The sequence below is a fragment of the Erpetoichthys calabaricus genome, chromosome 5, assembly GCF_900747795.2.
Source record: "Erpetoichthys calabaricus chromosome 5, fErpCal1.3, whole genome shotgun sequence".
Classification (NCBI taxonomy): Eukaryota; Metazoa; Chordata; class Cladistia; order Polypteriformes; family Polypteridae; genus Erpetoichthys; species Erpetoichthys calabaricus.
Window position 1 is genome coordinate 150,957,668 of NC_041398.2, and position 72,089 is coordinate 151,029,756.

Here is a 72,089-nt window from a genome sequence, read left to right on the forward strand (position 1 = left end):
GATGTATTTCCGCACTCTTCACATCTTGTTGATGGGTCTGATGTTGTTAAAGTGGTGGACTCCTTTGATGACAGTCAGTCTCTGAAGCATGTGACTCCCAGCAAGCGCCCCGAGCTGCTAATATGGAATGGAGCAGGACTTGAGAAAATGAGGAAACAAACAAGGCACTTGTTCCAGATGTGCTTCTGATTTGCCATAACACCAATGTTGCCATACATGTGGGTTCCAAACTAAGAAAATACACCACCACACAGTGGTAGTTCTCTCCTTCTGTTGCCCATCGCTGGACTTTGATACAAGAAGAAGGATAAGATGGATGGATGGAAGGAAGAGCCTCCGCAAAGGAGTTGTTGCTATTTTTGATGGCAGTGGTGGGCTGTCAGGGCCTGCAAGGCCTTCTCTGCTGGCCTAAAAAATATCTGAATCACAAACTGATGTTAATTATATTTTGTCCATGAATACTTATTAAATAATTCCAAATAGTCTGTCCGCTTCCTTTCGTAGCTTTTCCGATGGTTGTGCTGCTTCCAGACATGTATTTTCATATTAAAGCATTTAACCAATCACATTTCAGCCATCATTTGTTGCCAGGCAGGGTCAAAGTCAAAGAAGTCTGCCCGGAGGCCTTCACAATCCATTCTGCAGGCCCTCTAACACAAAATAAATGTCGATTAAACTGTTGCTTCAACCAATCAAATTTTGAGTTGGTGTTACTAGGGCCCTCTAGCAGGCGTACGGCAACGTCACCGTATTCAGACCCGTTGATTGGATAAGATGGTGTAAGTATGCCATGGATGATTTTGCAGGAAAATCTCCCACTGATCTCCTTGACTTCCTTCATCAGAAAAATCTGAATGAGAGCATGGGGCAGCAGTACACATTGGTATGTTTGGCGGTGACCATTCCCGCGTCCACTGCTTCTGTCGAGCGGACATTTTCAGCCCTAAAGCGAATTAAAACTTATGCCAGAAATATGACAGGGCAGGTTCGACTTTCAGCATTAGCTTTGATGGCGATAGAAAGGGACTTCGTGATGGAACTGAAGCGCACGGATAATCTGTATGACAGAGTAATTGAACTGTTTCTGAGGAAAGAGAGGAGGATGGATTTTGTTTACAAATAATCCGAATTTTTGGTGAGTAAAATGATGCAATTTTCCTAAATAATATTGCAAGTTTATGAGTTATTATTGATGTTTTTTATGTGTGTCGCGGCTGTAGCTGCAGTAGAAAGGAACTTGTTCACCCCTGGTTTGTCTATTCAATAAAGGCATTTATTGTGGCTACAGGAGTTATCTATCTGCGATGCAATGGCTCTTTATACTGTATTTCTGCATATTAAATGGTTTTTATAACCATAAGTTAGTTTTTGAGGGGCGGGTTGATTCAGAAGGAGCACTACTGAAGGCCTAGGTGTGAAATGCATGGTCTGCCACTGGTTGATGGTGAGAGTGTGCAATACTTAATTACACCACTTTGTTTATTGCAGGAATACATGTGTCAAGCTGTGTGCAGGATGATGAGGGATGGCAAGAAGTTGCATTACTTTGGATGGACCCTTGGTGAGACAGAGAGTGGGTGTTGTATGAGTCAGTCTTAGTCCGGACTTCACCTCTGACCTTCTACCATGGGTGGCTTTCTGCTCCTGTGCACACACTGATCCTGGACCAGACTCTGGTTCTCCTCCACCAAAAGTTCATTTAGTTGATTTTAGAAAGGTAATTTTACAGATAATCTATCCATCTTCCATCCAGCCAGCCATCTTCTGAACTCACTTATCCAAAGCAGGGTCACAGGGCAGTTGGATCCTATTCTAATAATCACAGGGTGCAAAGTTACAAGGCAAGAGCAAACCTGGAGAGGGTGCCAGTCCATTGCTGAGCGAACATACACATCTATACACATACATTCACTAGGCCAATTTATCGTCGCCAATTGAACTGCAGGAAGAAACTGGAGAACCTTGAGGAAACTATTTCATGGGAAATGCATATTTGTGAAACTGAATTATGTAGTTTCATATTTTAAATGTGGTTTAATAAAGGGTAATCGTCAGTACTCATTAGACTTTTCTCTTTTGGGGGATATAAAAGAATACATTACATTTTGTAAAGGGTTTTAGTAGGTTATGTTTATTAACGTACCAGAACAATACATTCTGAGAAGTTGCATACATAAGAAAGGCAATATCAAACTTTCAATGCTTAGGTGTTTACACTTTCTTTAACCACAACATATATTCTGTGTTGGCATGTTGGTGAATTACCCATTTATTAACACTGTGCCACATGTTCTTTCTTTCACAGAGTGATGAAAAAATGTATAGTTCTGGATGTTTTTGAGCTTGTGCTTGGAGGATTTAAGGATGGTGAATAAGTGAATGTCAATGTCAGAAATCCTTATGGTAGAGTCATTAATTGGTGATGGGGCATCCTAAAAGACTTTATAGCATTCACATACACATTCTTGTTGTGAATTAATTTATAAACTCCACTTACTGATTCAGATATGGTTATACTTTAATTTATTAAGACTTTAAAAGTGCTTTATGTGTAGCCATTACAAAACTGTGAAAAATACTAGTTCATAACTTAATTATATAGTAATAACTAGCAAAATACCAGCGCTTCGCAGCGGCGAAGTACTGCTTTAAACTTTTTATTAAGAAGAAAAGTAAACCTTTTTAAACAGAGGGAAAATATACCAATAATTATTTGTTAAGGATTTCTTTGTATACCACGTTGTCAGTTCGGCCTCCGGTTGTAATATGGCCAAGCTGTGCGCTGAGCTTACTCTTGAGCATGCAACGTATAGTTGACCATGTGAAAAGCAATCTTGCCTCAAATCAATGCCAACCTTTTGTAGGGTCTGTCCCTGAGACTTATTAATTGTCATTGCGAAGAAGAGCCTTACTGGAAATTGGAGGCGTTTGAATCGAAATGGGTTTCATCGATAACTTCGCATCCAGCTTTTGAGAGTTTAAACATTCATAAATATCAAAGTGTCCACTACTCAAATCGTCACCTGTGAATCTAAGATGTTTAAGAGGCATTGGCGGTTGTCCAAAGGTGTAAAATATTTGGCCATTTCGGTACACTTGAAAGCGACAACCGAACAATTCAGCAGCAGCCATCAACTCACATGCAGAACCATAGGTGAAGGGCTTAAGCATTTCACTCTTATAGTGCTCCTGTGTAGTATAATTATCTCCTGTACCGTCATCAGTCCACACCTTGAACCTGTCCCAGTCATTCAATACATAAGACACAATGTTCCTCCAGATATCAAGAGTGAGCCTGATATGGCCATGCAATATGTAACACAGAGAATGGAAAAGGCAGTCTCCGGGCATGGAAACCACTCGGTAAGAGACTATTCTTTGATCGATGGTGATCACCTCGATAGACATGTTAATGGGGGTACGGTTGGAACGATAAAGGAAATGGGTACCTGAACAATGTAAACTAAGTCTAAAATACCTACACAATAACTATAATCGTAATAAATGAACAATAAAACAGTGGAGAAGCCGTGGATTAAATAAAAAGGCTGCAGTTATCAGCAGGGAGACGTGAATACCGTGGCAAAGCAAGGAAAGGAATGAAGAGACCGGAGCGACGGACGGCCTTATATAGGCAGGCAGCCAACTACGTGGGAGGCGTGGGGATGGGGGACCCAACGCCACCTAACACGGCGACCAAGCTGCAGGCTATGGATGTATATATGTACGTAAGTAGGATTCAGTTAGCGTTGGGCACCCACGTACCAAATTTCTTGAAGATGGGCCCATAACTAACAAAGACCGTTGGAAAGTTCAATATGGCGGCCGACAGTGGCGTCATACCACCGAAATAAGTACGCACATCGGTTTTGGTTAGCACAGGGAAGCTGCCTACCAAATTTTGTGAAGATGGGGTCATAAATAAGAAAATTTAACACGGCGGACATTGTCGACCGTTATGACCTGCCAAATTTCAGCCTTCTACCTACATGGGAAGTTGGAGAATTAGTGATGAGTGAGTCAGTGAGGGCTTTGCCTTTTATTAGTATAGATTATTGCATTATCTCACTAACACATCACCTCTCTTTATCTATGTGCACTCTACATATTGTACTTTATAAAGAAGAAGAACAGTGATGACAAAACACACTGTATAACGGGGAATAGGGAGATTTAAGATTCAGTGTAGGTTGAGATGTTTATGCTAGAAAGTAAAACAGTGGAAAATGACACTCAGTCACATAGACTGTACACTGTCCAGGGGAATAAACCAAAGATTTGGAGGTGTCCATCCATTTTCTAGACTTTGTGTGGCTTGACCCTAACTCATATAATTATGAGGTGGCAGGCAAGAATGAGGAGCCCCAGTGGGTTACCTTAAAAAACATCCCCTAGAATGGAGAAATGCAATAGTAAGGATAGTAAACAGAATTTAAACACAAGTCCTCTTCAGTTGGAGGATGAGCCCCAACTTAGTGAGGACATGTGGCTTTGTTAGGAAACCTTTAGATGCCGTATTTTAGGAATGTGTTATAGACCACCCAATACAAACAATAATTTCACTGCACATCTTTTTAATATTATTAAAAAGACAAGTTTACAGGGGGATATTATAGTCATGGGGGGCTTTAAGTACCTGAATATTAACTGGGACAACCTTGCAAATAGCACAGCACAAGAGCAGAACTTTTTACAAGTAATCAGTGACTGTTTTTTAACACAGTATGTTAAAGCACTAATACAGGGGGTGAAGCCTGTCTAGATTTAGTGTTTTGTAACAATTAGGATAGAATTGAGGGCATAGAGCTAATTGAACCAATAGGGTCAATATATTACAATTCTCAGTGTTTTGGAAGAGTGGCAAGGATGCAATAACTAAAACGGTTAAGTTTGACTTTGGTAGGGCAAATTTTGAGCAAATGTGGCAAAGTCTAAGGAAGACAGACTAGGATAAGCTTTTAAGTGTGGAGACAGTCAACGAGCACTGGAACAAGAATGTAATGCAGGACAGGTACATACCAAAATTTGTAGGAAAATTTAAAAAAAACTGTGCAGTGGGCTAATAAAGAGTTAAAAAAGAAGCTGCAAAAGGGAAAAAAACAGCTGTATAAGACATATAAGACTAATAACTCCAATGTGAATCGTAGGGTATATTAGAACATGAGGGCAACCATTAAGAAGGATATTAGGGAGGCTAAAAGTCAGTTAGAGAAGAATAAAGCATATAAGGTGAAAGATGACCCAAAGAGATATAATACAGAGAGTGAAATAGCGGATGCTTTAAACCTACATTCTTCTGAGGTCTTCACAAGTAAAGAAGTAGATAACCTTCCATCGGTAAAAGGGACTACTAAGAAGGTACTGAGGAATTTTAAAAATGTAGAGGGAGAAGTACTGCTTACAATAAATAGGCTGAAATCAAACAACTCTCTAGGAACAAATAATATTTACCGTTGTGTTCTTAAGATGGTCAGCAAGTACACATATAAACACTTGACACATATTTTTAGGAAGTCACTATGCACTGGGGAATTTCTGAAGGACTAGAAAATGGCAAATATTATCCTGTTGTTTAAAAGGGTGACTAGCCAGATCCAAGCAACTATAGACCAGTAAGCTTAACGTGCATCACAGGAAAATTAATGGAAGGAATTTCTAAGGATAAGACTGAGCAGCACATGGCAAGTACAGGAGTTTTTCTGAACAGTCAGCATGGCTTCAGAAGAAGGAGGTCGTGTTTTACTAACATGCTGGAATTCTATGAGGAAATAACAAAGGGGTATGATAAAAGTGAAGCATATGTTAGTACTTATCTTGATTTTCAGAAAGCATTTGATAAGGTGCCACATGAGAGGTTGGGCATCAAACTGAAAGAAGTGGGAGTTCAGGGTGATGTTTGGAGTTGGGTGCAAAGTTGGCTCAGACACAGGATACAGAGGGCTACGGAATGAGGAATCTTATTAGAATTGGCTGATGTTAAGAGTGGTGTTCCACAGGGGTCAGTGCTAGGGCCACTGCTATTTTTAATATATATAAATGATTTAGACAGGAATATAAGTAACAACCTGGTTAAGTTTGCAGATATTACCAAGATACGTGGATTGGCATATAATCGGGAATATGTTGAATCATTACAGAGGGACTTGGAAATCTGTATTGTTGTCCGCATATTGATCTGCTCTTCCTGACGTTGGAGATCAAGAAGAGGAAAAGAGTAAGGGCAGAGCCAAGGATCAAATGGTGGAAGTTGAAAAAGGAAGACTGCAAGGTTGAGTTCAGGGAAGTAAGATAGGCACTGGGTGGCAGTGAAGAGTTACCAGACAGCTGGGCAAATAAAGCACAAGTAGTAAGGATGACAGCAAGAATAGTACTTGGCATGACATCTGGACAGGAAAAGAAACCCTGGTGGTGGAATGGAGAAGTACAGAGAATATACAGAGGAAGAGGTTGGCAAAGAAGAAGTGGGATAGTCAGAGAGATGCAGGAAGTAGACAAGAGTACAAGGAGATAAGGCGTAAGGTGACAAGAGAGGTGATGAAGGCTAAAGAAAAGGCGTATAAAGAGTTGTATGAGAGGTTGGACACAAAGGAGGGAGAAAAGGACCTGTACCGATTGGCTAGACAGAGAGGCATGGGAAAGATGAGCAGCTGATTAGGGTGATAAAGATGGAAATGTAATCACAAGCAAGGAGAGTGTGTTGAGCAGATTAAAAGAGTACTTTGAGAAACTGATGAATGAAGAGAATGAGAGAGAGAGAGAAGGCTGGATGATATGGAGATAGTGAATCAGAAAGTGCAACAGATTAGCAAGGAGGAAGTAAGTACAGCTATGAAGAGGATGAAGAATGGAAAGGCTGTTGGTCCAGATGACATACCTGTGGAAGCATGGAGGTGTTTAGGAGAGATGGCAGTGAGATTTTTAACAGGATTGTTTATTGCAATCTTGGAAAGTGAGAGGATGCCTAAGGAGTGGAGAAGGAGTGTACTGGTATTGATTTTTAATAATAAGGGGGATGTGCAGAGCTGTAGTAACTACAGAGGACTAAAATTGATGAGCCACAGCATAAACTTTATGTAATGGAGTAGTGGAAGCTGGCTTAAGAATGGAAGTGATGATTAGTGAGCAGCAGTATGGTTTCATGCCAGGAAGGAGCACCACAGTTGCAATGTTTGCTCTGAGGGTGTTGATGGAGAGGTATAGAGAAGGCCAGAAGCAGTTGCATTGCGTCGGAGAAAGCATATGATAGGGTACCTCAAGAGGAGTTGTGGTATTGTATGAGGATGTCAGGAGTGACAGAGAAGTATGTAAGAGATGTACAGGATATGTACAAAGGAAGGTGGATAAGTTTAAATATTTGGGATCAATGTACAGATTAATGGGGATTGTGGAAGAGAGGTGAAAAAGAGAGTGCAGGTAGGGTGGAATAGGAGGAGAAGAGTGTCAGGAGTAATTGTAACAGATGGGTATCATCAAGAGTGAAAGGAAAGATCTGCAGAGCAATAGTGAGACCAGCTATGTTATATGGGTTTGAGACGGTGGCACTGACCAAAAAACAGGACAGGGCTGGAGGTAGCAGAGTTAAAGATGTTAAGATTTGCACTGGGTGTGATGAGGATGGACAGGATTAGAAATGAGTACATTGGAGAGTCGGCTCAGGTTGGACAGAGACAATGTCAGAGAGGCGAGATTGCGTTGGTTTGAACATGTGCAGAGGAGAGATGCTGAGTATATTGGGAAAAGGATGCTAAGAAAAGAGATGCCAGGCAAGAGGAAAAGAGGAAGGCCTAAGAGAAGGTTTATGGATGTGGTGAGAGAGAACATGCTAGTGATGGGTGTAAGAGAGAAAGATGCAGAGGAAGAAGAAGATTACAGAGGGACTTGGACAGCATACAGGCTTGGGCAGATTTGTTGCAGATGAAATTAGTATTATATGTAAGGTTTGAATACACAATGAGAGGTTTGAAAATCGAAAGTACACCTCATAAGTAGGATTAAGAAGTCATAGTGGACTTTACACTATCAACTTCCAGACAGTGTGCAGAAGCCATTAAGAAGGCTAGCAGAATGTTAGGTTATATAGCACAATGCGTAGAGTACAAGTCCAAGGCGGTTATGTTCATCTGGAGTACTTTGTGCAGTTTTGGTCACCAAGCTACAAAAAGGACATTGCAGTGTTAGAAAAAGTCCAGAGAAGAGCGACTAGGCTGATTCCAGGGGATGAATTATAAACAAAGATTAGGAGAGTTGAGCCCTTTCAGTTTAAGCAAAAGTAGATTAAGTGGAGACATGATTGAAGTGTTTAAAAGTATGAAGGTAATTAGTGTAGTGGATCGAGACTGTTATTTTAAAATTAGTTCATCACAAACACAGGGACACAGTTGGAAACTTGTTAAGGATAAAATTTGCAAAGAAATTAGGAAGTTTTTTTTTACACAGAGAACATTATATATCTGGAATAAGTTACCAAGTAGTGTGGTAGACAGTAGAACTTTTGAGACTTTCAAAACTAAACTTTTTTTTAGAAGAATTATATGAATAGAACAGGAGAGCTTTGTTGGGCTGAATGACCTGTTCTCACCTAAATTGTTCAAATGTTCTGTTATTAGAAAGAATGACACAAAGCTTAACTTCTATGACAAGTCTAACTTATAAAAAGAAGGTGACTGAGAAGCAAATGAGTAGATATAAAACAACATTGTGCACATTGTAGGAAAAGTTCATATGTACATTTCTAAACAGTAGGAAATTCAATAGAAACCATACAGGATGAATAAGAAGCCCAGATAGAAGTTGCAAAAGAAAAAAACACCCCGTAACATGTACAAGACCATTAGCGTCCAGATTAATCATAAAGCTTCTGAGGACATGAGGACAACTATTAACAAGGAGAATAGAAATGCGAATAGGTACTTAGCACTAGAATTCCTGAAGTCAACGAAAAAAGTCGTAATCCCGGGCCACCTTAAATTCCTTCGCACATCTCCATTAGCATCTTTTGTTTTGCAAATGTGTCGATCAACACAAGCAGCAAGCAGCCTGCTATCCCATCCCCCCCACCACTGCATCTCAACTCAGACTAACAGTTCTTCCAGCTCAAGTCTATTTATCTCGGTGTAAGGTGCCTGGAGTTATATAGGGTAAATAATAAAATGTTATTTGTAACACATGCATTTAATGTGTGTTCCGTGTCTACAATAATCTGGGTAAATGTAGGATGACAGGAAAAGCGAGGCAAGAAGTTTTGAACACTCTAGTGTTACAGTTAAACTGCAAGATATTGAAATAATTGATCTAAAATATTTTTTGTATGAGGGACAGTAAAGGTTCAATTAAATAATTAAATAATAACTTAATGAGGCCACTTTCACTGTAAGTGAATATATGAAATTTTGTGTATCTATGATCATTAAGGAAAAAACTGTCAAGGTCTACTCCAACAGTAAACCATGGAGGTTAAAGCACTACTATTGGAAAATAACATGCTCATCAAGAAAAGAATATAGAAGAAAAACTAATTTTACAGCAAAGAATTAACAAGTTAGTCAAACAAAATAAAAAGATGTGCAGGGAAAAAATCAAGAGGTGGTTTAATGATAACAATCCAAAGCAGGTTTGGAAAGGCCAGGAGCTTTTAGAAGATGAACTTAATAACTTTTTAACAAGATTTGAAACAAGCGATTTCAGAACCCAAAATGCAGAAGTAAAAGAGATGCTTTATAAAAACACCAGGAATTCTGCTGTGATAGGGTTCAGTTTATCTGAAGTGGAGAAAGGCTTGCGGTGGGCTAAAACAAAGAGGGCAGTGGGGCTAGATGGCATATCAGGTCAGCTCTTAAAGTCCTGCTTTAAGCAGTGTGGCAGACGGCCGGGACACCCATTTGGCACTGAATCCGGGGGAACAGCCATGGGCTGCACACTACGTCCCCCGGAACGCTTGGTGGTAGCCCCCCTGGGTTGCATTGAGGCCACAATCGTGAAACACCGGAGCTCAGCTCTGTTGAATTTTAAAACTTCTAAAATAGTTGCTTTATCATATGCAAAGCTATAGCTACTATAATTGAACACCGTGGACATGTACGTTCACAGTAATTTCTTTTTAATGTCATTGCTTGGATTCCTTCACATGAATTCTTTGCATTCTAGAGCTATTCTTGTATTTACCTTCATCAAGCAATCATCTTTATCTGTAATCCAGTTTACCAGGTATTTATATTCCATCACCTGCTCTAACTGTTGAACTACCACTTGTATGCTTATCTGTGGGGTTCTCTTCTTGCAAATTACCATTAATTTAGTCCTCCTTGTGTTCATTTCCATTCTGTACTCCTTACATGGTTTGTATATTCCTTCTTCCATCTTCTGCAATCCTTCACTCCTGACATCAGTATTACAGTATCATCTAGGTATAGGAACTGTTAAAGAAGCATTAAAGATGTACTCAGTGATTTGGAGATAACCAGGAAAGGGATGTGCTACTAGTATTAAATAGGATTAAATCAAATAAAATCGATGGGACCAGATAACATTTATCCTAGAGTGCTTAGTCAGGGTCTTGATTACATATATAACATATACTCAGCGGCCACTTTATTAGGTACACCTTGCTAGTACAATAAGATGCTAGAAAAATTCCTCAGGGATTTTTGACCATATTGACATGATAGTATCATATAGTTGCTGCAGATTTGTCAGCTGCACATCCATGGTGTGGATTTCCCATTCCACCACATCCCAATAGTGCTCTATTCGATTGAGATCTGATGACTGCAGAGGCCATTTGAGAACTCATTGTCATGTTCAAGAAGCCAGTGTGAGATGATTTGAGCTTTGTGACATGGCGTGTTATCGTGCTGAAAGTAGCCATCTGAAGATGAGTACACTGCAGTCATAAAGGGATGGACATGGTTAGCAACAGTACTCAGCATTTAAGTGATGCTCATTTGGTACTATGGGGACCAAACTGTGCCAAAAAATATTCCTTACACCATTGCACCACAACCACCAGCGTGAACCATTGATATAAGTCAGGATGGGTCCATGCTCTCATGTTGTTGATACCAAATTCTGACCCTACCATCAGAATGTCACAGCAGAAACTGAGACTCATCAGACCAGGTAATGTTTTTCCAATCTTCTGTTTTCCAATTTTGGTGAGCCCATGAGAATTGTAGCCTCAGTTGCTTGTTTTTATGTTTCAGGAGTGGCACTGGTGTGGTCTCCTCCTGCTGCAGTCCATCTGCTTCAAGGTTCGATGGGTTGTGCATTCAGAGATGCTCTTGTGCATACCTTGGTTGTAACGAGTGGTTACTTGAGTTACTGTTGCCCTTCTAATACTAGGATCAGCCTGTCTGGCACTAACAACCATGCCATATTCAAAGTCACTTAACTCACCTTTCGTCCCCATTCAGATGCTCAGTTTGAACTTCAGCAGGTTGTCTTGATAATGTCCATATGTCTAAATGCTTTGAGTTGCTGCCATGTGATTGGCAGATTAGATATTTGCGTTAACAAGGAGTTTAATAGGTGTACCTAATAAAGTGGCTGGTGAACATATATTATAGCGTAATTTTTTAGAAGTCACTGCACAATGTGAAAATGTCTAAATACTGGAAGCTATCAAATGTTGTCCCGTTGAAAAGGTGATAAAGCAACTCCTAGTCTGAACATGTATCCGGAGAAAATGTATACAAGCAATTATTAAACAAAGACTGGTGACAGGTGTGCAAATAAACAATCATTGTCGGTTAAACTTGGAAATTTTATTGATTTTCAAAAAGCTTTTCACAAAGTACCATATGAGAAGCTAGCAACAGGCCTGAAAGAAGCTGGAGTTCAAAGTGCAATGTTTAGATGGGTACCAAAGTGCATCAAAAACAGAAAGCAAAGGGTTAAGGTGAGAAGAACTTTTTCCTTTTCTTGTAGATGATGTTAAATCTGGTGCTTCAGATGAATGAATACTGGGGACATGACTTTTTAATTTATATAAATGATCTTAATTGTAATATAAATAAGAAGGTACCTCAACTATAAGATAATAGCAAATAAGGTGGAATTCTGCAGATATTCAGCTAAATTACTATAGAAGAATTTGCAGTGAATACAGACTTATGGCTTATATGTGGCAATTAACTTCAATATAAGCAATACAGGAATACAAAATATTAAAATTAATGCATAAAAGGAGGTCTGAACCTTAGAAGTTCACCTTATGAGGACGAACTGGAAGTGTTGGTGGACTCTTCAATGTCCAGTGTGGTAAAAATAAGGCAGTAGACAAGAAAAAGGTTAGGGGATGGTCACTCCAAATACTGAAAAATAAGAAAAATAAAAGAAGCACGTCTTTACAGATTAGAGTTCACAACTGAACTGAACTAACAGGATGAGTCTGTTCTATAAATACGGTGGATAGGAGGAAGAGGTTAGGGTGGCTGGAACAGGAATTGACGTGGCAGAAAGATGAATTCTGGGTACCAGAAGTGATGTCATTGGGGTTGGCCAGAAATTTTGTTAGTGGGTGGTTCGGTAGTGATGTCACTGAGAGGTAGGGCCTTCAGTTGAACTGCAGGGAAACAAGAGGAGAGTGGATCAGTTGCAAACACCAACCCCCAGTCTGGCTGATAAATAACACTATTTGAGCCTTTAAACTGTCCCCCATGCATGCGTGTATGACACCAGATTTAGACAGTGAAGAAGGAAATAAAAAGGCTAAAAGGATATTGGGTTGCATAGCATGATGTGTTAAGTACAACTAAAAAGACATCATTCAAAAACTATATAAAGCACTAATTAAGTCTCTTCTGGAATACTGTGTTAAGTTGTGGTATCTGTATTATAAAAATACAATAATATAATCATACAAGTCATAATCTATTTTATCTATCATAATCTTAGAAAAAAAATCTCTTGATAAATGTGCTCAAAATAAGACACAAGTAGTTTAAAACTGCATGCTTAAATAGTATATACATGTACAGAATGAATGTCATGCTTAATGGTCCTTTTCAGGGAGTGAGGCTTGCTCAGAAGAACAGTGGGGGGGCTGCTTTCTGATGCTATATCCTTCCCCCATGCACACAATGGCAGCATCCTACTGTTGGATCTCCCATATGGATACCTACAAGGTAGTCTGGGAATTGCAGTACCATTGGACACCCCTGTCTGGGTTCTTGGGTGCCAAGAAGGGGAACATTATACCTTCTTTGAAAGGCTTCCAGTGGAGGTGGTTGAGACTATGTTAGAGATGTGGAAAAAGAAAGAAAGCTTTATTTTTGTATTGTACTGTATTGGAAAGGGGAATTGGAAGTTTGTTAAGGTATTGAGTAAATAAAACATCTTATATTTGCACCGAGGACTGTGCCGTCTAGTTGCATCTTGGGGTTTGGGGTGCTGCTATGCCCACTGATGGTCAAAGTATATATATATATATATATATATATATATATATATATATATATATATATGAGTGTTAGTATACTGTATATTCTGATATTTGAATTATTCCTTTATTCAACTCTATCTTCATTTCGAACCTTATCACAGTTAATGCAGAAGTCTCTGTACAGTCTGTAAACTGGAAGCAACAGGGTACTTCAAGTATTAATTTTAATATTCCACTCCTGCTTAATCCTCGCTGAAGCCTGTGGAATGGAGAAGAAGTACTTAGCCCCAGGAGTGTGGATTCACCTTGGAAAGTCATTGCCTAGAGCCTTTATTGATATTACTGAATGATGATACCCAGATGTGGATTGCTGTCTCAGTTCTGTAAACTACTAGTCAATAATAACTGAAAAAAATCAAACAATCACATGAATTCTTTCACTATATAGAAGTCATTTTCTATATTTTGTAAAGATCCCTCTTACTGCCGCTGGATTGATAATACATATGTGTGCTTCAGTGAGAGAGAGAATATTGAGCTTGCATGTACCATGTAATCAAATAACTATAACTCAACCAAATTTATAGGCATTCATCCACCCATCCATCTTCCTAACTTTTAATTGGATACTATCCAGGCAAGCACCAGAAACAAGGCAGAAAGAATCCCTGGGCATTTCACACACAAACACACTGACCACTTTAGCAATGTTGCTCCACCTAACCTACATGGGTTTGGACTGTGGGGGGAAACCTGGAGCAAGCAAACTCCAGTCATCTTCATTGAGAGACAGCAGTGCTACTATTGTGCTGCCCAATAATAATAATAATTATAATAATAATATTAATAATCCATCCAACATCCATCCATCTTCCTAACCCGCTTATACAGGGGTGGGTCACAGGACACATGGAGCCTATCCCAGCAGTCACAGGGTACATGGCAGGAACAACACCTGATAAACAATAATGTTCTAATGAATAATAACAATTGTTCTAATGTTGTAAATAATAACAATAAAAACATCATCACAATTGTTGTCCTCAATATTTTTCATCAATTAATATATTTGTATATTTGTTCCACTATAAATACAATAATAATAAGTAATAATATTAATAATAATAATAATAACCTATCACACTTCTTAACCCTTTTATCCAGGGAAGGGTCGTGGGGCAGCAGGAGCCTATCCCAGCATGCACTGGATGCAAGGCAGGAACAACACCAGAACAATGTACCAGTCAGTCTCAGAGCATACACACACACACACAAGCACACACACACGCACACCCACACACAAGGGCCAATTTAGCAGTGCAAATTCATTTAAGTTTAATCAGGTTGAAGTTTAGTAAGTTCAGTACAAATGTTTTAACATAAGCAGAAAAGTCAAAAGTCAAAGCGAACTTTATTGTCATCTCAACCATATACAAGTATACAGATAGACGAAATTGCAAAGCTCAGGGTCCACAGTATAACAACATGAAGTGCAAATAATAAATTAAAAATAGAATTAAAGTTAAAATTTTAAATTAAAACACAAACAAGACAAGACATTGTGCAAAGACAAGACAAAGAAGTAGCAGCAATATTGACGTGTAGTAAGCAATATGAACATTGATGCAATGTATGGTATTTGCAATCAAGATACATAAATATAGTCAATAGATAAGTAATATAACAAATAAATAAATAATAGATATAGATAATACAGAAATTATCAGTGTATGATAATAGTTGTTTAAGACATGGTAAACAATGACAGATCAGAATGTTTCACAGCAGAAGGATATCAAGAATGTCAAAATACTTAAAGGTCAGTATGAGATTTTCAGTTCTTTTTTACATGCACACTCGTCTTTGCAGGAAAGTTTCTTGCATGTATAAAAGTTTTGCTTTTAGAGGTGGTTGAGGCAGTGTGGAAGATCCCAGGGGGCAGCATAGTGTTAAGGAGTCTGACAGCCTGGGGGAAAAAACTACCATGCAGCGTGGCAGATCTGGCTCTGATGCTGCAGTATCTTCTCTTGGATGGCAAAAGTTTGAAAAGTCCATGTGAGGGGTGAAAGGGTCCTGCATAATGCTGTAGGCCTTGCAGACACTGTGTTTGTAAAATATGTCCTGTAGTGAAGGGAGAGGCACCCTAATAATGTTCTCTGCTGTCTCCACTATCCTTTGCAGGTACTTGCGGTCAGATATGTTGCAGTTGCCATACCAGAGAGTGATGCAGCTAGTCAGAACACTGTCAATGGTGCCTCTGTAGAACATGGTGAGGATGGAAGGGGGAAGACTTACTCGCTTCAGCCGCCTCAGGAAGTGTAGTCTCTGCTGGACTTTCTTGATTAGTTATGTGCACACCGAGGAACTTGGTACTCCTAACAGTCTCCACATCTAAACCATTGATGCTGAGTAGGATGTGGGCAGGATGTAATTTTCTGAAGTCCACGATTATCTCTTTTGTCTTGTCGACATTGAGAGATAGATTGTTTTCTTCACACCATGTAGACAGCCGTTCTACCTCATCTCTGTATACTATTTCATCATCCCTGCTTATCAGTCCCAGCACCTTCATATCATCCGCAAACTTGATGATGTGGTTGGTGTTGTGCGTGGCTGTGCAGTCGTGAGTCAGCAGGGTGAAGAGCAGTGGACTAAGCACGCAGCCCTGTGGCACTCCAGTGCTCAGTGTGGTGATGCTGGAAGTTTTGCAGCCCATCCGAACTGACTGGGGCCTCTCTGTCAAGAAGTCCAGGATCCAATTGCAGAGGGTGGTGTTCAGGCCCAACATGCTCAGGTTTACAACCAGCTTTTGAGGGATGATTGTTTTGAAGGCGGGCTGTCATTCCTGCTTTATAGTGACAGGTTCTACATAGTTTCTGCAAGTTCTCCTAGTGTATTTACAGATTGGCTGACATCAGTGTCAGTGAATTTACTCACTCAAAAATTGTCATCAGTTAATTTATTACCATATCCTCAGTAAGAACAATTCATCATTCATTAAAAAAAGAACAATAATTTGTTTGCAGCCCTTCAGTCTGCTCAGATGTGCACTCTGCTTTTTTTTTTATTTTATTTTTTTGGTTGTGTGTGCACAAGACATGTCACGCAAAATGTAATTTGGCTCTTTCAGAAATTTAAGGCTTTTATTCAAAACACAGTGCAGTGTAATCAGCTTGGTTAAGATTTATTGTTATGAATACAACATACAACAAAACTCTTATGTGCTGTTCTCACTACGCTGCCACACCCCATACATGTTTCTCAATGTAATAACAACATAGAATGTAAAAGGGCTGGGGGGTGTTCAGCATTGGGTTGTCACGGTCTAAAATCCGTACTAACCCTTACTCTCTCTTCTGTTTCTTTTTTCGTTTTTTTGTGGTGGCGACCTGCGCCACCACCACCTAATCAAAGCATCATGATGTTCCTACATTGATGGATTAAAAGCCAGAAGTCTGCATGACCATCATCATCAAGTCCTTCCATTAGAACCCTAAATACAAATAGGACTGTTTCATTTATATTAGGTAGAATGCCCAGAGGGGGCTGGGCAGTCTCTTGATCTGGAACCCCTGCAGATTTTTTTTTTCTCTCCAGCCGTCTGGAGTTTTTTTTTGTTTTTTCTGTCCCACCTGGCCATCAGACCTTACTCTTATTCTATATTAATTAATGTTGTTTTATTTTAATTCTTACTTTGTCTTTTATTTTTCTTTTCTTCATCATGTAAAACTCTTTGAGCTACATTATTGTATGAAAATGTGCTTTATAAATAAATGTTGTTGTTGTTGCTGTTGTCATAACTCCACTCATGATGGCCACTGTAAGCAGACAAATGAGCAAGAAATGTACCCTACCTTGAAAACATAATACCAAGAACCTTTGATAAAAGGCAGCACGGTGGCGCAGTGGTAGCGCTGCTGCCTCGCAGTAAAGAGACCTGAGTTCACTTCCTGGGTCCTCCCTGCGTGGAGTTTGCATGTTCTCTCCGTGTCTGCATCGGTTTCCTCCAGGTGCTCCGGTTTCCTCCAACAGTCCAAAGACATGCAGGTTAGGTGCATTGGCAATCCTAAATTGTCCCTAGTGTGTACTTGGTGTGTGTGTGTGTGTGTGTGTGCCCTGCAATGGGCAGGCGCCCTGCCCAGGATTTGTTCCTGCCTTGCGCCCTGTGTTGGCTGGGATTGGCTCCAGCAGACCCCCGTAACCCTGTGTTAGGATATAGGACGATGACTGACCATTGATAATATAATTATTTTTAATTTCATTTTGTTATCTCAAGGATGCCTCATAAGCATGGCATGCATGATTTCTCTAATTGAAACCTTTGCCATGAATTGTAAGGTTTTGCTTTATAATGAGACCCCAGTATCCATTAAAAACAAGAGAGCGGGCTAGTTATTTTTTTTAATTTATAAAATGTGCTTCACTTTTAAACACAGTGTCATGTGGCAAACTAAAATATATCACGATTGTGAAGAAATAACAGTGACTTAAAAAATACTGAATTGGTCCTTTAAAGTTTTTATTTTATTGTTTTGTTTAATTCACAGCTCAGGAGAGTTGATCTGAACATTTATTAAAACAATCTTCAGTATGGCTTGTTCCATCACCATACAGTTGCTAATAGTAATTTTAGTCAAGTTTATTTATTGACTTTATGCCATTTGAAAGTCTTTTTGAATTATTAAATGTAATATGCTACTTGATGTCTGTAAAGTGTTATTACTAATAGTCTGAAATGAATGGAAACTGCCTTGAACTCTCCTAACCCACCCCCACTCCATACAATCTGTTAGAGCACACATTCTGCCTCTCCTCATCTTGAGTATCTTAACACACAGATATTCACACATATTTAGAGCTGGACAATCTTGAAGCAATCAATCCAATCAAGAGTCAGAGAGGGACAAGGGACAAGCCTATCCCACCTTCAATGGCAGCAAAGCAAGAACTTAATCCAGATGGTGGGTGGTTCATTACAGACCCCATTCACACATACAGCAACACAGGGCAATTTGATTTTAAAACAGCAGTTCCCATAACTTTAGATGGATACAAAGAAGTCAGATATCTGACAGCCTTTAGAAACAGGGACATTGAAGCAGTAAGCAAAATTTACCGCTTGCTTCTCTTCTTACAAGACTAGAAAGGACCAGACAGCCTTGATGGTTCCACAGGAAAAATAGTCCTGCCTTGCTATCTTGGGAAAAACACTGTAAGCATGGTGAATTGGAGATTCTCAATACATATATTATATGACTGGAGTACTAGGGTGTTGTACCGTGTTAGCCATTATGAATGTAGAGAAAAGCCAACCAAAATGACACCTTTTATTGGCTAACTAAAAAAATTACAATATGTAAGCTTTCGAGGCAACTCAGGCCCCTTTACATCTTGCCTGAAGAAGGGGCCTGAGTTGCCTTGAAAGCTTGCATATTGTAATCTTTTTAGTTAGCCAATAAAAGGTGTCATCTTATATGACTGGAAGAGTATGTGATTGACTAAACCATCTATTCTTGTCATTTAACAATCTAATAAGCAGTAAATCAATCTGGTTAAAAAGAGTGTGATGTTATTTTTTATCAATGAAAGTGAAACAAAAAAGTTATTTTAGTTTTTGTGTCTTGTCTCAGTTGAATCTGCATGATTAGTGTGAACCAACTTGAGGTTATGGTCTGTTTTAATTTATCAGCTCATTCGCTTGTGTTTAGTTTTTAATTGTCTGGCCATGTTCATTATTTGTACGTTATGGAAGACAATAAAACATTCAGACTTTGTAATATATCCTGTTATGAGTTAGACTTTATGATACAATACAATATATTCACAATGAGAAAAGGAACAACTTTAGAAGTGTAAAAACAACTGATATACAGTAAAATGTGTCTCTTGAGTTTATACAAAAGAGTTTTCAAAGAAGAAAAAATAAAAATAATCTATAATGCTTCTGCAAACTCAAAAACCCAGTGATGGCTCAGTGATTGCCTTATGTTAAAAAGTGATACACATAACTGAAAAGGCATGTCAGCTACTGAAAATATAGTACCCCTATCTCCATGCAATAACAAACACAGCAGGGTTAAATAGCAAATTTCGGTGATAGTAGTTTAAAAGTCCCAGTCCCATGGAAATGACTTTCCTTTGGATACAAAAAAATGTAAGTGTTATAGAAGACTGCCTTTAAACTTTTAGATACATGTTGCTCAGTTTTAATTAACCAGTTTCAACTGTGTGCTAAAACATACTATTATTTATTTTTATTTCTGTGTTGATGAGATTTCATGAAATAATTTAGGTTGTAAGGTTAATGTTAATGGTTAATTCTCCTTAGCCTGCTTAGCTTGAAATTGATCATAATATACTGTAGCTTAGCATAGATAACAGAAGATTCAGTTTAACCCCCTATAAGTTATAGAAAGTGGAATGTTCATAATATTAACACTGTGTGACAGTAGAATAGTCGATAGATTGAAGTTAGACAGCTAGAAAGAAACATGAATGGTCAGACAGATAGACATTAAGGGCATATAGTTTTCCGACTGTTGCATAGAACATTACATAGAAACCTTAAGGAATGTAACCTAGATATTTAAGCAGAATTTCATAAGTTTCCCTTTTCACCTTTCTCTTTTTGCATGTATTATCAACTTTTTTCTCAATTTTTGTCTGAACCGTTTGCTTTGCATTTCACTAAAATCTTTAAAAACTAAGACACTTGGGGCCTCATGTATAATGCCATGCATAGAATAAACACTAAAAAAGTGGCATATGGGCAACACTGAAATGTGAGTGTATTATCGTAGTATTTTCCTTTACTTACCCTTTACCTGTTTTCCCCAGTGGCGGACCGTGCATTTCACACCTAGGCCTTCAGTAGTGCCCCATCTGAATCAACCTGCCCCTCAAAAACTAATTCATGGTTATAAAAACCATTTTAATATGCAGAAATACAGTATAAAGAGCCATTGCATCGCAGATAGATAACTCCTGTAGCCACAATAAATGCCTTTATTGAATAGTTAAACCAGGGGTGAACAAGTTCCTTTCTACTGCAGCTACAGCCGCGAGACACATAAACATCAATAATAACTCATAACCTTGCAATATTATTTAGGAAAATCACAACATTTTACTCACCAAAAATTCGGATTATTTGTAAATAAAATCCATCCTCCTCTCTTTCCTCAAAAACAGTTCAATTACTCTGTCGTACAGATTATCCATGCGCTTCAGTTCCATCACGAAGTCACTATCTATCGCCATTGAAGCTAATGCTGAAAGTCAAACCTGCCCTGTCATATTTCTGGCATAAGTTTTAATTCGCTTTAGGGCTGAAAATGTCCGCTAGACAGATGCAGTGGACATGGGAATGGTCACCGCCAAACATACCAATGTGTACAGCTGCCCCATGCTCTCATTCAGATTTTTCTGATGAAGGAAGTCAAGGAGATCAGTGGAAGATTTTCCTGCAAAATCATCCATGGCATACTTACACCATCCTATCCAATCAACGGGTCTGAATACGGTGACGTTGCCGTATGCCTGCTAGAGGGCCCTAGTAACACCAACTCAAAATCTGATTGGTTGAAGCAACAGTTTAATCGACATTTATTTTGTGTTAGAGGGCCTGCAGAATGGATTGTGAAGGCCTCCGGGCAGACTTCTTTGACTTTGACCCTGCCTGGCAACAAATGATGGCTGAAATGTGATTGGTTAAATGCTTTAATATGAAAATACTTGTCTGGAAGCAGCACAACCATCGGAAAAGCTATGAAAGGAAGCGGACAGACTATTTGGAATTATTTAATAAGTATTCATGGACAAAATATAATTAACATCAGTTTGTGATTCAGATATTTTTTTAGGCCAGCAGAGAAGGCCTTGCAGGCCCTGACGGCCCACTACTGGTTTTCCCTCAAGGGTAAGTGTACTCATCAATTTCGTTATCGGGTTGGTCTACTGTTGCACTTTAAGATGAACACACATACATAGCTATATGCATACACACAGACCTTAACCACAACAGTGCCCCATGAATGACAAACACACACACTGATTAACCTTTAGCACTTTAAACTACACAAGTGTTTTAGGAATAAAACAGCCTGTCACTCAGCACTTCAAGAGACTTACTTATTATCGCCATGAACAACATACGATGTTTTAATGATATCTCAGAACTAAATACTGTATTTACCCGTGTACCACGTGCACATTTTTTCCCAAAAATTAGCATTAGAAAATCAGGTGCGTGTCATACACAACAAAATTTTTTTCTGTAATGTTTACTTCTTCTGGTTGGGCTCGCTTGCGCCCACTCTTTCTCTCTCTCGCTCGTTCGCTCACGCTCTCTCCCTCTTGCTCATTCGCTCGCGCTCTCTCTCTCCCTCTTGCTTCTTCGCTCGCGCCTCTCTCTCTCTCTCTCGCTTGCTCGTGCTCTCTCTCTCTCTCGCTCGTGCTTTCTCTCTCTTGTGCTCGCTCGCGCTCTCTCTCTCTCGCTCGCTCTTTCATCATGCAACAAAAACAGAAGGGCATTTTGCGGAAAACGTGCCCTAAACTCTTCCTATACAATCACAACGCGGCAAATTTTTTTCATGATTTTCTTTGTAAAAATTAGGGTGCGTGTCTTACACGAGGGCGCGTGGTACACGAGTAAATACGGTATTACTCTTGGTCAACAAGAATACATTTAAACATACAAAGACTCAGCACTAGATAGATAGATAGATAGATAGATAGATAGATAGATAGATAGATAGATAGATAGATAGATAGATAGATAGATAGATAGATAGATAGATAGATAGATAGATACGTTATTAATCCCAAGGGGAAATTCACATACTCCAGCAGCAGCATACTGATAAAGACAATATTAAATTAAAGAGTGATAACAATGCAGGTATACAGACAGACAATATCTTTGTATAATGTTAACGGGGGAGGAACGATTTTCTCAGTCTGTCAGTGGAGCAGGACAGTGACAACAGTCTATCGCTGAAGCTGCTCCTCCGTCTGGAGATGATACTGTTTAATGGATGCAGTGGATTCTCCATGATTGACAGGAGCCTGATCAGTGCTCGTCGCTCTGCCACAGATGTCAAACTGTCCAGCTCCATGCCTACAATTGAGCCTGCCTTCCTCACCAGTTTGTCCAGGCGTGAGGCGTCTCTCTTCTTTATGCTGCCTCCCCAGCACACCACCGCGTAGAAGAGGGTGCTCGGCACAACCATCTGGTAGAGCATCTGCAGCATCTTATTGCAGATGTTAAAGAACGCCAGTCTTCTAAGGAAGTATGGTCGGCCCTGTCCTTTCTTACACAGAGCATCAGTATTGGCAGTCCAGTTCAATTTATCATCCAGCTGCACTCCCAGGTATTTATAGGTCTGCAACCTCTGCACACAGTCACCTCTGATGATCACGGGGTCCATGAGGGGCCTGGGCCTCCTAAAATCCACCACCAGCTCCTTGGTTTTGCTGGAGTTCAGTTGTAGGTGGTTTGAGTCGCACCATTTAACAAAGTCCTTGATTAGGTTCCTGTACTCCTCCTAGTGCCCACTCCTGATGCAGCCCACAATAGCAGTGTTGTCAGCGAACTTTTGCATGTGGCAGGACTCCGAGTTGTTTTGGCAGTCCAATGTATATAGGCTGAACAGGACCGGAGAAAGTACAGTCCCCTGCGGTTGTTCCTGTGTTGCTGACCACAATGTCAGACCTGCAGTTCCTGAGACACACATACTGTGAGGTCTGTCTTTAAGGTCGTCCACAATCCAAGCTACCTGGTATGAATCTACTCCCATCTCTGTCAGCTTGACCCTAAGGAGCAGAGGTTGGATGGTGTTGAAGGCGCTAGAGAAGTCCAGAGCGACAGGCCTGGACTGGGGTGATGCAAGATGTTTTCCAAAACATCGGGACTCCCCCTTTGTTCCAGGCTCAGGATGAAGACGTGCTGTAGAGGACTCCCCAGCTCCAACGCACAGGCTTTCAGCAGTCGTGGAGATAATCCATCTGGACTCGCTGCTTTGCTGGCACAAAGTCTCCTCAGCTCTCTGCTTACCTGGGCTGCTGTAATTGTGGGTTGGGGTAAACTCTCACCTATGCTGGTATCAGCAGAAGAATGGGTGGAGGGTGCAGTACTCCAAGGTGAGAGTGGGTTAGGGTGGTCAAACCTGTTAAAGAAGTTGTTCATCTGGTTTGCTCTCTCCACGTCTCTCTCGATGGTGGCACCCCGCTTCGAGATGCAGCCAGTGATAATCTTCATCCCATCCCACACTTCCTTCATGCTGTTATTCTTTAACTTCTGCTCCAGTTTTCTCCTGTACTGCTCCTTCGCTGCCCTGAGCTGGACTAGGAGTTCCTTCTGCACGCACTTGAGCTCATGCTGATCACCGCCTTTAAAAGCCCTTTTTTTCTGGTTCAAAAGGCCCTTGATGTCACTTGTAATCCATGGCTTGTTAGCATAGCAGCGTACTGTTCTTACTGGAACTACAATGTCCATACAGAAGTTGATACAGTCAGTAGTGCAGTCAACAGCCTCCTCAATGTTCTCACTATTTTATCCCTGCAGGATATCCCAGTCCATAGTTCCAAAGCAGTCTCTCAGAGCCTGCTCTGCCTCAGGGGACCACTTCCTGAATGAGTGTGTGGTTGTAGATAGCTCCCTCACTCTTGGTTTGTAGTGAGGCCGAAGCAGAACCAGGTTATGATCTGCTTTCCCAAGCGCAGGCAGCGGGGTGGAGCTGTATGCGTCTTTAACGTTTGCATACAGTAGGTCAATAGTCCTATTTCCCCGGGTGTTACAATCCACATACTGGGAGAAGGCAGGTAATGTTTTGTCCAGCGTTACATGGTTAAAGTCTCCAGCGATTAGCACAAGCGCCTCGGGGTGCTGTGTGTGTAATTTAGCAACTGCGGAGTGGATGACGTCACCCGCTATCTCCACATTCGTCCAAGGAGGTATGTAAACAATAGCAACAATGACGTGTCCACACTCTCTGGCCAAGTAAAAGAGACACAGACTTACAGCCAACATTTGATGTCCCTGCAGCTAGTGGAGATTTTAACATTAATGTTAACATGTCCAGAGTTGCACCATCTTATATTGACATAGAGTGCGAGTCCTCCTCCTCCTTTGTGCTTCCCGCACTATTGACTATAGGCCATTTATCAGCCAAGAATAAATTCTTTACGTACTGTTCCTACTGTTTAATGGAGCTCTCACACTCAGCAAAAATAAACCTCGCAGCACAGAGGTAATGGCAAATCTCTGGCTGCACTAGGTGCTCAAAGAAATCTACCTTATTACTTCAATCACTCAAGACATGAAGACAAAGCATAGAAAGTTAAAAGCAGCATGGTATTTATTAGAAGAATAATAAAAATACCAGTGGAACAAAGAATAATAGAAAATAAGTACTGATAGGAAAGTCTGGATATATATATATATAGTCTTTAGAAAAAGCTTACAAAAAAGTTACAGATGTCAAGGATGAATGTCCCAAGGCGACATTTGATTTAGCAATCGATGTTCAGGATACTTTTCTGATGACCAGTAACGTCTTTGTCCATCGTCGCTGTTTCTCTTCTTCTTCTTCTGACGTTGCTTTCAAAATGAGGCATATTTATTATAAAGTTTCATGCCGTGGTTTCACAACACATGATAGTTGCATGCACCTGATTGGCTGGCTGTCATTATGATAGATGAATTTTGCTCAAACTCTGTAATCTATCTTTTCCCAGATAATAAAGTTCTTTGATATTGCCTCATGTCCTCCTTTCCCAGGCTGTAAACCAAATTGTGGTCGCAGATGTCCATCCATAAAGTAATCAATAGCCTAAGGCATGGCTTAGTCTTCCTTTGCCAGGTTATAAAGTAATTGAGCCACCAGGATGTCTTCCTTTCTATGTTGGAATAGCTGTTTTAAAAGTGAGATGTAAGGGAAGAAAACCTGCTTTGATTTGTCCTAAATGTAGTTCATCTGTTGTTTTATCTTGAACAAAATATAATGGAAAATTAAACCAAAATGTACAGATTTTGTACCCCACAACAGTGTGTACGCAAAAAAATTGAGATGCACAAAACTGCATATGCAAGTTCCATGCACTTTATAAATCCCATTGAATGTGAAATTTAATGCACGTGCACACACCTTCAGCCCCACCTCGTCTCCTCCCAAAATTTTGCATATTTTACTATGCAAATCAATATAAATAGACCCTTCTGTTCAGTGTTTTGTTAACACTAGAATTACCAGAGCCTACGAAAAAACTCGTAGATCCGGCCCACCTTAAATCGCTTCTTAAATCCGTTCATACCTCTCTGCCAGCATCCTTTGTCCTCTAAATGTGCTGATAAAAGACAAGCTGCCAGCAGCCGGCTATTCCACCCCCCCACCGACTTAGAACGTGAGCGAACTTTTCCCAGCTCATGACTTGATTGATTATCTGGGAGTGAAGTGGAGTTTTACAGTGGAAATAATAGATCGTTATTTGGAACACACGCATTTCATGCGTGTTCCGTTTCTAAAGTAATCTGTGTAAACACATTGTTAAAACAGAAACTTTTTCATATTTTAGTAATAAATGTTACAAAATGTAGTAGGCATAAACTATAGAATGTGTAAAGCCCGAGTTCCAAAGATCAAATAAACACTTTCACAAAAGCTTCAAGAATGATACAACAGCTTCTGTGGTGTAGCGTGCTAAGATGTGCTTCTTAGAACACAGCAACTTTGCTGTGGATCAAAGACCTGAGTTCGATTCCCTGCTGGGGATGAAGTGTTGCTTTTTTTTTTTTTCTTTTTAACCTCAAACGGACATAAAATTTATAAATTGGTATGCACTGTCAGTTAATGAGATCATTATATTTTCATGTGGGATGCTTCTTTTAAAATATTTTTTTAACAATTGAGACTGCAATTAACAGGAACAACTGTCCTTATAACTGTTATTTTTAAGATCCATAACACACAGACAGACAGAGCACTGCATAATAGAGAGACAGACAGGCAGAGATATATAAATAAACGGGGAAGGCACATGTACTGAAAGAAAAAAGATCAACATGTGCCTTGTTCCTGCAGCACTAAGTAAGCTCACGTGCTCAAACATCACCCCTACCCCCCCATAAGTAACAGCACAAGTACAGACACAAACCAAGTGCATGTGTGTACTGTATAATATTAACAAAAAGAGCAGCTTACTACTGAAAACGGCAAATATAGGAGTGAGTGAGGATCGAACCGGGACTCTTGATTACACTTCGTTTGCGTCTGTACTTGTGCTGTTACTTAGAGAGTCAGATGGGGGGAGGGGTGATGTTAGAGCACGTGAGCTTATTCAGTGCTGCAGGAACAACGCACATGTTGATCTTTTTTTTTCTTTCAGTACATGTGCCTTCCCTGTTTATTTATATATCTCTGCCTGTCTGTCTCTCTATTACGCAGTGCTCTGTCTGTCTGTGTGTTATGGATCTTAAAAATAACAGTTATAAGGACAGTTGTTCCTGTTAATTGCAGTCTCAATTGTTAAAAAAATATTTTAAAAGGAGCATCCCACATGAAAATATAACGATCTCATTAACTGACAGTGCATACCATTTTATAAATTTTATGTCCGTTTGAGGTTAAAAAGAGAAAAAAAAAGTAACATTTCATCCCCAGCAGGGAATCGAACTCAGGTCTCTGAGGCAAGGCAAATCCGCTGTGCTCTAAGAAGCACATCTTAGTGCACGACGCCACAGAAGCTGTTGTATCATCCTTGATGCTTTTGTGAAAGTGTTTATTTGATGTTTGGAACTCGGGCTTTACACATTCTATAGTTTATGCCTACTACGTTTTGTAACATTTATTACTAAAATATGAAAAAGTTTCTGTTTTAACAAGGTGTTTACACAGATTACTTTAGAAACGGAACACGCATGAAATGCGTGTGTTCCAAATAACGATCTATTATTTCCACTCTAAAACTCCACTTCACTCCCAGATAATCAATCAAGGCATGAGCTGGGAAAAGTTTGCTCACGTTCTAAGTCGGTGGGGGGATGGAATAGCCGGCTGCTGGCAGCTTGTCTTTTATCAGCACATTTAGAGGACAAAGGATGCTGGCGGAGAGGTGTGAATGGATTTAAGAAGCGATTTAAGGTGGGCCGGATCTACGAGTTTTTTCGTAGGCTCTGGTAATTCTAGTGTTAAAAGACAATGGCAAAAGCACGTGGAAAAAGAATTTCAGCGAATGTGAAGTGGAGGCAAGGAAATACATTCTATTTGTTGGCTTAAGCAGGGGTATAAGCAATAAAATGAAATTAATTGAGTGATACAGTGTGGCAGAGACACTCAAAAGCTCAAGTTCAGAAAGTTGCACAGTGCCCGAAATATAATAGCAGTTGTCAGATATTGAAGTTGATGTGAAAAGGCGATGGTCCTATCTATTTATTCTGTATCAGACAATATCACAACAACAACAACAACAACATTTATTTATATAGCACATTTTTCATACAAAAAATGTAGCTCAAAGTGCTTTACATAATGGAGAAAAGAAAAATAAAAGACAAAGTAAGAATTAAAATAAGACAACATTAATTAACATAGAATAAGAGTAAGGTCCGATGGCCAGGGGGACAGAAAAAACAAAAAAAATCTCCAGACGGCTGGAGAAAAAAATAAAATCTGCAGGGGTTCCAGACCATGAGACCGCCCAGTCCCTCTGGGCATTCTACCTCACATAAATGAAACAGTCCTCTTTGTATTTAAGGTTCTCACGGAAGGACTTGATGATGATGGTCATGCAGACTTCTGGCTTTTAATCCATCAATGTTGGAACAACATGATGCTTTGAGTAGATGGTGGTGGCACAGGCCGCCACCACAAAGAAACCGGAAAAAGAAACAGAAGAGAGAGTAGGGGTTAATACGGATTTTAGAGCCACCATGAATAGTTATTATAATGAATTGAATATACAGAGTATTAGGATTAAATTAAAGTGAAGTTATGAGAAGGCCATGTTAAAATAATGTGTTTTCAGCAGTTTTTTAAAGTGCTCCACTGTATTAGCCTGGCAAATTCCTATTGGCAGGCTATTCCAGATTGTAGGTGCATAACAGCAGAAGGCCGCCTCACCACTTCTTTTAAGTTTTGCTCTTGGAATTCTAAGGAGACACTCATTTGAGGATCTAAGGTTACAATTTGGAATATAGGGTGTCAGACATTCCGATATATAAGATGGAGTGAGATTATTTAAGACTTTATTAACCATAAACAGTATTTTAAAGTCAATTCTGAATGACACAGGTAACCAGTGCAGTGACATCAAAACTGGAGAAATCTGCTCGGATTTTCTTTTCTTGGTTAGGATTCTAGCAGCTGCATTCTGCACTAGTTGCAAATGATTTATGTCTTTTTTGGGTAGTCCTGAGAGGAATGCGTTACAGTAATCTAGTCGACTGAAAACAGAAGCATGAACTAATTTCTCAGCATCTTTCAATGATATAAGAGGTCTAACTTTTGCTATGTTTCTTAAGTGAAAAAATGCTGTCCTAGTGGTCTGATGAATATGCGATTTAAATTTCAGGTTACAGTCAACAGTTACCCCTAAGTTTTTTACCTCCATATTGACTATTAATCCTAATGCATCGAGTTTATTTCTCATAACCTCATTGTATCCATTATTGCCAATCACTAAAATTTCAGTTTTCTCTTTATTCAGCTTGAAAGCTGGCCCCTGTGCCAAGGATGTGACTCCAGGCGGTGATGGTGCTGCTATGCCTAGTACATCTTTGGGCACTTTCTGCACACACACTTCTGCCTTGGAAACTGCCAGGCGACCATCAGGCAGTGTGCTGATGTACGTTGTTCTAGAGTCACAAAATGCAATAGTGGATGCTGTAAGACAGTGTTTCCCAACCTCGGTCCTTGGGGCATACTGTGACTGCAGATTTTTGTTCCAACCAGCTTCTGTTTTCAATTGGACTCCTGGGCTAATTAAGTGATGTGTTATTTCCCAAGTTCTGTGTTTTGGGAACAATATTGAAATTAAAAAACTAAGTTTGGTAAATATATATATATATATATATATACAGTATATATATATATATATATATATATATATATATATATATATATATATATATATATATACATATATATATATATATATGTGCCAAGCAGTTATATGGGAATAATGTATTTTTTTCTTTTTAACAATATTTTCATCATGTTCTAATTGTTTAATTAATCCATTATTAACTAATTAGTGGGTCTGATACTAAAGTAGTTGCAGCCTTTGATTATTCAGTGTTGTTTGCCAGCATGTCTACTCTGTTCATTTTTAATTGTCATTAATAAGATACAACGAAGGGGAAAAACTGCACAGAGAAAGGGCAAAATATAATGAAATCAACAAAAGAGAGTTAAGCATTTAAATCTATAGCAAAAGCAGAAATATTTCTAAATGTCTTATAAATGTAAAAATCATGCTGTTGTGCTTTTCTGAATGTAGAATAAAAGAAAAATTATACCAGCTAATTAAATGAGATCAGTGTTATCAGATGTTGTCACTGATTAGGAATCTGGTTGGAACAAAAACCTGCAGCCACAGTGTGCCCCCAGGTCTGAGGTTGGGAAACACTGCTGTAAGAGATGTGACCGGTCAACTAAGGAATATAAAGGCTGTGCTATATGATATTGACCATGAATTAACTGAATTGGTTAAAAAAAATAAATGTTGCATCTGATTACCTGTTTTACATTCTGCTAATTACATTCAAATGAAGTTGTAATGGTGTCCAATTTGGCTGATCATTTGGCGGGTCAGGGTCAGGTTCATCATACCGCATCTTCAGGTATGGTTGAGCCACGATTGTGTAACTACATGCATTACATGCTTGCACAATGCGACACACTTTCTGTGGACTATAGAGCAATACATTAATAGAGTGGAAATGCATTCTATTTACATAAGCAAATTCAATCTCTGAAGGTGCCTTTATAGTCCAGTATTGGCACTGAGTGCCACAACAAATAGATTCTTTGCTCTTTACATGGCTCTTTGAGGTGACTCACTATCCTTAAAATAACTGCTTGCCTTTTGCCATACTAGTTGGAAAAAGCATATGCACCTGTGCAGAGTTGCTATTATTATAGGTACTCCTGCTATAGATGATGTGTTGCCAGCTGATTCTTTTGGTGGTTCATCCCTGGCTGATGTAACTTGTTCAACTCTGTTGCAATAGCTAAATGCGTGCCGTTGACCACTCAGATTATATTTGGAGAACTGCTGCTGCAAATTGCACTTTAATGTTTCCCAGTTCGAAACACAGTGTAAGGAAATCTTATATATCTAGATGACAAGTGGACATTTGAAGGTGTGTTTAGAAATCTATATTTGTCCAACTTCCAGTAAGCTAACTACATTAGTTGTCACTACACTAAAGCTAACTGTTTCCTGGAATAAGAAAGGAGTAGCATTATGTGTGATAGTTTTGATACTCAATGTTTAACAGATATTATCTGATCTTACAGTACCTAGCTGATACATGATTGATGATTATTTATTATCACCATATACACCTCAGGACATACTGCACATATGTTGTTAAAACCGCTATTGCTAATCTATATATGAAGTGCACTGAGTGTTATTGCATTGAGGAAATGTCTGTAAATTTCACCAACACGCAGGCTCTCTTACTTACCAGTTAGTCATTGAAAAAATTGTGGAAAAGCACCACAACATTAATATAGAAAAAGAGCAATTAGCTCAGACTGACTTAAATTATTGGTTAATTTTACTGATAGCTAACATGACTGATTTATTGCTTATTGCTATCGGCTGTTATTAACCCAGCCACAGGGGATGCACAAACCAGTGTGTTTCTTCGTGCCAATCCAAGGCCAGATAAATGGGGAGAGTTACGTCAGGAAGGGCATCTGGTGTAAAATTTTGCCAAATCAATATGCGGACAACAATACAAATTTCCATACTGGATTGGTCGAGCCCCGGTTAACAACAACCGCCACCAGTACTGTTAGCCAACAGGGTGCTGGCGGAAATTGGGCTACCGTTGGCCAAAGAAGAAGATGGAGAAGAAGAGGGGGGAGACGTGTCCGGAGGCAGGAGGAGAGGAGGAAAGTAAAGAGAGTGGAACTGAGGGTAGGAACTTTGAATGCTGGCAGTATGACTGATAAGGGGAGAGAGTTAGCACATATGATGGAGAGAAGGAAGGTTGATATATTGTGCGTGAAAGAAACTAAAGGGAAGGGGAGTAAGGCTAAATGGATCGGAGTTGGATTCAAATTGTTCTATCATGGTGTGAATGGGAGGAGAAATGAGGTAGGGGTTATTCTGAAGGAACAGTATGTCAAGAGTGTTTTGGAGGCAAAAAAGTGTCAGAGAGAGTAATGATTATGAAGCTGGAAATTGGAAGTGTGATGATGAATGTTGTTAGTGCATATGCCCTGCAAGTTGGGTGTGCGATGGATGAGAAAGGAGATTTTTGGAGTGAGTTGGATGAAGTGATGAACAGTGTGCCCAACGGACAGAAAGTGGTGATTGGAGCTGATTTCAATGGACATGTTGGTGAAGGGAACAGAGGAGACGAGGAGGTGATGGGTAGGTATGGTGTCAAGGAAAGGAATGAAGAAGGTCAGATGATAGTGTATTTTGCCAAAAGGATGGACATGGCTGTGGTGAATATGTATTTTAAGAATAGGGAGGAACATAGGGTTACGTATAAGAGTAGAGGAAGATGCACACAGGTAGATTACATCCTATGCAAAAGAGTCAATCTAAAGGAGACTGAAGACTGCAAAGTGGTGGCAGGGCAAAGTGTAGTTAAGCAGCATAGGATGGTGGTCTGTAGGATGACGTTGGAGATCAAGAAGAGGAAGAGAGTGAGGGCAGAACCAAGGATCAAATGGTGGAAGTTGAAAAAGGAAGACTGCAAGGTTGAGCTTAGGGAGAAGGTGAGACAGGCACTGGGTGGTAGTGAAGAGTTACCAGACAGTTGGGAAACTACAGCAGAAGTAGTAAGGGTGTCAGCAAGAAGAGTGCTTGGCGTGACATCTGGACAGAGGAAAGAGGAAAAGGAAACTTGGTGGTGGAATGGGGAAGTACAGGGAGAGTATACAGAGGAAGAGGGATGGCAAAGAAGAAGTGTGATAGTCCGAGAGAGGCAGAAAGTAGACAAGAGTACAAGGAGATAAGGCGCAAGGTGAAGAGAGAGGTGGTGAAGGTTAAAGAAAAGGCGTATGATGAGTTGTATGAAAGGTTGGACACTAAGGAGGGAGAAAAGGACCTGTATCAATTGGCTAAACAGAGGGTCAGAGCTGGGAAAGATGTGCAGCAGGTTAGGGTGATTAAAGGTAAAGATGGAAACATACTCACAAGCGAGGAGAGTGTGTTGAGCAGATGGAAAGAGTACTTTGAGAGGCCGATGAATGAAGAGAACAAGAGAGAGAAGAGGTTGGATGATGTGGATATAGTGAATCAGGAAGTGGAATGGATTAGCAAGAAGGAAGTAAGGACAGCTATGAAAAGGATGAAAAATGGAAAGGCCGTTGGACCAGATGACATACCTGTGGAAGCATGGGAGTGTTTAGAATAGATGACAGTGGAGTTTTTAACCAGATTGTTTAATGGAATCTTGGAAAGTGAGAGGATGCCTGAGGAGTGGAGAAGAAGTGTACTGGTGCTGATATTTCAGAATAAAGGGGATGTGCAGGACTGTAATAACTACAGGGGGATAAAATTGTTGAGCCACGGCATGAGGTTATGGGAAAGAGTAGTGGAAGCTACGTTAAGAAGTGAGGTGATGATTAGTGAGCAGCAGTATGGTTTCATGCCAAGAAAAAGCACCACAAATACAATGTTTTCTCTGAGGATGTTGATGGAGAAGTATAGAGAAGGCTAAAAGGAGCTGCATTACATCTTTGTGGACCTAGAGAAAGCATATGACAGGGTGCCTCGAGAGGAGTTGTGGTATTGTATGAAGAAGTTGGAAGTGGCAGAGAAATACGTAAGAGTTGTACAGGATATGTATGAGGGAAGTGTGACAGTGGTAAGATCTGCGGTAGGAGTGACGGATGCATTCAAGGTAGAGGAGGGATTACATTTTGAGATTGGCTCTGAGCCCTTTCTTATTTGCAATTGCGATGGACAGGTTGACAAACGAGATTAGACAGGAGTCACCGTGGACTATGATGTTTGCTGATGACATTGTGATCTGTAGCGATAGTAGGGAGCAGGTTGAGAAAACCTTGGAGAGGTGGAGCTATGCTCTAGAGAGGAGAGGAATCAAGGTCAGTAGGAACAAGACAGAATACATGTGTGTAAATGAGAGGGAGGTCAATGGAGTGGTGAGGATGCAAGGTGTAGAGTTGGCAAAGGTGGATGAGTTTGAATACTTGGGATCTACAGTACAGAGTAATGGGGATTGTAGAAGAGAGGTGAAAAAGAGTCCAAGCAGGGTGGATTGGTGGAGAAGAGTGTCAGGAGTAATTTGTGACAGATGGGTATCAGCAAAAGTGAAAGGGAAGGTCTACAGGACGGTTGTGAGACCAGCTATGTTATATGGGTAGGAGATGGTGGCACTGACCAGAAAGCAGGAGACAGAGCTGGAGATAGCAATTTTAAAGATGCTAAGATTTGCACTGGGTGTGATGAGGGTGGATAGGATTAGAAATAAGTATATTGGGGGGGGGGGGGGGGGGGCACGGTTGCGCATTGGTAGCGCTGCTGCCTCGCAGTTAGGAAACCCGGTTCGCTTCCCGGGTCCTCCCTGCGTGGAGTTTGCATATTCTCCCCATGTCTGCGTGGGATTCCTCCGGGTGCTCCGGTTTCCTCCCACAGTCCAAAGACATGCAGGTTAGGGTGGATTGGCGATTCTAAATTGGCCCTAGTGTGTGCTTGATGTGTGGGTGTGTTTGTGTGTGTCCTGCGGTGGGTTGGCACCCTGCCCGGGATTGGTTCCTGCCTTGTGCCCTGTGTTGGCTGGGATTGGCTCCAGCAGACCCCCGTGACCCTGTGTTCGGATTCATGGAAAATGGATGGATGGATAGATATATTAGAGGGTCAGTTCAAGTTGGACATTTGGGAGACAAAGTCAGAGAGGCGAGATTGCGTTGGTTTGGACATGTGCAGAGGAGAGAAGCTGAGTATATTGGGAGAAGGATGCTAAGGATAGAGTTGCCAGGCAAGAGGGAAAGAGGAAGGCCTCAGAGAAGGTTTATGGATGTGGTGAGAGAGAACATGCAGGTGATGGGTGTACCAGAACAAGATGCAGAGGACAGAAAGATATGGAAGAAGATGATCTGCTGTGGCAACCCCTAACAGGAGCAGCTGAAAGAAGAAGAAGCTATTGGCTGTTATTAGAAGGACAAAATGAAGTTTAGATACGTTTTTATCTATAGGTGATATATTCACATGTTCACAGATCCATCAGTTCATCAAGACATACTTGAATCATTCATGACCCAAGAACGTATATGTTGCTTGGCTATTATCAGCATCAACTTGGCCTTTGCACAGGAGCAACAAGCAGATTGAGGAAAACTCTTAACATTCACTTTCACATTTTGATTATTTTAAAAAATATTTGTATTTGACGTTAAAAATTATGGTTAAATTTATGATGTGTAGTTCTTTGTTTATTATTTATTTATGTATATATATATTTATTGTTCAAATTGAAACTTTTATAAGAAACATTAATGTAGTGGATTCAGAGAGGGCTGTGTTGGGAGGGCCTCAAAAAGATTCTGCTCAGGGCCCAAGATTGGCCAGGGTCAGCACTGGGTGGTATGCACTCATTGTCTTTGCCATATGGTCATTTATTGATGTCTGTGTTGTGGATTGTCTTACACACTTCACTTTTCAACACTTTGCCATATCATCTGAAACTTCATCAGGATAAGTGTACCAGCACTACGATGAATGAAGGAACTACAACTTCCAGCAGTCCTTGCTGTGGCCCTGATTGGACAGCTGCAGAGAGTGGGGGGGGGCTGCTGGGGAAAAGATTGTTTGGCGGGTCCTTTTAATAAAGTATCTATCTATCTATCTATCTATCTATCTATCTATCTATCTATCTATCTATCTATCTATCTATCTATCTATCTATCTATCTATCTATCTATCTATCTATCTATCTAAAGGGGATCAGCTAGCCGGAAAGGACGTCTGTTGTCTGTGTCTGGGTTCACTCATTTGTCTTGTCAGCAAGAACCTGTGCATTATCATTTATCCTGGATAATCGAACCTTTATGTATGTATGGACTGTCTTGTGCCTGCCTGTCATGTTAATAGTGAGATGGAATGATCATCGTGCTTTGTCGGAGGGAGCATTCCCAAATTTCACCACCACTCGCTGCATTACTTACAGCAAGTTGTTCCCTGTGTCGTTATTTTTCTCTGCTGCCACTGCATTTGGACTGTGTCATGGACTTTGTCGTTAGTGTTTATCTTGCTTGTTGTTGTTGCCGTATTGAGTTTTTCATAGATTGCCGATCAGGGGGGTATTTTCCGTACATCGTTTAAATCATCCGAGATCAGATGCCTCATCTTGGATGAGTTAATGCCAGTAAAACTCATCTGGGATAAGTCGGTTTTTCAAACGCAGCCGTGTAGTAGATTAGTCTAGCTGGATCTAATCATCCGAGATGAATGTGCGCACCCGCGCTGACTGAAAAGCCCATATATATTGAGTCTAGAAAACATGATCAGCAAGTCTTTGATAGGCTGTAACAAAATGACGAAAGAACGGGTGCATTTTTTTTTCACACAAGCAGAGCAAGACCTTTTATTCGAAGGACATGAAGAATTTCAAGATTTAATATGCACAAGGGGTAACACTGCAAAAGCAGCCCAAACCAGAAAAGACGGCTGGCAAAAAGTGTCCGACAAATTAAACGCGTGTGCATTGTACTTACTGAAAGCAGCATTTCCTATATGTCAGATTAATTATTATTTAATATGTCATATTAATTCCAGATCAAAGATGACCACAAGGAGAACACGGGAATAGGTTAAAGTGAAGTACAAGAATATACTTCAAACTGATAAATTTTGGTATATAACTATTTAAAGAATTGTTGACATAAAGAATCATATATAATGTAAAGAAACATTAATTTTAAAGCTAATAAGAAGGCAGACAAGCAAAAAACAGGTGGAGGTCCACGCGGTCCAGACATAACCCCTTCAGAAGAGTTGGCTCTCCAGCAAATTGCCCATCGCCCTGTTTCTGAGGGCATTCCAGGGGGAAGCTCCTCCTCAGAACCAGTGGCAGGATGCAGCGGTCACTTCATTTCAGGTAAAGGATGGTCATTGCATATATTTGTCCTCAATGTGTGCCATAGGTAGGTTCCATATAGCCCTCTTTTTTTGTTGGGTCAGTTGCAGGGAATGTCATATCCCTTGAACCTGTGTCTGACCAACGATATATTGACAAAGGTCAAATATTTGATGAAGACATTGTGTCTGATTATTCATCGGGAGGAGAGGTACATTTTCCAAATAATGTTTGATCAAACTCCACTCTGATCAGTCCCATGTGCCCCTATCACATTTGGAAACCCTGGGTAATGAGAATGATCGGCTGATTTTGAAATTCTTTATGGAACTGTGGGTGTTTTTGCCTGTGTATTACCTACCTGCAATGACATGAAATACCTCTTTTATTGTCTGCACACGCAGGTGTCCAGGAAACACTATGGAAACCCGAAGGAAATATTTCAGAGCCAAACAGACTTTACGAATTGCCTGGCAACTGCACTTTTAGATAGATTTTCTGCATTGCCTATAGTATACAAAAGTGCCGTTTGAAAAAAACTCAAAGCAATGCCTACTGTCTGTGTGGTTGTGAGAGCCCGACTTCGCCAAGTTTGACTTCGAATATAAGGTCCTAATACATTTTTGAGGTACAATATTCCCCCTCGGCTAAAGCGGTATCTTTCAAAAAGAATTTCCTCCGGGAGCAATAAAGGATCTTGCAGATCGTGCAAACCCCTCTCTATATGAAATTCTCTTCTTATAATTTGCATACCGATATCAATTGGTCGCTCATTCATGAACGGCAAAGTCATGACTAAATGAATTCCATGCACTGACACTAATTACGTGTGTGAACTAATTCTTGTTTACGTAGAACAAACCTGCTCCGAGCAGGTTTGAGGATTATGATGTGTTGCTATGACAACACATCCAGCAAGAGTTGCGAAAAACAGACAGATCCAGGATCACGCCAAATCATCAACAATTACATCCGGCTAAACGAGTAATCCACGTACGAAAAATACCCCCCAGGTGCTGGAGAGGAATTTTGTTTTTGTTTCTTGTTTAATGATATTTCATTTTCTATTTTTAGTTTAATATATTTAATTTGATTATTGATTAAGCCCTTTTTGTTTCTGTGTCTCTGTGTGTGAGTTGGGCCAAGGCTATATGCATTCCTGGGGTCCCCACCAAAAAAATAAAGAAATCATAGTTTCTCCAACAGTGTGAATCTTAGCGGCACCACGCCTGTTACAAAAGTATGACCGTTAATGGCACAAGCAGTGAGTTTATCTTCTTGAAGCAAGGCTTCTTCTCCCAGATTGGACTCAGCTTGGAGGAGTCAATCCCAGAACTAGTTTAGGTCATCTATTTGAGATTAGCTGCTATGCCTAAAGAAAATATTGTCTGCCACCCAAGAGATTGTGTTGGCTTCTTGCTCCACAGAAAGTGAAAAGATGCATGTACCTAATTTTAACGGAAAGGGTAGCTTCTGCATGATTTTTTTTACTTGTTTGCTTAATTGAAGATATGAACTTTCTTTTTGGTACATCTTTAGTCTTTAAAAGTGCTCAGGTACTCAAAGGAGTATCATAGTAGAAAATGGGTGTAGACAGGGTATTTTTTATTTTACAGAGAAGGTATTGTGTGGCACTGAAAGCTTAATAAAACTGCATTTCCTCAATTCGATCTACATAGGATTGGAATTACCTATTTCCTACAACTTTCAGCATCAGTGCATAAAACTTGTGAAATATTCAGAAATGTTTTAAATGATATCATGGCAAAAATGAACCAACTATTTTTTCTGAGATTAATATTTTTATGGCTAATTTCTAATTGCTATTCTTGGGGGGAAAATATGTGAAAATCAGTTTTTTTTCTGACCCTCTGAATAAATCTACAAGAAAAACAGACAAATATTATTAGACCTAAGGTCTTCAGAAATGTGCACAAATATTTACAGTAAATTGAGTTCAATGAAAAATAAATTGGGAGAAGAGGTATGTCACTATACGTCAAAAGTTTTTCATTGTCAAACAACTTGGTGACTAAGGCCCTGATAACACTGAATTAATACAGCCCAAAAAATCATTTAGTAACTCACTTTGGATTATTAGCTCAAAAATCACACCTTACATTTTTGGAATGTTTATCATTTAAAACAGATTTACAAGTCATTTATTAAATCAGACCTTTGTGAAATATATTAGTTAAAGAAAAATATTGGGCAAGGAAACCAACTGTTTTATATTTCATACAAAAATATCCTTGGGTTGATTTCTGCCTTCCATTCAGTGCTTCCCATGACCCTGAATAAGATAAATAGCTCATAATATGGACACATGGCTGGATGGAAGTGATAATGATATCTGGCATTCATGTTCCTAAGTGAGAAACATATTTGTCAATGATTTGCTTTTATGGCACATTTTCCTAATACATTAATGGAAAATATATAAATAAATAAACACTTACATTTATATACTTTTATGATTCAAGTGCTGCAAAGCAAATCAGATTTAATGAACAGTTAATATTTTAATAGGTTCATACTGTTTCTTCCATGGGTTGCTCCTGTCTGGGGTTTTAAACTAGAAAGACGGTTTCACTTGTTGATCTAAGTCTATTTGTGAAAACTGCTAACCATTTTTTTTCCTGTCAGTGTAGCTGTGTTTGACCCAAATCACCAAAGTTCTGTAGCTTTTAGCTTCATAGGACAGTTCTGGCAATAGGGTGATGCATTTTCTAGTAACCACAGACTAAATGATTTAGTGTTTAAATATTTTAGTAAAATTTAAAGCAAAACAGTTCAGACACAAAAAAAGAAATTGATAGAAAAGAAAGTTCTTGCCTAAAGAAAGTTCTGTTTAAGGCTTACTTATCTTGTTTCATATTTCTCTAAGTCTGGTCATATAGTCCTAATATATGGTAAGCATGTGAAGGATGGTCAGAAAACTGTATGCTAATCTCCTATTTAAAGATAAATCAAGCAAATGACAATAAAAGGTGTAATTTTTCTTGACTTCTCATTACATACATAATGGCTAACATGATACAACAAGTACTCCAATCTCCTATTTGCAACTGCAAACTTATCTAACAGTCCAGCCATGAGACTATTTCCTAAGTGGCTTAATGAGCACTAATTTTTTCAGATATAGCAAAGAAAGTTCAATGTCATGTTAACTTACAGGGGTTAAAAAAACAATGTTCTAAGTAACTATGAGAAACTGTTATTCTATTGAAATTAAATTGTGAAAAATGTGAATTGAACATTAACATTAAGATTGGCTCTTACACCCTGATTTGTTTATGCAGGAATAGAGACAATTACTATATTTCATTTCAAAAAGATCTACCACCTATTCTTATTTTTTATCTCTAATTTTTTTCCAAGTAATTAGCAATATAATTGCAAACAAAGAAATACTTAAGATTTTCTTATTTTAAGTGTAAGCTGTTTCTTGAAGGAGGAACACTTTGTTCACTGTCTATCTAGTGTGCTGTTTTTTTTTCTGACAGTAGAGTTAGCTTGAGGTATCCAATATTTCTGGTGCAACTGTGTAAACATATAATTATGCCCACAATGTCAGATTTCTTTGTTAATGTGCTGTAATATAAGAGAAGCAATATGTGAACGTTTGTAGAGAATTGCAGGATGTTTAGCTTCTTCTTGTACTGCAGTTTTGCTGAGTCTCTGACTTTCAGTATTTCATCTTAAGACTGGGTCCAGTTTAAAGATCTGACTGTTCTTTTTCACTTGGGCATTTTTCTTTAAAGCCATTATTTCTTCTAGATATTCCTGTAGTTGCGTAAGACAGTTCTGTTTCAGGTTTAGGCAAGTCTTCTAAAGAAAACGGGTCTGGATTCAATTTTAGCGTGTACCTTTTAATATGCTCAGTGATGAGCGTTTTTTGTTTCCTGGGTTGCTTTCAGATTGACTGACTTCAAGTTGAAATGTCTTTTTCATTTAAGTACGGCAGTATTTCTCCATCCACATCTTTGTTTAAGTGTAGCCATTCTGAGAAGTAGGTGATAGGAATGGGTATTGAAAACTGTTATTAAATTGGTACTGGTTCAAAATATCAATTAGCTCCTGGAAAAATGGTGCCGCTGACGGTATTTTTTTAATGTTAATTCATTCTAACATTAGTATTGTTTTTAAATTCCTAACCATCCCCTTATAATGACTACACTGCAGGCATCAGGCACTCACATTTTAGTCGCATAGCTGCATGTGTAGCAAAGTGTAATCTGTCTTTTGTAGTTATTTTTTTAGTTATGAACTTCCCCAAAATAAATTGTTCTTCTATATAGTTGGTAGCATACCGACTGTATTGTAATAATTTGGCTGGAGATTCAGAGGGCCATGTGGCTGGACAGCTACTGAGCACTATGCTTTCAGAAGGTGCAGTGTGATATGCAAATGAAACACCCCAGCAGTAGGAAGGAGGTCCTTGGAAAGAGGTGGAAGCACGAGAGACTGGATGGAGGGTTGAAGGTGTTGGAACGGATATGCTCTGGCTCAGCATGTGTGCGGACAAGAAGGAACGGCACAGAGCGAATGAGCAAGTAGAGGGGAACAAGTTCGAAAAAGCAGCATGCTTCGGGCCGTAACACTGAAGCAGAAGACGAGCAGTATAAAGGAGTTAAACATGTCCGATTGTGATTAGAAAGTTGAGATGTCTCCCAAGGCTAGAACAGTGGGAATTCAATTGGAAGGCAATTAATAAAGGCTCATCAGTTTCAAAATAGAGGTCTGCATAGCACTGATTGTTTTAAACCCGCACCTGCTCGCTTCTGCGGTAGTAGTGTCTGCCTACATCCACATACACTTGACATCATTTGTACCAGTCTTGAACTCAGAATCACATTGCTTCACGTTAAGGAAAAAAAAATATGCATGATTGATAAGATTGTTTAACATGATCGTATACAAGGAGTGGACTGAAGCTTTCCCCTCTTTGGCCCAGTTGTCCTTTTCATGTTTTGTAATGCTTCATCAGTATTTAATATGGATATCCCATTGTACTTAAATTATTTTTTTCACAAAAAGAAACAGAAAAGTTCAGTGGCTGAGAAGGACAAAATAAATTTACATTTCACAAAACAAATCTACAACAGTTGAGACAAATTTACAAAGGAAATTCAAATTAACATTTCAGAAAACAAATTTACAATAGTGAGAACAATTTACAACTCCAGAAACAAATTTACAAGTGGCAAATCAAATTAACAGTTCAGAAAACAATTTTAAAAGTGGCCCAAAATAAATTTACAAGCGGCAAATCAAACCGAAAGGGTAAGTACAATACACAGGAAGTGCTTGTTGCTGACGTTTTTTGGCAATCAAATTGTTTCGCGGGGGAACATTGAACAGAGTTTGTGATGGTAAATGAAGCGACAATGTTTTGTCCATTTTGTGGAAACCATTTTAGCCAGTTAACCCACTTTTGTTATTCTTGTGGGAAATGTTTAGACTTTCTAAAAGAGGCTCCCCACACAGAAGAACCAGATGCACAGCCGATGTCTAAACCACGTGGAAATGTTAATCAAAGTAAGTGGACTCAACGCTATCTACAGCCAGATATCCTAGGCTTTTATTATTATTATTATTATTATTACTATTATTATTATTATTATTATTATTATTGCTCAGTTTATGTAGTACAAGTCATTCGGAACTCCATTCAAATAAACAACTTCTGTGCATCAAGTTAGGATATACAGTATATATGTGTGTCATACTTAATGCTCTAATTTTTTAAGTACTACCCCAACATACACTGGGACTGTTAAATTTCATAACAGTTGTCTTGTATTATTTTCAATCAGCACATTTCAAATTACAGATGTAGCTGTGTCTTTTAGGTCCCTAAGGTTGAGCAGCAGTTGGCAAGGTAGGATACAGCATGCATCAAACACGTACCAAAAGAAATTTCTCAGTCCAATAAACTTAATTTCAAAAAAGTTTAGTGAAAATTTGAAAATGAAAAAATTACAAAATTTTAGAAAAATTTTATTACACATGCAGAATAAAAGGCAAAAAGGGAAAAAAATGTTTCCTCTCGGTCTAATTACAGTCTTAGCTTTCTCTTGTTAAACTTCAGTTACTTTCTATATTTAAAGGTTGTTAATTTTCCGTAGCAAACTTACATAGGCTTACATAGGCTTCACTTTAGCATTTCAGTATGGTTTGAAGCTGTTTGCCCTCCAAGCCTTACCAACTGCAAGACAGATCATAAACTGAACTAGTCTGTAGTCAGAGTGACAAGAAATATTTAGAATATCCCACTTACAATTTAGCTTGTAGGGGTTATGATAGAACCTCCCATTGACTGTGCACTAATATATACACAAACATTTTAACATAACTAAGAAAATACTAATATCAACTTAATATAACCTAAATAACTAACAAATGGCTCTTACAACAGATAATAGAATTGATTTTCCTAGTGTATATTTATGCAGTTTAGGAGTATTGTGAAAAAAATGAAAAGAGATTCATGATGTATTTTTTTGTTAAAAAACTTATAGAAGCACATACTTGTATCTCATCTTTTAACAAGCAGTGTTAACTGTAGTGGTCATAGACTAAAGTTCACATATTACAAGTAATCATCCATCCATCCATCCATCCATCCATTATCCAACCCGCTGAATCCTAACACAGGATAACAGGGGTCTGCTGGAGCCAATCCCAGCCAACACAGGATGCAAGGCAGGAACAAAACCCCGGGCAGGGTGCCAGCCCACCACAGGGCACACACACCCACACACTAGGGACAATTTAGGATCGCCAATGCACCTAATCATACTAAACAATATTGTGGAAGTAGTTGATCTAAAATATACATCAATGCACTTTATGGTTCATAAATTATTAAAATCACTCTGTCCATAATGTGTTGATATTCAATTCTGTTCATTCCAGCAGAACAACCGTGCCCATCATATAAACAGTTCATGGACTACAGAAACTTCAAATTGAAAGAAAGACAGTCCTTTAGCTGTGGGTCAAAGAGACGACTAAAACAAGAACAGAGACAAGTTCAGGTTAGGTGGCTTAACTGTTTGTGTCATGTATACAAGACAATGGTTGCAGAGACAGTTGCTGTTTAATTGGTAGACCCATTTAGTGTTTAACTTCTTGTGCAACAAACTTATCTATATATATAATTCACTAAGCCGGAAGACAAGTAGCCACCCATGGAAAGCACGCCGGAAGGGGCATGGTTTCACTAAACCGCCGACAAGTAAGACACCAATGGCGCACGCAGGAAGGAGCCACGCCCACCAACTCAGACCATTGGATACGACAAAAACTCGCAGAGCCACACCCACCAACTAGGACGCGACGCCTCGGAAAACATGCCGTCATTTCTGTTTGTCTGTGCCACAGTCCACTTGCTGCTCTGAGCCACGTTGACTTTTCATTAGTCAACCTCAGTGGAACCTTGGTTCACACAGAGGCAGCACCAGAGAGAGACAGAGGAACACACACAGGCAGCGCGAGAGAGAGAGCCGCGCACACACACAGGCAGCGCCAGAGAGAGACAAAGGCACACACACAGGCAGTGTGAGAGAGAGAGCCGCGCAATCCTTTAAAACTGAGGTTAAAACACAATGAAGGAAGCAGTCTTTAAAAACCAATAAGCCCTGTGCCTCTTTTTCATTAGCGTCTCACCTGCTTCACCGATGCCGGCCCTGCAACAGCCGAGACGCTCTCTCACCAGCTGACCTTCTCTGTGCCTGACTCCACTACTGTCAGTCGCCTGATTAAAAATGGCCTTTTGAAGGAGAGCTATGGACCCGCTATACCACAGGAACACATTGCCTTCGAGCCTGCTCTCGCTCACTCTAACGTACCGGCTTTCTCTCTCTCTCCTCACTCGCTCGCACACTGCACAGGGGAGAAATGCCCGCAGCACGACTCCACCCGGAAACTGTTTCAGCCACACTTCCACGCCCCTCGATACGCTGTGAGTGCGATGATTATTTATTTAAAAATGGCCTTTTGAAGGGGAGCTGTGGACCCGCTATACCACAGGATCACCTGTGACATTGCCTTCACATTGTTTTCCTTTTATTTATGATCCCGTCGAGCAGATCAGACACCCAGGCAAACAACACTGAATAATCAATAGCTGCAACCACTTTGCCCGCCCCAACTCCTCACCTGAGTCGGTTTCGTCTGTGTTCAGCAGTGTTTCCCAAACTCGGTCCTGGTGAACCCCTGTGGATGCAGGGTTTTGTTCCAACCAGATTCCTAATCATTAATGCTGGTGAAACTCATCCGGGATAAGTCGTTTTTTCAAACGCAGCCATGTAGCAGATTAGTTTAGCAGACTAGCTGGATGTAATAATCTGAAATGAATGCGCGCCCTTGCGCTGAGTTAAAAGCCAATGTATATTGAGTCTAAAAAACATGATCAGCAAGTCTTTGATAGGCTGCAACAAAATGATGAAAGAACGGGCGCATTTTTTTCACACAAGCTGGGTGGGTGGGTGTTAGTTAGTTAATTAGTTACTCAAAGGATTTCAAGATTTAATATGCACAAGTGGTAACACTGTAAAAGCAGCCCAAATCAGAAAAGACGGCTGGCAAAAAATGGCCGACAAATTAAACGCGTGTGCATTGTACTTACTGAAAGCAGCGTTACGGATTTTGCAAATGTTCAATTTCTTCCTCTGCTTAAAAACATTAAAAAACCGGCGTGATTATACTGCGTATACTACGCCGCGGATTGGTATGCAGCGTGTAAAACAGTTTGCTTGTCGCGGATAATTTGCATTTTACTTTAACACGAAGACAATTTCCTGTTAGATTTGCCTTTGCAATGACAATTAATAAGGCACAGGGCCAAACTTTCAAAAAGATATGCATGTATCTGCCAAAACCACTGTTCAGTCACAGACAGTTGTATGTTGCTATCTCCAGAGTTCTATCGTCTCATTCACTTACTGGTATGCCTGCAGGAACACGTGCAGCGAGCGAGCGACACACACACACATACAGGCGCGTGCGCGTAACAGAGAGAGCGCTGGACACATAAGATTAATAATACTTCATTACATTGATATACCGGTGTTTTCAGTATTCAAAGTGCTATCCACACAGGGAGGAACTGGGAAGCGAACCCAAAATCTTGCACAGTCTCCTTACTGCAAAGCAGCAACACTACCACTGCACTACAAGGCAGTTAAAGAATGCACTGGGCTCGATTTTGTTTTCACTTCTATTTGGACAACTGTGTCGTTCAGGAAGTGTTCACCCATCAATACATAATTGCGCGGCGTATGCTACACCGCGGGTTGGCTAGCGGGTCATATGCTCACACTGATTATGTCCCTGCCGTATGTACACACCCCCTCCCCCCCCCCCCTTGCTACTACTGTTGTCGAGTGACTTGGTGGATTATATATAGAAAACCAGCCAAAACCGCAAAGAACAATAAAAAGTCTACGTGACTCACAGGTGCATGTGGACTGTGCAAACAGGAAAACGACTCAGGTGACGAGTTGGGGGTGGGCACATGAGCAGGCAGTGCATACTAAACGAGAAATCAGCAGACTAGCATGACGGAGGGGGTGGAATGGGCATCCTTCCCCTCTCCTCCCATTCTGCCCTCCACGCCCGAGCACATACCGATTTTTCAAATGTTAATTTTCTCCCTGTGCTTAAAAATCATTAAAAAAGCGGCCTAATTATGCGGCGTATGGTACACCGCGGGTTCGCTAGTAAATATATAATTTACAATAAACTCACTCTTTGTCTTTTATTTATCTAGATAAACATAGGATTGATGGTGCCAAAATGGAGGTGATTTAGGGTTGGTCTCATCCACTACGGGACATGGACGTCTGAGGCGGAACTCCGTTAGCAGCAATGTTATTTTTTTTTTTTTATAATTCTGAGGTATCCTGTACTTACTCAATTACAGTATATACAAGTATATATAAGCATCAGTGGCAGAAAACAGACTCCGAATGAAATGGAGCTAAAGCTAAAGCTTCATCCAAATATAAACAGATATCAAGCTCAAGCTTGAGGTATGGCCTGCCAAAGACTGACCTCGAACATATAGGCAAAAGCACAGATTTCCTGGGACTTGTTGATGCTGCTGCATCCCCAGCTGAGAGCAAAAATGGGAGCAAATATGCAAGTGATTCGGGCTGGGATAATTCGCTGATTCCAGAAGGCTCAGTGAAACTGAAAATGCCCTTACCTTCTGTGTTGTCATCTACCCCTCACAAGCCAATAATATTGGCTGTAACTGGGCATGCTACTTCACCTGCGGAGTTCAGGGAAGACTCAAACGATCTGTCCAAGTTGAAGGCAATGATCGCCACAATAGCCACTGGGGTGGCCGCAACAGCCACCGCTCAAGACATAAAGGAGATCAAGGATAATATAAAGAAGGATTTAAATGATATAAGGAAAGAAATAAAGGGCATATACAAGACAAACTAGAAGCTGTTTCGGGATATTAAATCCAGGAAACCTGTTTAAGTAATCACTTTCAGGCAGCCTTTAAAGGTATGCTAGAAAAGATTGAGGAAAAAATACAGGAAAATGCGTCAAAATTTGAGAATAAGCTTAGAGCACTTGGTGCTCAGTTTGAAGACGTTAAGCAAACATTCACGACTCGTATTGAAATAGCGGAACAACTGGCATCTACTGCTGACGAAAAAGCCATGGCTACAAATTCTGAATGCAAAGTGCTTGGAGACAGACTAACTGCACTGGAAGATGGATGCAAAAGGAATATCAGAATCGAAGGTCTCCCTGAAAATCATGTAAGTCCAAACCCAGTGAAATTTGTAGCTGAACTATTCTGGAGAGGAATTCAAATCAGACACCGAGATAGCAGCAGCTTACCGCATATGTGGATCAAATACCTCAAAGCCTAGGACTTTCATTGTGCACTTTGAAAAACTAGTTTAAACATACATTGTCACTTCTCAGACAGAAACAAGAGATTATATTTGAAAATAAACCACATTCGTATCTTTCCAGATTTCTCACCATCAATAGCTGCTAAACGTGCCGCATTTTACAGCATTAAACAGCGCTTACGGAAAGCCAAGATCAAAAACAGCCTCTTCTATCCTGCCAAATTGAAAGTAGACATTCAAGGCAAGTTCTATATTTTTACCTCAATGGAGGAAGCAAAAAAGAGCTAAGAAAACTGATCCTGACACTTTTCGAAAGATGATCTTGAGTTACATGGTGTCCCAGCATGGCAAAGAATATCTTACCTGCTGCAGGATCCATTCGCAATGAAACTCATTCCATAATTATAGAATACATTCTATTTCCTTATCTGCTGTCTTTTATGTTTTAATTACAGTTTTATGAGTGTATGTATGTATGTGGATTTTTTTTTTTTTCTTCATAGTGGACTGTTTAACATCACACCCTTGGTTCATTGTATTAGGGCTTACTATCAAACATTATGTGCTTATCCAGGTCTACTGTTTAACATCATTCGCTGGGTTTACTTTCTCAAACTGTTTAAGATTATATTTTATGTTTATAGTATTTGAACTGTATGGTCAATAGATATCATCATATATATTTTAATCCTCATGCACCACTGCTTGTTTTGTTTTGGATGTGCTCTGTCTCTAGGTATGTCAGAGGACTGGGAGGTTTAGCCTCACTTGGGGAGGCAAATGGTGGGGGGGGGGGGGGGGGGGGGGGGGCAGGGGGATGGGGGTTGGAAGCAAGCTATTTCTTATTTATCCTATTAATTCTTATAATTGTAAGAGCCAACGTAACACAGTAGACCCCTGCGAAGTCGCGGTTCAGAGTTCGCAGCCTCAGTCATTTGCGGACTTTTCCTTAGAACCTATCTAATAATTGTTAGCGGAAACTGCAAATATCAGCCACAATTTTTATGCCTTTTTTCGCGACAATACTGCACTGTAGAGAGAACAGGAAGCAACTGTAGAGGAAAACGTAGCTTGGGATGGTGAAAGTAGCCAATGGAATTTGAAACTGCAACTCCCAGCAGTCCCTGCAGTGGCTCCGATTGGTCTTCTGCTGAGGGTGCTGGGGCTGTTGGGGTCAAAGGATGTCAGCCTGGCTTTTAAAAAGGGGGCCGGTGACCAAAAGCAAAAAAAAAAAGCTTTTGTAATTTGTGTTTCAAGTTCCTGTCTGTCTGCCTTATGTTGGGTTACCTGTACTTATTCGTTTTGTCCTGGATCGTATCGTGATTGGTGTCTGAATTGTCTGCCGTCTGCCTGTGTACATGAGGACTGTAAGTGGATTCATGGCCATCCTGCAAAGAAAGGAGCGCTCCGTCTTCACCATTTCAGGAACTAGCGGTAGGACTATCTTTACATTCCCATTCAACGTGCGGATCTCTGGACTATCTATTTTCATCATTACATTTCATCCGTTGGTGTTTTTCATGAACGTTTTTCATGATTTACTGTGTGTGTTTTCTTTGTTCTTTGTTGTATTTAATGTGTAATCACCGTAAGGGGGAACAGGGGTGGTATCGTTGTTTTCATTACATTCTTTATTTGCTGTTTGATTATTGGTTTGCTTTGTTTTTGTGTCTGTTTGTGAGTGGATGCGGGTGGGGCCAAGGCTGGGTGCATCCCTGGAATTTCCACCATAAAAATAAATAAATCACAGTCTTCTCGACGGTGTGAATCTTAGCGGCACCAGACTGCTACAGCGTTACTCATTTCTTCTTGCTGCTGATTGACTGTGATGCATCTCCAGCTGAGTGTTCTTGTGTTTTCTGTTTTGTTCCTCTGAACCCTTAAACCACCACAACCGGCTATACAGTAGTCATTTCCCAGTGCCATTTGTGAGCATGCAGGAGCTGATCAGTCAGTGCCGTACATTTGTTGAGCAGCCAGCTCATGACCACTGCCAGCGCCTTGTGAGCAGGGGGGCTGAACACACCCCTAGAAGACATGTACTCTCCTCAAAAAAAACCCTCTTAAAAAACACTGATCGACTACCTTCACATTGCTCCCTTACTTGCTGGGCTTACTTGTGGTTGCTCTGTCGCGTGACATGCTTCTCACGCGATGCTACGCTTACTTAAAAGCCTGAACAGCACCTGTCCTTTTTGGCTGATTGCTTTGTTTCTCTCTTCTCCCCCAGACATCCTCTGCTCCTGTTGGGGGTCCTGCTCCCATTGTGCTCCCCTATGATGTCTGCCTATTCTTTTAAATGAGAACTAACTGCATACTGAGCTCATTTTACTTCTGAAAGAAACTTGTTTGTTTGAAGTGCTTGAATAAAGTTCCTGTCTCTACAATCTCCTGTGTTTCTGTGCAATTCTGTGACCCAAGCATGACATCCTGCAGCACTACAGCCTCACTGTCCCTGGGATTGAGCCTGCCAGCATCAGTGCTTACCTCTGTGTGCTTGCGTGCAGACAGTTCAAGCGCAGTTGGCTCTGTGATTTCATCCATGGCATCAGTTACACTTTGTACATATTGTTCCAGTAGTTTTTTTTAAATAGTGTTTACAGTTCATTAGCAGTGTGTAAAATTATCAGTGTTGCAGTAATTGTGATGCTCTTTGCATGAAAAAAAAATGTTTTCCATTCAAATTTCACTTTTTCTTTGTGAATTGTGACGCTTACTTAAAGTGCAGCAAAAAAGTATTTAGCGTCCAGGGATGTGCTAACCCCCAAGTATGTGGCAGTTTAAGGATTAAAGCCCCAAGATGCCGCCGAAACACCCTGCACCTTCTAAGGCTTCTGGCAATGAAAATGCGCTTGAATGAATTACAGTACATATAGCGGTAACATCAGTATTTTAAATTCTAGCACTGCGGGAGACATAGCAGTACAGTACTGTGCAGTATACAAGTTTACCTTTACATTCTTTTTTTTAGGTAATGTATTAAGCTGAGTTTGATATTAAATTAAAGTGTTTTGGGGGCATATTTAGGGTTTAAACTATAAAAATAGGCATTTTTGAACCACATCCAAAATTTGCGGTTTTTCACAATTCATGGGTGCTCTAGGAACGTAACCCCCGTGAAATTTGGGCGTGTGCTGTAATAGGATTCATGGCAATAACACCTGGAAAAATTGGAAATTAAGGTTAAAGCTGTCTTATGTAATACTGTACTACTATCTTAAATTAAGACTACAGAATGCCAACAAAAGATCATCAAACAGTTAACTTTGTGAGCTGGAATGTTAAAGGTCTCAATCATGAATTAAAGAGAAAGTATTCTATCACCTAACAGGTCTAAACTCTAAAGTAGTAATTTTACAGGAGACCCACTTAGTAAGCAAGGATCAGGTCCGGCTGCAAAGAGACTGGACTGGCCAAATATTCCATTCCAGCTTTACAAAGAAAACTAGAGGTGTGGGAATTCTTATACATAGAAAAATTTCATTTGTAGTAACAGATGTATTATCTGATCCTGAAGGGCGGTATGTGATCGTCATGGGTAATTTATTTAACTGTAAAGTAATTTTGGTAAATATCTATGCACCCAATGTGGATGATAGGGACTTCATCCAAAACTTATTTGCATCCATTCCCAATTTGAACACTCATAAAATTATAATGGCTGATGACTTTAATTGTGTTTTAAATCCAGACTTCGATAGGTCTCCTGCCACAGGGGTGATGACATCTAACACTGCAAAAACAATCACACAGTTTGTAACTAATCATAACTTATCAGACCCTTGGAGATTCCTAAACTCAAATTCAAGAGTGTATTCCTTCTACTCACTTGTGCATCACTGTTACTCAAGAATTGATTATTTCTTCATAAATAATAATTTCTTGCCCATGATTAAATCTTGTTAGTATGCCCCTTTGATCATGGATCTTAAATCACTTTGCCCGTATATTCATCTCAAAGATGGTGCCTTAACCCACTGTTATTAGCAGATGAGAACTGTACAGAGTTTATATCCAAGCAAATTTTTTTTCAGAGACAAATACATCCTCAGAGATCTGTGCAGGAATCTGTTGGGAAACTCTGAAGGCTTTCTTAAGAGGACAGATTATTTTTTATCTGTCCCACAAACATAAATCAGAAACCAGGAAGGTATCAGAGCTAATCAGTGAAATTACCAGAAAGAACATGCCAGTTGTCCAAATGAGGCACTTCATAGGAAAAGACAGGTTTTGCACTCAGAACTCAACCTCTTGACAACAAAAGAAACAGAACAACTCATTTTTAAATCACAACATCATTACTATGAACACGGATAGAAAGCTAACAAGATTTTAGCTGAAGAAATCCACAAGCAGTAAGTTCGAAATGCAATCCCAGCAATTACCAACACAGATAAAATCATTGACCATAAAAATATAATGCACACATTTAAAGACTACTATAAGGGCTTATATTCTACTTAGACTGAAAAAGACACAACCTAACACATTTTTGGATGCATTACACATACCACAACTAGATACTCTCAGTGCAGAAGAATTGGACAAACCTCTGGCACTATCAGAATTACTAGATGCTATGAACTCACTTCAGAGCAGGAAAACAGCAGGCCCTTATGGTTACCCTGCCGAAGTTTATACAAAAATCTCAATTAAATTGGCTCCCCTTTTATTAGCAACATTTACAGAAGCTAGAGGCAATAAAATTCTACCTCAAACTTTTCGCCAAGCATTAATTACTGTGTTTCCTAAGCAAAATAAGGACTTATTAAAATGTGCATCATACAGACCAATTTCACTTCTGTATAACGATGTTAAAATATTCTCCAAAGTCTTTGCCAGTAGGATCGAGAAAGTTCTTCCTTCGATAATATCACAAGACCAAACTGGATTTATTAAGTAGCTTCCAATCTTCGTCGCCTATTTAATGTAATATATTCACCCACAAAGTCTAACACCCTGGAGATATTAGTATCATTGGATGCAGAAAAAGCATTTGATATAATTGAATGGAGCAAATTTTTCACCACATTTGAAAAATTTGGGTTTGGCCCAAACATATGTGCATGAATTAAACTGCTGTATACCAGTCCGGAAGCTTCAGTTTGTATTAACAATATTATTTCAGACTACTTCATACTAGAACGTGGTACTAGACAAGGATGCCCCTTGTCACCACTGCTTTTTCCAAACGCTATAGAGCCACTGGCAGTTCACTGTCGAAATGCTTATGAGATAAAGGGGATTATCAAAGAAGTACTTGAACAGAAAATTTCACTATATGCAAATGTATATGGTAAGATATATATCAGATCCACAAAATAATGTGCTTGCAGTCTTGGCAGTACTAACAGAATTGCAAAAGATTTCTGGTCTCAGAATTAATTTGAATAAAAGTGTGCTCTTTCCAGTGAGCTCTCCAGCACACAATATTAGATTGGACACCTTCCCTTTTATCATCACAGATCAGTTTAAATACCTAAGGGTAAACATCACAAGTAAACATAAAACTCTTTATCAACAAAATTTTGCTGTCTGCTTGGAAAAACTTAGAACTTGCATAGACGGTCCACCATTCATCTCACTTTAGCTGGAAGAATTAACATTGTCAAGATGAATATCTTTCTTAAGCTTCTTTTTTCTGTTTCAAAGCATTCCAATATACATCAACAAATCTTTTTTTAAGAAGTTAGATTGAATCATAAACTCATTTATTTGGAATTCAAAATGGATGAACATACATAGGCCTGGTCCGCAACAGAAATAAAATCCTGCAGCACTTCTTTATATTTCTTGCTTTGTACTCCAGTAAATACAAGTTATCACCAATATACTAATAACCCAATTGTGCTTCATTCACTCAGAATATGGAACCAATGCAGAAAGTACTTTAAGATACAGAAGCTTTTATCTACTGTATGTCACCTTTGCATGATAACCACCTTTTTTCTCCCTCTCAAACATACACAGGTTTTAATGTTTGGAAAACATTTGGGATTAAATCATGTAGAGATCTGTACATAGACAACATCTTCGTATCCTATGAACAATTACACTCCAAATGTAACCTTCCAGCAACACATTTCTTTCACTACCTCCATATTAGAAACTTTATTAAACAAAACCAGCCTCACTTTCCTCACCTACCACCTACTTCTACTTCGGAAAAAATACTGTTTTTAAGGACTCAGAGAGCATTTCTAAAACATATAAAAACATTTTAAAGTCCTTCCCTTTCAAAGATTCCAGAGTACATTGGGAAAAGGATCACTCACTCTACATTTCGAAAAAGGAATGGAAGGCAGCAATGCACAGAATTCACTCTAGCTCCATATGTGCAAAGTATACAATTATTTAACTTAAAATCATCTATTGAGCACATCTGTTTCATTTAAAATTGTCCAAAATGTTTCCAGGGCACGATCCAACCTGCGAACGTTTAAATCAAGTTCCAGCCTCATTGGGTCATATGTTTTGGGCGTGCACAAAATTAACATCATTTTGGACCAAAATCTTTAAATGCCTTTCAGATAGCCTGAGTATCACACTCTCTCCTAATTCACTAACAGCTGTGTTTGGTGTACCTCCAGATGGGCTTAAAGGGTAGAAGGACAAACAAACTGTAATTGCCTTTACTTCACTATTGGCATGTAAACTTATCTTGCTCAACTGGAAGTATCCTAACTCACCTCTTTTCAGTCACTAAGTAACCAATGTTGTATGCTACTTGAAATTGGAAAAAATTAAATACTCACTTAGAGGATCTGTGCAAAACTTCTTTATAACCTGGCAGGATCTACAGTAACTAATAATATTTTAAAATAAGCATTTAATTTGAGGAAGTTGATTCTCTTCCCCTTTTTATTCTATTTATTTACTTACTTATCTTTTCTACTTTTAAAGTTTCACTATGTTGGCCTAGCTCTCTTTCTCATGGGTGGGGGTTTTGTAAAATTTGACTTGCTTGTGTGGAATGTTGTTTGATTTTAATAAATTCAATAAAATGTTTAAAAAAAACAAATGGAGGTGATTTAAAAACTGTAAAACCCTCTGGTGGCAGCACATAATCTGCTGAAACTAGCTGTCCAGAAAATGAGAACATTTAACAAGGATTGCTCAGTGGTGGTCAATGTGCCTAGGACAGAAAGGCCATTCATATTGGCTGAATATAAAAAGGAAACAGGAAAAGCACATTGCAGGATCTTTTTTCTTATATGCCTAGTGAAAAGTCAAGCAAAATGACACCCTTTATTGGCTAACTAAAAAGATTACAATATGCAAGCTTTCAAGGCAACTCAGGCCCCTTCTTCAGGCAAGATGTAAACTAGAAAAAGACTTTAGAAGAGATTAGTGGATCTGATGATTTAGCACTTTTACATATTTCACAGTGCTGTGACATACTGTACACAATAATACATAATAATATGTTGATTTTGTTTCCTTTAACTGCAGTGGATGTTACCTCAGAATCAGACTCTGATTCTGAAATTGTTGTTACAAGTTGGAGGATAACTGAATTCAATCAGGTTGACACTGTCGTGAGTTAACATGGAATTAATAATTTAGGAAAGCAATTTACTGAATGGCAGTGTTAATTATCTTAACCAGGGCTGTTCTGTACATAATGCTTGCCAATATATTGGTTCAACAGAGGCTAGCTACTTAGTAAGGTCTGTAGTTGGGTTTGAAAATATGTTCCTGCATTGTACTTGGACAAACAGTAAGATTTACATTTTAAATGGCATTTGGTGTAAAATGTGAATCATTTTGATTACTGTTCAGTTGGTTTATCTGTCAGAAACACTAACAACTTGCCACCTTTCACCAGGCAACATTTCATTGATAAGTATTTATGTAGTATGAGGAACAATATAGGCTGTATAAAACTGTTCAGAATTTTATGCTTTTTCTCTCAGGTTTTTGAAGCCCATAACCAAAGTACATCCATCCATCCATCCATTTTCCAACCCGCTGAATCCGAACACAGGGTCACGGGGGTCTGCTGGAGCCAATCCTAGCCAACACAGGGCACAAGGCAGGAAACAATCCTGGGCAGGGTGCCAACCCACTGCAGGACACACACAAACACACCCACACACCAAGCACACCAAGCACACACTAGGGCCAATTTAGAATCACCAATCCACCTAACCTGCATGTCTTTGGAATGTGGGAGGAAACCGGAGCGCCCGGAGGAAACCCACGCAGACATGGGGAGAACATGCAAACTCCACGCAGGGAGGACCCGGGAATCGAACCCAGGTCCCCAGATCTCCCAACTGCGAGGCAGCAGCGCTACCCACTGCGCCACCATGCCGCCCCACCAAAGTACATCCTAACACAAACTAGAAGATATAGTGTAAGTACTAATTTGCAAATGTAAGCTGGTAATGTGATCAAATCACATGTTTGGGACAGACCTTTGAGTTTATGTTGAAACCAGACTTTTTGTTCTAAATATATGAAATTGGAAATGCTGTAAGAATATTGTGAAATACAGCAACATTATCTAGATTATTATAATTTACCATAATTTTAAATTTCCTTTTTAACTTCATAACACTTCGTTGCACTAAAGTAGTAATTTTAACATGATTCATAGATGCATCTGGACATTCACCAACAATTCAAGCTGGATAGATATTGAAGCAAACGTTACCTTTCTTTCAGTTTTTTTTTGTATTGTGTAGGGCATTTAAGTTCCCCATGTCACTATATTTTTCAGATAGTAATATCTGATACTGAGGATACTCTGGATCTACCTAAATACAATGTGACTAAGTCCACCTACTTACAGGTAAGCAAAAAAACTGACAAAATGTGACAACTCCCTTCGTAGACGTTTTTAGATTAGATTAAAAAGAAACTGGCAAGTTGTTTCTAAAATATCTGTAGAATGGTTAACTTACAAAAAATACTTCAGGGATTTACTTAGGTTGTAAATTACTCAAGAAGAATGTTTTAGTGTAAAATTGGTGGAGTTGCCTTTTAACATAGGAATGATCATTTCTCTACAGTAAATATACAATCCTTCATGCACCATGTGTTGATGAAGAGGATGAAGAGTCAGTTCCTATAAATTTGGGGAATTTATCAGACACATCCATGTAAGCTGGCAGTTATTGACAGTGGCAATAAATTTTTTCTGTAAATTTAATGGTAAAAGATTGAATTACTGTGATAATGTGTGAAGCAGCCCTTTACTGCACATTAGTGTTGTGCAAAAAATAGAAAACTGTGTACCGTCTATCATTTCACAAATGTAATTCAGTCTTGTGTAATTCTAGAGAGGAGGTAAACATTGCACTACCTGATATCATTGCAAACCTCTCACATCATATTGCTCATGGAAGAGTTAGCCAGTTCAACATTGCAAGGTCAAATGTTTGGGATGGAGCAGTCCGAGGTTTCAAGCATGCAACGTATTCAGATACCTGTGATATGTTGGTCAGATTTACTGATGATGTTTGTTGAGGATGGAATTGATACAGGTGGTCCAAGACAAGAGTTTCTAACTCTACTAATGAACCATCTTACAGAACAACCAATTTTTGATGGACCAACAGGACAAAGTTACATAGTCTACAATGCAAATGGTATGTATACATGGTGTTAAGATGTGTGACTTGTAGTTATATATCACATCACTGATACGCTTTGTTACTTGAACTGTTCCAGAGATACTTAGCAAAAACATGTTTAGGTTTGTCTTGATTTTAATGCATCATGGAACATATTTGAATGTTTCCAAAAGTAGTTGCTAAATATGTGTAGAACAGTAGCAATAACATTAAAAAGAAATTTGAAATTGTGGTTCGAATTGTAAATCACCCAAAATTCTAAAATATGAATGAATTTCATTCACAGCTGTCAGGGAGGATGAGTACTTCTTGGCAGGAAAGATGATTGCAGTATAAGTTGTGCATGGAGACCCAGGTCCACATTTCCTCTATGAAGATCTTATACGGTATCTTGCAGGCCAGCCTTCATTCAAAGCAACAGTGAATGACATAACTGAAGAACAAATAAAGAAAGCTTTGCGAGAGGTAGGAAAAGCATAATACTATAGTAGGGCAGGGTTTATTTATTAGTTTCTGCAATGCTTTAAGAAAATCATTACTTCCTTGATAACATACAGGATATAGGGTTAAACTAGATAAGTAATGGAACAGAAATTTATGAGATAACAGTGTATACTGTATATGCCCCTTTTCTTTTTTAGTGTTTTAGATTGACAGCGCTGCTTCTGTTGAAACTCTGCAAGAATGTACTTTAAGGCATAGCACAATGTTACAGACAGCTAGTTGTCTGAGATATGTGGCTACTCTTGAAGAAAAGAGAACAATTGTGTCAGACTACCTCCAATGGTATATTATCGACCGTAACTCATGTGTAATTGACAGGTACCATCATATCCTAGACTTACAATTTTTTGTAAGTTACATTGCCATGTTCAAGGCAAACATAATGCCATGTCTGCAATTCAGTTATTAACAAGCAACTTATAAGTACTGCATTATTAGTGAAGGACACTTCCAATAATTTTCAACATACATTATTTCAAAAAGGGTTTCTGGTGATGACTCAGGGTCAAAAATAATAGTCATTTTAAAGAAACGTCCTGGTCATTTTGCAGTTTCCCGTCTCATTTCAACAGTACTACATGGGGGCATACTCTTCAAGCCTGCAAACCATCTAAAATAAGTGATCTAAAACCAGAAACTCAGAAAGGCTTTAAGAGCATACCCCATTGACTCATGTTTAAAGGACACAGGAAAATGAAAAAACAACACTAAGTTTCTCTAATATGACTCAATACACTAAAACACATTTTTGACTCTTGTCAGCAGCAGAAAAATCTTTAAAAACCATAAATGCTGAAAATTACAGGAACTGTCCTTCAAGTATCATGTTTGTAATATACTGTCCATACACATACACTATGTGATTAGCACTATATAGCACTGTAACAATGCATTTTCTACTCTTTAGATTTAAAGATGGTCTTTCAGCCTTTCAGTTTTTGACTGCACTGCAGCAGCATTCTACTCTGATGACCCTTGTCCTGTGCCACTCAGAAAAGAAGGTCACTGCTCTTGAACTTGAGAGACTTTTCAAACCTGACCTCAGTGCATCAGTGAGCAACAGTAGACTTGGAGAAGGACAAACATTAGGCTACTAGGCTGACTATCTCCTTGATTGCGAAGGTTTGCAAAATAGACTGCATAATTAATTATTTATTTAACAAATAGTTAAAAATAATACTTAACAATATGCCAAGATGTGCATGAACAATTCTGTTTCCTTACAGAAGGCCAGGCTGCTGTTTGTGTGGAAGATGTTTTCATGTTTACAGCTGGGCTAACTTCACTTCCCCCGTCTGGATTGAAACCGCTGCCAAGGATTGAGTTCCTGGATGATTCACTATTCCCAATGGCAAACACATGTTCAAACACATTGAAATTACCACTGCTGGATTCAAACAATGTGTTTAAATCACATATGAATTGTGGAATTCAGAATTCACCAGGAGTTGACTGTTTTTAAATCAGGCGTGATTGGGTCCACTAGATGTAAACAGTTGTATGCCTTAAATCACTGCAGCTAGAGAACTCTCATCCATCTGCACTGGTGGACACTCTTTTGCACTATTATTATTTCATTTTGTAATATAACTGTGCTGCATTTGAATATTTAAGATTCTGAAGAAACCACGTGTTTGACTGCTGTTCATTTAAGCTACAACTGAAGATGTTTTAATGTGTTCTTGTTTATATTAAGTTACATTTGGACAGTTTCATCAAATCCTGAGATCTGAAAGAGAGATTTCCTGGGAATAAAGGCAAATCAAGAGTACCTAAAATTAAACATTTATTTTCCATACTTAAATAATAGTGTAATAAATATTTTATACTTTGCATTACTTCTACTCCACTTTATTTCATTTCACACTTTATTTACAATAATTTAGGGCAGATGTGGAAGCTTTTCCAGTAAAATTTAAAATTCATGGACAGCACAAGTTAATCTTCACACGCTTGAGACACTATTTCATTAATGTGTACATTATTAGATCTCTAGTACGCAGAACAAATTATAACTGAGCAATTTCTTTAAGATGTATGTACAGTTCTGATACAGACTCCCAGTTCTCTGGCTTCTGTAGGTGACTGTGCTCCATAACAAAGGACAAGTACTCCTGCATGTTTAGGTCACCACATGAATGCATTGGCTGACTTGATTCAATAAAAGTATCCAGCTCTGTACATTCAATCCTAAATCCACAGTCTCTGGAGGCAAATCTAAATTAAGAAATGGATTCGAATAATAGCTTGTATCTGCCATCTTGGGGAAGACAGGCCTGGAAAGTAGGCTGCTGGGACTGGTCCTAAGGATTACAAAGTGATACAAAGTGGAATCTTTCAAATAATTTATTTAACGGATTATGTTGACTGGATGTTCCCTGACTCTAAAAAAAGAAAAAAACAACCAGAATTGGATGAAGTTAAGAAGGTTGACATGGAATGGGAGAGATAAATCTTATTTTGTAAAGAAAACATGTATACATAGATATTTATGTTACAGTATCTGTAGTGGTTGATGAGAGATCTAAATTCTAAATATATTTTGGTTTTGTCACACTGTAAATTAAAGGGGTATAGTGTTTTTTTGGGGAATATTCTAGAATTCAACCTTGGTGTGTTAGTAACTCAACTTGGTGATAGCTGATTGTTACAGCTCTACAATCCCTTATGTGTGATGCTGGTGGTAGCTTGGTATGGGATGTAAACAGCAACCATAAACTCCCTAGGCAGGTAGAGCAGCTTGCACTTAATGGGCAGACACTCTAGGTCTGGTGAACAGGTTTGTGAAATGACTTCCACATCCATACACCACACATTGTTGATGAGAAAACATACCCTGCCACCACTCTGATGTATTTGATATATGAATAATTATTACATGTATTTTATAGTTTTAAGTAGTCTATTAATAGCATTATAAAATAAATCAAATTGGCTCTAACCAAATGTTTTTACAATGAAAACGGATGGATGGATAGATTTTGAAAATAAATGCCTCTATCCATCCATCCAGTATCCAACCCGCCATATCCTAACTACAGGGTCACGGGGGTCCACAGGGTGCAAGACAGGAAACAAACCATGGGCAGGGCGCCACGCACACACACACACACACACACACACTAGGGACAATTTAGAATCGCCAATCCACCTAACATGCATGTCTTTGGACTGTGGGAGGAAACTGGAGTGCCCGGAGGAAACCCACGCAGACACGGGGAGAACATGCAAACTCCACGCAGGGAGGACCCGGGAAACGAACCCGGGTCTCCTAACTGTGAGGCATACCACTGTGCCACCGTGCCGCCCTTTATTTTCAAAATTATGTAGGAAACTGTTACTAAATATTTGGTAACACTAATACTATTTATACATTCATTGCTTTATTGTCTCCACTGAAAGGATGCAGTCTACATCAGTGGTTTCCAAACTCAGCCCTGAGGACCCTAGGTGGCCCAATGTGGTATTTGTTCCTACCAGTTTCACAATCAGTGAGCTATATTACCTCTAGTTGATCTCATTTTATTAGGTGGTTAGCCCATTTTATTATCTTCTCTTACTCTGCAGTCAGAAAAGCACAGTAGTGTGATTTTTACATTTATAAGACATTTAAAAATATTTGTAATGCAGTAAATTTAAATTATTAATTCTCTTTAGTTGATTTCCTATTAATTTGCCTTTTTCTGTGTAGTTTTCTACACAGTCTTGGCAACAGCAGATCCAGCTCAGCGCCGGTCACACAAGGAGTCCCTCAAGGCTCTGTCCTCGGTCCTCTGCTTTTCTGTATTTACATGCTTCCCCTTGGCCATATTATCCGTAGTTATGGACTGGGTTATCATTTTTATGCAGATGATACTCAACTCTACTTCAACATTAAAAGTGGAACTTCATCAGAGCTTTCTCAGCTCACAACCTGTCTTAGTGAAATTAAAACCTGGATGGAGCAGAACTCTTTAAAATTAAATTGCAATAAAACTGAACTCCTGCAAATTGGGACTAAAATGCAACTTAATAAAATGAGCTCCTTCCCAGTCTATCTTGGCGGTGATCTCATCAGACCTGCCTCTACTGTAAAAAATCTTGGTGTCATTTTTGATTCCTCCCTCTCTTATTCCGCCCACATAAATCACATTAAAAAACTTTCTTACTTTCACCTCCGTAACATATCCCGTGTTCGCTCCTTCCTTTCCTTCTCTAATGCTGAGAAACTTGTCCATGCTTTTATCACATCCCGCATCGATTATTGTAATTCCCTACTGGCAGGTGCCCCTTCTAATCTTATATCACAGCTCCAGCTTATTCAAAATTCAGCTGCAAGAGTCCTTACTCGAACCAGCAGCAGCGAGCACATCACACCCATCCTGCTCCATCTTCACTGGCTCCTGTTTCTTACAGAATCAAATATAAAATCCTACTAATAACCTACAAAGCCTTAAATAACCTCGCGCCAAACTACATCAGTGACCTACTCCATCACTATGTGCCTGCCCGCCCACTAAGGTCCTCTGATTCTGGTAATCTTGTTGTACCCCACACTAATCTACACTCCATGGGTGACAAGGCCTTCAGCTGTATAGCACCCAGACTCTGGAATGACCTACCAAAATTAATCAGGTCAGCTGACTCCACGAATTCTTTTAAAAAACAACTCAAAACTCATCTGTTCAGGAAGGCTTTTAGCTCTACTTGACTTTATTACCCTTCTCTCAGTTTACCTCTCTGTCAAGATGCTAATAACTTTGTTTTTATGTTTTAGTTTATCCCAAAGGCCACTGTCCTATGATCGTGAGTCTTTACAAAACATTTTTTCTGGCTTGCTTTCCTCTCAATTTTCATCTCCTGATTGGATTTTTTGTGAACCTCCACCTTTGTTTTATTCATCTCCTGACTTCTTCACCTGGACGCCGGTGTTCACCTGTATCAGTGAGTTGAATGCCCCTCGGAGATGCAAACGCACCTGCCGTCGTCATGGGAAAAGAGCCGGAATTGCTGTTAAACAATGCCGACTCAAGTCCCAGAGCTTTGTTTCCCGATGCCTTCGAGTCGTCTATGACCCATCTTCTCCTGCTCAGGACTCCATCACTGGTTCATGGGCGCTGGATACCGGATTCAATTTCTCCATTTCAAGACAGCATCACTTTCCCTCAGCCTGCAATCGAGTAGTAAACACTGCTAATCTTCGCACGCTCACCCGTGCTCATCCTGCAATGAACTCTTCCACCTCTATCAAGGCTACTCTCTTAAACGTGAGATCAGTGTCTAATAAAACTTTTATTCTGCAAGACTTTATTACCTCAAATAATCTGGGTTTCTTCTTCATCACTGAGACTTGGATTTTAAATGGTGACTCTTCTTGTTTTACTGACATGACTCCATCAGGTTATTCATTTTTAAACTCTCCTCGCCTGACTCCTCGTGGGGGGGGGGGGAATTGCCACTATTTTTAAAAGTATGTTCTTGTGTCGGAGCCTTACAAGGGGTCTGTTTAGCAGCTTTGAACTTCAACTTTTCGAAGTGTGCAGCTCCCCTTCTCCGCTGTTTGCCGTAGTTTATAGACCTCCTATAATTAATGATACTTTCATCTCTGAATTCTCTGATCTCTTGGCTGATATCACCCTCTCTCATGATAAAGTATTTATTGTTGGTGATTTCAACATTCACGTTTGTTGTCAATCGAAACCTTTGGTCAATGACTTTTTATCAATATTGAACTCATTTGATTTTATACAGCATATTAATACGCCAACCCACTCTCTCGGTCACACCCTTGGTCTCGTTCTTACTCGTGATATTTCAGTGAATAATATTGATTTATGTGATGTTTCTTTTACTGATCACTTTTCTATAATGATGGATCTGAATATTACTGTTGATGTCCCGACAAATAGCTGTCCTCCACGCTGCTCGCGCTTTTTAAAATCTTCTGTTATATCTGATTTTAAAACCATTTTCTCTAGTCTTTATGTGCATGACCAAAATAATGGTATCGATGATTCTGTCGTAAAATTTAACTCTTCCTGTAAAACGGTTTTAGACTCAATTGCCCCGCCCAAGATATGCAGTAATAAGGGTAGACCTGCTCCCTGGCTAAATGAAAATACACGATCACTGCGCTGCGCCTGTCGAACTGCTGAACGGAGTTGGAAAAAAGATGGACTGATTGTCTCTAAACAGATTTTCAGGGCTTCTCTTTTCAATTTCCAGGCTGAAATTAAGATAACAAAACAAAACTTTTTTGCCAATTTAGTATCCTGTCACTCAAAGAATCCTAGGGTCTTATTTAATTCAATTAATGCGGCCATTCACCCTCACTCTGCAATGGGATTAAATAGCATTGTTCATTCATGTGACCAGTTTCTATCATTCTTTGTCAGCAAAATCGATACTATCCGCCATGGCATTGTTCAAATGGGCTATGAACTTCCTACTGATAATCATGGCATTGTCTTAGAATCCTTTGATCTAGTCTCACTTTCACAGCTAAAAAGAACTATTGACACCCTTAAACCAGCCCCCAGTCCTCTGGATATTGTACCACCACGTCTCTTAGTGGAAGCCTTTGATGTGTTGGGCCCACCCTTATTAGTCATTATCAATGATTCTATTAGTTCGGGAGTTGTGCCTTCATTTTTCAAACATGCTGCAGTCCATCCCCGTCTGAAAAAGGCAGAATTAGATCCTGGAGTTTTAGCCAATTTTCGTCCAATTTCCCAACTGACATTTCTGGCTAAAATTCTAGAAAGAATTATTTATAATCAATTGGTTGATCACCTTAACTCCAATAATTTATTTGAGATCTACCAATCTGGCTCTAGGCGTTATCATAGTGTTGAAACGGCACTCCTGAAAGTGTTCAACGACATCTCTCTTATTACTGACTCGGGTGATGCGGCAGTCCTTCTCCTTCTTGACCTGTCCGCTGCCTTTGACACCATTGACCATGAAATATTGCTGATGCGGCTTGAACATCGTGTTGGGCTTAAAGGGGCTGCTCTTAACTGGTTCAGGTCATATTTAACTGGTAGACACTTTTCAGTTACTTTTAATTCCTCTTCTTCATCTACTGCTCCTCTTAAATATGGTGTTCCTCAGGGATCCATTTTGGGTCCTATTTTATTCTCCATATACCTTCACCCTATTGGATCTATTTTTAGGAAATTTAACATTGCTTTTCATTGCTATGCTGATGATACTCAGGTTTATATTTCTGTCTGCAATACAACAAATCAACTCCACAACTGTCTGTCTGAACTAAGATCCTGGATGGCTAATAATTTTCTTGACCTAAATCAAAATAAAACAGAGGTGCTTATAGTGGGTCCATCAGCTAAAGCCCAAATTGGTCTTGGACTTCTCGGCTCTTTCTCTGTCTTTTCCAAACCTCAAGTCCACAATCTTGGTGTTACCTTTGACAGTAACCTCTCTTTTGAGAAACAAGTAAATTCTGTAGTCAAGAGTTGCTTTTTCCAACTTCATCTATTAGGTAAGATAAAGCCTTTTTTTTATCTTGTAGGGATCTTGAAATAGCTACTCATGCATTTATTTTTTCTCGCCTCAGTTACTGCATTATTCTGGGATTAACAAATCTCTGATACGCAGGTTACAGTTGGTCCAAAATGCTGCCGCTCGCTTTCTGGTTGGGGCAAGAAAGTATGACTCTGTTTCATTCAAACCCCTTTCTTAATTAGTGACCTGTTTGTGCTGCTAATTAACTTCTTTTGAATTAATTTGAATTGACTTGCTTTTTTAAGATCTCAGAACAATGTTAATGAACAATTGTTTCAGAACAATGTTAAACATGTATAAACCCACCTGACTAGAGGAGTAAACCTTTTAGGCCAGGATAGTTTAAAATGTCCCATGCTTTTTCAGGTTCACTAGTGCCTGAAAATATGATCAAGTGTAAAGTTCATATGTTACCTTAATCACATTCTTGTGTTATTCTTGATTATTCAATATTTAAAAATACAAATGTAACAGCACTGTTGTAGTTTTACATTAGCTCAAACAAAAACTTCTAATTGAGATTAACTTCATTTTTCAGCTGTCTCTGTCAATAGCATTGCCTTCCACTTCAGGGGCCTCATGTATAAACGGTGTGTACGCACAAAAATGTTGCGTACGCCTGCTTCCACACTCACATCACGATGTATAAAAACTAAACTTGGCTTAAAGCCACGCACATTTTCACGCCAGGTCAATACCTTGCGTAAGCAAGTTCTCCACTCGGTTTTCCAAACTGGCGGCACCCAGCATCAAAGCAGTGCTACTGTTCTTGTGTGGTTTCCCTTTATTTTTTAGATTCACATCCCTAACGCGGCTTTATCAAATACACTGAAATTAACTGCATATCGTTTATTAGTTTAAGGCATCTGATTGTAATCAACCCATAACCATATAATGGTGCACAGAATGGCCAAATTATTCCAAATATTACAGCTGCTTTAGCGTTGTCACTGTCTGTGCGCCATTCAGAGTATTTAACCAACTGTATCTTACTGTGGAATCACAGCTGTACAGCAGCTGATCAGATTATTGGAATATAGTATCTAGCACATGCTGTCTCAGCCATGCGCACAGTCTATTTGAACATCCTCAATACAGTACAGCAAATACTTCAGAGTCTTTCCTGTAGGGACCTCGCGCTTCAGAAACCAAGAGCTCTAAATGCACTCAATCAGTTCATCAAGTGTTCCTGGTAGAACTGTTTGTACTTATTAGTACAATCACCTCACTGTTAACTTGCACTACAATTACAATATTGCACAATCTGAGCCACTTTATAAGCATGTATTTACATATGATGACGACTGGCATCTAAGTCGATTTAAATTTCCAAGCGCTATCTTCTTGGAGCTCTTGATATCATTTTTAAGATGAAATGCAGTAAAGCATGTTTATTACATTATACAGATAAGTTTTAAACTTCATTAAAATAATGAATATTGTTAATAATTAAACATGTGAGGACACAGTGGTAGCGACGAGCTGGTGCCCCGTTCAGGGATTATTCCTGCATCACGCTATATGCTTGCTGGGACTGGCGTGACCCTGGATGGATAGATATATGGAATAATTAAATATGAACTACGAAGATATTTCAATGTTCCATAAAAGTTTTGAAGAATCTGCTTTCTAAACTTACAGATGGCTTGGAATCTATTACAGAGCTGATCATGTGGCGATTAGTTACTTGGAGAAAGAAAAAGGAAAGACAGGAATTGGGGTTAGTATGTTTGAGAGAGATAGTACTGCTGCAATAAATTATTTCATCGATGGTCATGCACAACGCAGCAAGCATCTTGCAGGCAGGAGGCAGGATCAATCTCTGGACAAGTCGCCAGCTCATTAGTAATACTGCACCACCGTGTCCCCATGTTTAATATATGCTTTAATTCCTATCATTATGAAAATGATATCAAGTATACATCTTAATATTTACTATGCTACTTTAGTTACGATGGGATTTGAGAAAGTAGTAAATTAAAGTATTTTAAGATGAAGTTTTTCATGACGTTTTATTTTAATGACAAATTACACTATGTGATTAAAATGGAAATTTCGAGATTAAAGTTGACATTTGGACATTTTTTTTTAACTGCGTCCCTATTTTGTTTTTCTTTTCTCTGTACCCTACTACGCTTCCATATGACACTCAGACAGTGGGCTACAACTTGCCTTTTCACAGCGACTTTAATATCTGACCACTTCTTATTTATTTTGGGAACTTTCCGACTTTCTGAACTTGAACTTTCGAGTTTCTCCACCACTCTGTTACTCGATCAACTTCCTTTTGTTGTTTATATCACTGTTTAAACCAACATAGACTACGTTTTTCCTTGCTTCTACTTGGTATTCTTCTTTTTCCCCCGTGCTTTTGCCACTGTCTTTTAACAGAATGCAAAACATAAGGGTCTATTTATATTGATTTGCATATTCAAAGAGGTGTACATTCTGGAAGGAGTCAGGGTGGGGCCGCAGACATGTGCACAAGCGTTACATTTCATGCAAACCGGTTCTCAAACGTTCTGAAGTAGTGTCTCTCTGACCAGACAATGTACAATAAAATAATAAGTAATCTTTCACCTAACAGGCCTAATTGCCTGAATAGCATTTTTACAGGAGACTCACTTAATAAGTATGGGACAAATTTGATTGTATAGCTGGAATAAAAAAAATTGGGCAATCCAATCTCTTTACAAAGAAAACTAGAGGTATGGGAAGCTTAATATATAAAACAATCTTATTTGTAGTATTGAAGGGTGATATGTCATGGTGATTGGTCGTTTATTTAAATCTAAAGTAATTCTGATAAATATCTATGCAACTAATGTGAATGATAGAGGTTTCACCGAGAATGTGTTTGCATCTATTCCCAGTATTAACTTTCATAATATTATAAAGGCTGGAAACTGTGTTTTAAATCTAGACATGGAACGGTCTCCATGTTCAGTTATCACCAACTGCAGTGGTGACAACATCTGATACAGCAAAAACAATCACATCGATTGTAATAGATCATAACCTATCAGACCCATGGAGATTCTTAAATCCAAACTAAAAAGCATACTACTTCTTCTCCTAAATACATCGTAATTTCTAGGGAATTGATTAGGTTTTATTGATAATTTATTGCCCACTGTCAAATCTTGTAAGTACGACGCTATTGTTATCTCTGATCATGTCCCTCAGATCTTAGAGCTTGAATCACTGTGCCATACACACTCATTTTATAACTGGCACCTGAACCCCCAGCATTACCTAATGAGAACTTTATAGAATTCAGCTCCAAACAAATCAATTCTTTTTTTAGAGACAAATGCATCCTCAGAGTTTTCTGCAGGATTATAATGGAAAATTCTGAAGATTTTTTTAAGAGGGCAGATTATTTCACATCTGTCCCCTAAAAATAAATTGGAAACCAAGAAGGCATCAGAGTTGACGTTCTTGCTGTCTCCGACAACGCCCATCTGGTCATGGAGCTTAAATCACTGTGCCTTATACATTCATCTTGTAGCTGGCATCTTAAACCCTGTCATTAGCTGATGAGAACTATACAGAATTCATATCCGGGCAAACTGATTATGTTTTAGAGACAAATGCATCCTCAGAGGTCTCTGTAAGAATACTCTGGGAAACTCTCAAGGCTTTTTAAGAGTACAGATTTATTTTTGTTGTAAATATATAAAATAATCAGAAACCAATAAGGTGTCAGAGCTAATCAAAGAAATTACCAGAATAGATCAAGAATATGCCAATATGTCTCAGTATGAGGCACTTTGTAGGAAAAGACAGATTTTGCAATCAGAACTTAACCTTTTAACAACAAAAAGAAATGGAACAACTCATCCTTAAATCGTGACGTCATTACTATGAACATGGAAAGAAGGCTAATAAGATCTTAACTCAACAAATCAGGAAGTAAGCAATGCAATAACAGAAATTATAATAATACATTTTATTTATTTGTAGGCACCTTTCTAAACACTCAAGGACACCGAACAATAGATAAAACACAAAACTAAAATACAAAAATTAAAATCAGACAGAGCAATTGTAATCAAAGAGAAAAATTTTTAAAATTATCAAAACAGATGGAGATCATTGACCATAAAAAATAACCTACACAATTAGAGAGTACTATAGGTTCTTACTTTCTACTCAGAAAGAAGATAAGACATTTTCTAAAGAGTTTTTGATACATTACAAATACCACAGCTAGATACTCAATGCAGAGGAACTGCACAAACAACTGACACTCTCAGAATTACTGGATGCTATAAAATCACTTCAAAGTGGGAAACAGCAGACCCTGATGGGTACTCAGTGGAATTTAAAAGAAAAATTTTCAAATAAGTTAGCTCCACTCTAACACTGCACCACAATTTTTTTGAATGAAAAGTCTTGCTTCCAGAAAAGTTTTTTTGCTGATTTTGACAGGTACCTACTGGGTATGCACAAATATAGTTTTGGTTTTACTGCATCACATAGGAACTCTGAGAAATAAGCATTTATATGTTTACTGTCAATAACGTATTTAGTCATGTTTATGTTTTGCATAAGCTATTAAATTCAACAGAATTAAAAGTGTTTTGCTCCTGATTTTCTTTTGTATTCAATGTCTGGTGCATCACGTTGCAGTATCCAACAGTAGTCAGCAAGCATTGATGGATTCCAGTTGCCCTGGTATCGTTTCTCCATCGTAGCGATGTCCTAGTGAAACCTTTCACCGTGTTCGTCACTGACAGCACCGAGATTTGTGGGGAAGAAGTCCAAGTGTGAGTGGAGGAAATGAATCTTGAGTGACGTGTTGCACTTGTATACTTTGAGAAGTTTGTCTACCAGCTGAATGTAGTTTGGGGCTCTGTAATTGCCCCACTTGTCACTCATAACATGTCTGATCTGGGGGCCAACAAAAATGCCCTCTTTGATCTTGGCATCAGTTATTCTTGGGAACATCTGTCTTAAATAACGAAAACCTTCACCTTCCTTTTTCAGTGCTTTCTCAAAATTCTTCATGAGTCCCAGTTTTATGTGAAGAGGTGGCAAAAATATCTTTGCTGGGTCGACAAGCGATTCATGTGCCACATTTTTCTGTCCCGGAACTAACTTTTTATGGAGTGGCCAGTTCTGTCGAGAATAGTGCGACTCTTTGGCTTGGCTGTCCCATTCACAGATGAAACAACAGTACTTTGTAAAACCGAGCTGCAGTCCTAGTAACAGAGCAATGACTTTAAGATCTCCACAGATATTCCAGTTGTACCTGCTATACTGGACGTGCTTCAGCAACAGTTTCATATTCTCATACGTTTCTTTCATGTGTGCTGCATAGCCAACAGGTACTGAAGGATAAACGTTGCCATTGTGTAGCAGAACAGCTTTCAGGCTTAAAATTGATGAATCAATGAAGAGACGCCACACTTCCGGGTTGTGAACACAACCCAAGGCCGAGAACAATCCTTCAATGTCACAACAGAAACAGACTTGTGCAAAAAATTTTGGTTATATCATTATGTCGGCCTTGAAACACAGAAATGTTCATACCTGGTGACAGCAAACACCATTCCTGCAGTCTCGAACCCCGCAGCTCAGCTTTTGCTTTTGACAGACCCAAATCTCTGACCAAATAGTTCAATTCGGACTGTGTTATCAGATGTGAATTGCAGTTTCTTCATCTGGTTCGTCTAAGGTCCAATCCTCTGGTGGTTTCAGAATTGGAAGACTGTCGTCATTTAGCACGGGTCTCATTGCTGAAGGCAGATTAGGATATTCAATTGACTTCTTGTTTTTGGCAGAGAAACCAGACACATTAGTCAAACAGAAGTAACAGTCCGTCACATGGTCTTTCTGTTCTCGCCATATCATCGGAACAGCAAATGGCATCGTCTTTCGAGTGCCTCTGAGCCAGACTCTCAGACTGACAGCACATGTCGCACAGAAAATGTGAGGCGCCCATTCCTTGTCTTGATTACCAATTTTGCAGCCGAAATACAGATGATAAGCTTTCTTCACAAGAGCAGTCATCCAACGTCTCTGAGGCACAAGTGTATATTCACCACAGATATAGCAGAATGTATATACAGAATGTATCGCGGCTGTTACAACATTGACAAGACATCAAACACCAAAATGTCTATAGCATCAAGCTTATTTACTGTTATATTGCTACAGATACTATACTTTACTATACTGATACTATACATACAGAATGACTATCAATATTAACCAAATGAGCAGGATGGGTGTATGCAAGCCATCTTTATAGCATGCTGAGACAGCATCAAGCTCGTTCAGTCCTGCCCAGGATGTCAACTTCCACAGAACAGCTTCCAACCTGGCCTGATTCCATGCCTGGACATGCCCAGGCTGCACAAACCGTTGTTGATAAGTCATTTATGGGAACGAAAATATTTGGATACAAATATAAGAAAAAATGATGACAAAACTGAAGATTTCTCTGAAATGGTACGTGATGGGTAAATTTTGATGTGATATTCGTGATCAGCACTCAACTGTGTTCAAGAAGCAAAAGCTTTGTTGTGCAGTGTTAGGAATGTTATGGAAGCTTGAGACAATATTCTACCTCAGACTTTTCACCAAGCATTAATTACTGTCTTTACAAAGAAGAATAACTCCTTTATTATAATGTAAATCATACAGAACAATTTCATTTCTGAATAATGTTGATACTCTCCAAAGTTCTACGTAACTATGAGGATTAAGAAAGTGTTCCCTTCTGTAATAATAATAACCATTTATATGGCTCTTTATCATACTTTTACATGCAACTCAAAGTGCTTTCCACAGATTAATCGACAAAAACAAAGATATACCACATTCACTTGATTATCATTAATTAATACTACAATAATTTCTAATAAATCCAAGTATTCTAAATACAAAATCAACCATGTACTGTTAAGCAAAATTAACCGCTAAAGTGTTAAAAAAACAAA

At 39.2% G+C, this 72,089-nt stretch overlaps 1 pseudogene; it reads left to right on the forward strand.

Annotated features, from left to right (window-relative positions):
- The first annotated feature begins 5,160 nt into the window (after positions 1 to 5,160).
- Positions 5,161 to 58,781, forward strand: LOC114652806 (uncharacterized; annotated as a pseudogene).
- Positions 58,782 to 72,089: the final 13,308 nt, after the last annotated feature.